Source organism: Trachinotus anak, unplaced genomic scaffold (assembly GCF_046630095.1).
Source record: "Trachinotus anak isolate AG129_WGS33_773 ecotype Australia unplaced genomic scaffold, CSIRO_AGI_Tana_v1 ptg000025l, whole genome shotgun sequence".
NCBI lineage: Eukaryota > Metazoa > Chordata > Actinopteri > Carangiformes > Carangidae > Trachinotus > Trachinotus anak.
The window spans coordinates 3904974-3977062 of NW_027273876.1; the positions used below are offsets into that span (position 1 = coordinate 3904974).

General features: G+C 42.0%; 1 protein-coding gene across 1 annotated transcript; it reads right to left on the reverse strand.

Moving 5' to 3' along the window:
- Positions 1–22908: 22908 nt before the first annotated feature.
- Positions 22909–33077, reverse strand: meox1 (mesenchyme homeobox 1). Its single transcript, XM_071462651.1, has 3 exons — positions 31500–33077; positions 26717–26889; positions 22909–23700 (listed from the first exon to the last, which is right to left on the reverse strand). Exons 1-3 carry the CDS (start codon positions 31999–32001, stop codon positions 23578–23580), a joined length of 798 nt encoding a protein of 265 aa, XP_071318752.1. The 5' UTR covers positions 32002–33077; the 3' UTR covers positions 22909–23577.
- Between the last annotated feature and the right edge of the window lie 39012 nt (positions 33078–72089).

Here is a 72089-nt window from a genome sequence, read left to right on the forward strand (position 1 = left end):
ATCCACATGACAGATTGACAGAAACACTATTTCACTCTGTCTGTCTCTTACAGTTGAATGCAAATCTCTCAAGTATTCTTTCCCTTTAATGAGAAACTGAGGAGTATGAAAGGGATACGGACAAGGAAAGATCTGGTGGGGTTTAAGCCAGCAGAGTCAAGTTAACAGAGGAACACTGGAGGGAAAACTCTTTTTTTATCAAATAAGCCCAATATTTGTGGTTAGAGTGTTGGAGCCCAGAATTTCACATTAATAAATAAATCAGACTTAATGCTAGGTCACTGCAGTAGTTGCTGCTAAACAGACTGTGATTAACAACTGCATATACAATTGTGAGATACATATGTACTGACCGAGATGTGTCCGAGGATATATAGTGGGCCATATTTACCCTCTGCCATTTTATTTATCCAACAGCACCCAAAGTGTCAGCTGGGAGGACAGTTCAGAGGTTGGGTAAAAATGACAAAATGTGGCTACAATACCAAATAAAGGGATTATAATAAATCCAGCTGGAACCACTGTGAAAAAAACTGTGGGCAGTGTTAGAAAGCTTGTGATTAGAACATATAATTTTGAGGGAAATTAATGCAGATGTGGGTTTTCTAACAATTTCAGGGTCTTCAGACAGCCAACTACTTAATGAGGCTGATTATACAGCAAAAAACATCACTACATCCTTAATTTCCACTATACTTTCTTTATCACTCCCTCCCCGTAAACCAGTCTACCCAGTATCACAAAAAATAGGTACACATGATTACCTCTAATCATGCCATACACATCATGCACTTATCATTCTAACATCTCTATAACTGGTCTTGTTTTTGTTGTCATCTGCATGTCTGTCCATTATGTCCTCTGTCCCCTTACTGCCAAGAACTAGCACTTCTCTGAGAGGCTTTGTGCATCATCTGTCTCTTACTGTAAAATTGCCCACGCAAACTGAACAAAGACGTGTTCATGGCCTGAACAACGCTACAACAGCAGCCGCGCAACAATATAATTGTCAGTGATGATGCAAAATGACGACGATCCATAAATGTCAGAAAGCTTGACCAATGTCAGTCATGTAGAAAGTATAATGATAGTATCATCACTTTGGTATTGGTATCAGGCATCAGGTATTGTATGGACGCCAGCTTTAAGAAATTATAGCTCTAAGTAAGAGGTGTCTTTCTGCAGGTAGAGGCAGAGAAGTAATAACTCAGCACACTACTGACGGAGTAAATGTGATCACGTCACACCTGCTCTCAGGTCTCTGAATTGACTCCGGGTTCGTTTCGGAGTTCATTAGAGAAGTGTACTTCTTGTGTATAAAGCCCTGGATGGCCTCGCTCCTCGGCGCCTCTCTGACCTGCTCCAGTTGCTCCAAGGGCCAAATCTGAAGTTGCTGAATGAGCTTTCGGTGTTTTATGGTCCTACTGTGTAGCTGCTGGAGTACTGATCCAGATTGTGTTAGATGTCCTCCAGCAGTGTTATTGTCTGAAAGCAGACTGAAAATATTATTTTTCTCCTGGTGTTTTGTTGTGTTTGATTTTTCAACCACATCTGATTGTCAGTCCGTGTGTGTATCTGTGAAACACATGTCTCTCCTCAAATGAAATGTGCTACAATTTAAATGCATGTCTGGCTACTGTGTATCTAACTGAAGAGATCACATACGACAAAGTCTGAGGTGAAATGGCATTTTGTTCTCAGAAGGAACATGTACTCATCCACGTTCACGAGTGTGCACATAACATGCTGTCAAACAAACAATGCAACACTGTCTAAAGGAAAAAAAAAACACACAAATGGCCTTGGGTTCATGCACTTGCATTGGGCGCTTTGTTTGCATCCGGCCAGACAAGGAATGTAGATTTACAAGCCTGCGCAGCCATGCAGATGTGGAACCAAAGAGCAAGTGTTATGGCGTATCCCCTGGTGTGCGAGTCCACTGTCTCCTCTCTTCGTCCCCCCCATCCACACCCCTCCTGGCCTTCCACCTACCCCACCACACCCCCTCCTTTCCTTCCACCCCGTCCACCTCGCTGCTCCTCCTCCCCCCTCAGTGCCAGGAGCTGCAGCATCCCTGCTGAGCCTTGCCTGTTTATCTCTTCCGAAGCAGCCATGATTAATGAGGCCCTGAACACATCCTCTCTTTCCCCTGGACCTGGGGAGCCCCACAGCTGAGTAAACAGGCCCAACCACGGTTCCACCCCGCTGCCGCGGTCCTGGGCCTGAGGTGGGCCGACACAGGGAACCCCCAACTACAGGTAGCGACTCACGAGATCTGTCACAACTTTTCAGTGGAACCGGTTCTGCTGAAAGTCTAGATAGGCTGTGATGCAAGAGGCCCAACAGAAAGTAAAGTGGGTGAAAGCAAAAACATCCCAAAAACCTCTCTCAGTACTCACTCTCTCTGAACATGTGTGGCACATACGCACACACACGTTGGCTCCTTATGGTCAAGCAGTTCATGAGAGACTGAACTTTTATGTTTTTTTAAAAAAAAGCACATGCTGGGGCTGCAGATTTATTACTTTCTTACATGCTTTTTTTTTTTTTTTTTTTAAATCCATGCACTGAGAAAGTATTGCGGTTCCTGAAACCTGCTGAGAACATGTTACATCATTAAAAAAAGTGATGAATGTGATGATTGTAATGTATGAAGCGATTGAACATCTACCATAAAATGAAGCTGTGCTGCCTCATGTTAGAGAATATAAGAAATCATTATTTCAATAAGAGAAACAACGTAGTCAGTTACATAAAGATGTTTTTTTTTTTTTTCAACTCAAATTTAATGGAATCATAAATATATTTCCTATTCAGAGCAAAGGATTTTGTAATTGCAACTAATAACTATAAATATCCAGTACTTTTCTCTTTAAAATCTTCTATAAATGTCACAAAATTCTTTTGGAGGTTTATATAAACCATATGAATTTTTGGGGGATGAATATTGTCTGCTTATTCGCAGATATATCCAACATGAGTAATACCAGATTCTCGCACAGATTTACTTTTGGCAGCTTGTTGCAGGATTGATCTGTTGATCCCTACGCTCTGACAGGATGGCTAATCAAAACAGATACCTAGACGACAAAAGCATTACTTGTGGGTAGAAAACAACATAATTGCCAGCAGCATATGGAATTTAAAACAGCTTTATCCGCCAGTATTTTGCTCCCAGAACCACCGCGAACACAAGAACACAAAATACTTTCCACGTCGAGGAATACCATGCGTCAAATCTAATCTGTAATCATGACAAATGTCTCCTGACTTGTGTGCTGTTTCTATCTCTAGATTTGCCTCCGCCGTGTGTCCAGTGCAGCTCCCAGTTTGTTTAGGACAGAGCCTGGTGCCAAAAGTTTGTTTCTCATGTCAGGCTGTGGTGTCAGATGTTATGTTCCAGACCCAGCAGGGGAGCTTTCTCCACTAACAGCCCTGAGCCGGGTTTAACAGCTCTAACGCCCACCATCGTCCACTTCTTCACAGGTGACATGACAGGGGCTCACTATATAGCGGTCACTTCACTTTTGGGGCCATTTGTCGATAGGCATTTCCTCAACTGGGTGTGTTTGTCTTTGAAAGTGTCGAACATGACACCCTGCACCCCCACAAGTGCTGCGGTTTGATAGTAGTGCACAGAAACAACTTTATGACACCTCTTGACAGCAGTTACTTCTGTAATTAGTGTAATTCCATCATTGCTCTGCACCACTGCCTTTTTTTTAAACTTAATTATGTGGATTTATTCAATGAGACTGAGTGTGATCACACAGCTGGAGCAGATGTGCAGCTGTCGTGTGCAAGAGAATAATCTAAGTCTATTAGAAATGTGAGTCTTCTTTTCAAAGCTTTGGCCGTAATTTTTATCTGCTATAATAAACTGTACTGAAGTAAGCCCTGAGATCTGGGAACATGGTCGCAACAAACACTACAAAGATGTCTGACAGGGCAAGAAAGACGAGCAGCCAGACAAGCAGACGCGGTGCCAACAGTTTAGCCAGATTATCTAAACCACCACAAACGTGCGCATCCAAAATGTTGATGCAGTGATGGCAGAGGCAGCACGGGAGATTTTTTTTCTCACTAGTTGGGATTCAAAGAACTGCACATAAATTCAGCTCTCTGATCCCAAGCGCAGACAAAAGACAGGAAAATGAGAGAATATTCCAGAAAGGGTACTGAAGCTCCTTTGCTGGTTGTGAAATTTTTGCAGGAGGGAGGGGGGTTCTTCTTCAAGGCTGGACACTGGGGTCCACCCTCTGGCTGCTAGCCGGCCAGCGTTGCTAACAGCACGGCAGGAGTGAGTAGCACTGGAGGAACTACTGTCGCACGTCTCAGGTGGTCTTCACCTGATGTTCTAACTCTTTTTCTAGAAGCTTTTCCCACAAGCTTGAACTCAGTTGTCTCTGCGCCTGCGCTAATTCAGGAGACACTCCTATCAGGGGGTTGAAAAAATGACCTCTTGTTGGGATTGTAATGAACCAGGAAGTCTGTAAACTGTGATGGATGTTTACAACAGACAGCTTTAGGGTAATATTTCTATGGTTTACTGTTATTTTCTCTTCTGATTAAGTTTGACTACCTGGGGTTCGTCCAGTCATCTGACTGTTTCTTGTCCTGTCTGACTTCCCTTTAGCAATGTTGTCTTGCTCCCAGATCTCAGCTGTTATCTTGGCGTGTGCAGTGTTATTGTTACTGATAGAAATGATGGGCCAGAGCTGTGAGAATAAGACTGGAATCAATCTATAAAGAAGTACTTAGGCAATTTAGTGTTGCACTTGCCAGAGACACATTAAAAGAGGAATTTTCAAAATCAATACAACTGAGGCCAAGATATCTTGATTTTTAGTCTCTATGGGTCAAAGCCCAAAAATGCAGGATTGTGCATTTCCCACAATGCAACTTTCCCTGCCTGGTAAATGTCCACATCTGTGTCAGGCCTAATCCCAAGTGACCCTGATGACACCATCAGGGTTTATTTCTCAGACTTTATGAGGCTCCCTTCAGTCACACAGTAGACATCATGCAACTGTTTTCTCAGGCTCAGTGGTGCTTCACGATGAGTAAACGCAACTTCATCGGTGCAAAGCCCCTTTAAATATTAAAAACAGGGCCTTTCATCGCAGGCATTAAACCACCTTTCTGGCTCATGTATACTTCAGTTTATCCACTGATAAAAAGTCTTCATGCGCCAGCTGTGGAGCGACATCTCAGAGTGCTGAGAGGTGGATGAGCCTCCATCAGTTCTCATGCTGCTTCATGGGCGTTTGGAGGATGTGGAGCACATGTGTGAGAGTGTGTTTGTATGTGTATCTGTGCGTCCATGTGAGTGCTAAGGAATCCCCTGGTAGCTAATGCCATGCTGTGGGATCAAGGAACCCACAAGTGTTTTTTTTAATGCATGCATGTGTGTGTGTGTAATGGATCCAGTGGTCTCCAGCATCAGGGCCTTCTTCTTTCCAGGGCTGAATGAGTGACTGGCTGGCTGGGTGGCTGGCTGGCTGGGGGCGCCTGAGCTGTCTGTCCCCATGTCTACCCATCTGTCTCTGGGCTGGGGCTCAGAGAGGTGTGGGGTGAAGGATGGGGAGCCAGGCAGATGTGCGGCCATTAAGTGGTGACATGGGTGAGAGTCTTGGGTCTGAGAGCCTGTGGGAAGGCAGAAGCATGGATTACACAGAGTTAGTAAACCTACTTTATATGTATATTTAATGTATTTTTATTTGAAAAGAAAAGTTGAAGATCTCTTTTGGAAACTGATGCTCCTGTTGGATTTTCACTGTCTTTAAAACCACCCTGATTATGTTGGGCAGAAATCTCACATCAAACCACAACTATCTGCATTAGAGATAAGTGAGAAAATAATGTGAGCATCACAAATAACGTCTGAGGGACATCTTGTACATGTGGAGAAATCAAACTAAACCTGCTCTCTGTGCATGGCCTGGTACCAGAGGTTTAGGAGTGAGTAAGTGTTATTTGTGAACCTTTAAACTTCAAACCACCAACACATTTTCAAACAGTATCATGTTCAACTCGTCCTCTTTGTAAATCTGAATCTCTTGAAACTGTGCAGCATGAGTGTCCTACTGTCGGAGGTGGCAGTGAGAACCAGCTGGGCTGAGGTTAGACGTGAGTGTGTGTTGACCTGAAGATCTTGTTGCAGCTCAGGAGAAAGATGGAAATGGTGTGTGATGGTGCACGCGGCCAGGTGGTCATGTGTACAGGTGTGGTTATATTGCAGTTGTGTTTGTGCACCTGAATACTGCGTATATTTCACGTCTCAGATTGTGAGCGTGCGTGGAGGGTGTGTGTCTGGCAGTGTGTTTCTGTATTGTTCTGTGCATGCGTGGTCATGTGTGTGTGAGGTTAAACGATCACGGCCTGTCTGCCTGAGGTCTGCCTCCCCTGAGAGGCCTGTGCTGTTCATAGGAAAAGCTCTCTGACGCTCTTCCTCTGTCTTTCATTCCCTCTGTCTGTCTGTCTCTCTCTCTCTCTCTCTCTCTCTCTCGGGCCGGGGAGAACACAAACAGAGGTGCTGCCTTCGTGAGGCACAAATCCCCACTTCCTCTGAAACTTCCAGCGCCGCTTTTTTCCTGTCCAAATTCCACAGCCATTAAACTTTCCTGGCAGGAATTCAGAAAACAACTCAGAAGAGAGAAGGATGGAGGAGGAGGAGGATGGGGAGGAGGGGGTGGGGAGTTGGGGGGGGCACCCCTCCCTCCCACACCTCCTTCACCCCCCTCCTCCTCCTCTTGTCTCCTCTCCTCTGGATATCACAGATCTGCGCTCCTGCTGACTACCTTAAATAAAGATCTGACTTCATACTTGTTTTCGTTGCTGCTCAGGTTTCCTCAAAAGTGTCTACTGGTTTTCTCAAAGGGTCAAGACGAGGTGCCTGGGTGCTGCAGCCCCCCTCCCCCACCCCCCACCCTCTCTGCCCTCCACCCCCTCCTCTGCAGACATGTCTTTTTCCATCCACTCACAGAGCTCGGATGATATAAACCATGGTCAGATTAGTCTAAGGTAAATATCCAACTAGAGCCTGTGATTTTTTGGGGGCTTTATCACCACTGGTGCTTTGGTTCACCAGTGGTAGTTACACAAGGCAAACAACATGGCCTCCCACTCAGCGGGACAGCTGAGGGCGAGGTGGTGCTACCGTGTTGGACAGCTTCTCACTTTCTCACTTTCTGTCGATTGTGTCGGAGGGAAATTACACAGAGCTTAAGTGACTTTATGGCTGTTTGCAGTGGCACAGCTGGTGTTTAGGAAATAAAAAAAGAAACTGGCATAAAATCTGCACACACATAAAAATTATTTGACAGTTTTAGGTATTTTATTGACCTGTCTCTTGCTGTTTGGTATTGAAATATGCCATGTCCTGAAAAACACACAACTGTGGAATGTACTCTCTGCCTGACCTTTGCTGTTTTTTTTGTTTTTTTTTTCAATATTTTTCAAGTTTTAACAATGATTCCACTCTGCAATACCTGCACCTGGTCACTGCAGAGGTGACTTGACTTGAATCTTGAACCTCCAAACCTTCACTCTAGCTCTGGCTCTGAATGTTGATGCTGCAAGTAAATTGTGGGCTCTGGACTCATCCAGTATGTCTACACTAAGACAGCTGACATAGAAAATGCCTCTTTTTCTGTCCATCATGAGTCTCTGTCCACAATTAATCAGCATTTTCTCACCTCCAACAGAACGTTTTAAAAACCAGTGTGGATGAATCAGACAGCAGTGGAAAATGGATGACGTGAGCCTGCCCACAGTGAAGCCTGTCTCCTCTAACTTTCTCTTTTTTAAATGTAAGTACAGCTGATTCCACACAGCTACTGTCTGTGTAGGTTCATTTTTTAAATTTAGTTTGGTAGTTTTAGTCTTCAACTGCACGTCGAGGACCCCAAAACTCACACAAATTAGACCACGGACCCCCCATCTGATCTGATTATAGATGTTTTATTACAGACAGTGTTTGAAACCTGCGAACAAAGTAGTCGGACATGTCGCTGTGCTACTTATCGATGGAATTATAATCAATAAAAATAAAAAAATATTTCCTCCACTTTGAGAACTTCTGATTTAGTCAACATGCAGAAGCACAGGAGTTACTGCTCACATGGTTAGCAGGCAGTGAGATCAAACTGTTTCACTATGTAAATGAGAACAACTAAATCATGGGTTTAGCTGCATTAACAGGTGCAGGAGAGCAGGAGGGAACAGGGCAGAGGTTCACTGGTACTGTTTCAAGTACTGTGTCTGTACAATGATTCCTACTGTGAGAAGAGTGTGGGAAGTTGACAACAATCATTTAGTCCGTAGCTACGACTGTGAGGTAAAAAGTCGAATTATACAAAGTAACAGCAAAAATGTGAGCTTGTGCATATTAGAGTGGCCACTGCAGCTAATGCTGAACCAGGTTGTGCTTTTTTTTTTTTTTTTTTTTTTTCCTGGAGCCCTCTTTACCACCACAATATCTCATTGAAATAAATGTGGCAGCTGTGTTTTGTTGCTATTGTCTGAGCAAATGCAGCTTCAAGCAGCTGAGATTTGGATGAATAGGTCATGACACCTTTACAGAACCCTGGAAATATGAATGTAGTTTGAACCTGTAAACAGTGTTTTCAAAATCAGTCAGTTTAGTGTGGATGTAGACTGAGAGTTAAAGGAGAGGGTCAGCTAGGACAAAGGAGGTGTCAAAAAGTCTCACTTTCCTAAAATACTCCAAACAACACACACACACACACACACACACACTCACACACCGCGAAAACAACCAAGGTGTTGAGCCATGAACTTTTCCCTGTGTCACCTTCCTCAAGCTTTATCTTTTTAACTATCCCACATCCCCAGAGATTCAGTAGCTAAACCAGCTGCTCAGACTTGTAAAACCAAGAGAAGGATTGATGAGGAAAGGAGTGTGTGTGTGTGTGTGTGTGTGTGTGTGTGTGTGTGTGTGTGTGTGTGTGACAGAGAGACAGACATCAAGCAGTGCTCTGGGGTCTGCAGAGAGATAGCGAGCCCTGAACTCACCAGACTAAATGAGAACAATCTGGACTGGCTGTGCGCACCGGCTAACTCGGAAAGAAAGAGAGAGTGAGAGAAGGAGCGTTGGAGGGAGCGTGGGAGGGAGTGAAGGAGCAAGAGGACGGGGAATTAAAGCTCTCGTCAAAGAAGAGAAGGACTGACAGAAGGAGGACAACAAAGTTGAAGACACCTGCAGCGGAAGCCCGCAGCACACTGTTTGGTTGAAGACGGGGGGCGGGGAGGGGTTGAAGGGTGAGGTGGCTGACTGCCGAGCTCAGTGCCAGGCCGGACCAGACCAGACCACGCTGGGCCAGCGCTGCTGTGAACAGCCGCACTGTAATAACTCAGGGACTGGGGGGTTGAAAAGTGATAGCCCGGCAGGAATTGGTTTACAGCCAAGGCAGCCGACACTTGTAGATGCTGAGACTTCCCCTTCAGACTGAGGCAAACTTAAATGTAATCGGTGTAAGAGTAGCTTTCCTGTCTACAAATGTCTGTGTGCACAGACCCGCGGCGAGTCAGGCAATGGAAAGTGGATGATGGAGCAGGACAGAGTGATGAAGACTGACTCTGGGGTTATGAAAGCTGGTGATGATGATGTATAGCAGGGAGGTGGCATTTTTGGCCACTGGCTTCACCAGGTGTTTTGCTGAAAGGCGAGGGTGGCGGACAGTCTCTGTGAGAGTTCCTGTCCTCTATGGGACAGGATTAAGGAAAAGGATACAGGCTGTTGGTTTCGCACCAGCTGGTGCCCGAGATTCTTGCATGTATTTGGTGTATTTGCCACCCTTTTTGATGTGGTGTTAAATGGCCATAATAATTGGACAGTCTGACGGTAGGAAGTGTTGAGACCTAAAGAGATTAATTCCAAGCCGTAACTACAAAATCGACATACTTTCCTGAAGACTTCCTCGTATACATTTCTTATTTCACAGTCCCCGGCAGATTTTCTTCAAAGCTATGATATATAGTACAGTTCCTGGTCTCCTAAAAAAATGGTTCAGGAGCCAGCAGGCCTGTCTTTACAGTACAACAGAAGCAATGTATTCCTCTAGGCCAGAATCTGACTGCGTTTCAACAGACAATGGGGTGAAAATATGCATTTGTTTGAATTGGATCTCTGCATTAATGTAGCAGGAACACTGACACGGGAGGATCGGCCAAAAAACACAGAGTTGACCAGCAAAAAAAAAAAGGTGAACCTGGCTCAACTTTTGCTTCAATGCAGAGCTACATCATTTGGCGAGGTGCTGCATTCTTTAATCAAAATGTAATATGAATGCCATATTACCGTTAACCTGGCAATCACTGCGACAAAAGATAATTGATCGCTGCCGTGATAACTTTCCACACTGCTTCAGAGTATTATAAACTGCTAGACTTCCTGGATCGTGTTTCATCGTCTCAGCAGCACATTAAACAACATTCCCCCTCCCAAACCAGCCCCTTGCACTTTTAAAAAAAATCTTTTTTTAATGCGGTGCTGTTTTCACTCTGAACACTCACTTATTGGCCCATTGAGATCACTTATTGTGATGTGTATTGACACCAAGTCTAGTTGAGAGCTGAGTCATTTTCTAAAGTGTTTGCAAAATGTAGAAAAAAAAGTGCAGGCCCAGCCAGAGATGCAACTTTAAAACTGCCTGAAACTGAGAGGTTGTTCTCTGGGGGACAAACTTATTAACGTATCGACTTTCGGTTTGCATAGTTTCAATTCTCAACAAAACAGCGACAAGATATTCTCACACCATCTAAATTTGATTTCTCACACTGATGCAAATGTTTTCAAAGGTACTCAGTATTTCACTTTTTTTTTTTTTTTAAATACTAGTACTCAAATCAGAAATTGCCATGTTATTTTCAAACAGCTGAAGTCTAACGGCACCATATTCCCTCACTGACTGTATTTGTGTTTGCTGGCCTGACTGACTCCCTCTGGATGTAGCTGAAAGGTGTTTGGAGAGCGGTAGGTCAACATTGACCCGTGTCCACAGATGGTCTGCAGTAATGGCTCGTGTTGCTGTCAGTGGGGGGGGGCAAGCCCGGTCCAGAGTAAACAGTCAAACAAACGCAGAGGTAATCCCAGGGTTGTTTAGGTTAGGCCCAGATAGCCTGCTGATCGGCATAACAACCTGTCAGTTTACCAAGACAAGTCCCACATGATGTGGCAGGAGCTATTAAACTTCTGTAGCTTGTTTGATCCAGTTCTTATATTGCTATATTATTGTATGTTGACATATTATATCTTCATTATTTTTCTGTATTAATCATTTCCTTGCTTTTACAATTGCTTTAAAGTTAGATACGCAAAATACAAAAGTTAAAAACAAAGCGGTTTGAATTAATAAAAATGAAGACTATATGACTAAGTGGAAAAAGCAGTGGATAAAACAGGAAAACATCAGAAAATGAAAAAAAAAAAAACATACAGCAATTGTATCACAGTTTGGGGCCCCAGAATACTGCCCTGAGGAACTCCAAAATGAACTTGAGAACTCAGAGTAATTACTTGCAGAGCACATATCTGTTTTCATATCTGTTCAGAGAGATGAAGGAAACTTATCAATAATAGCACTTTTACACACAGTTTTAAAAATGGTGTACCACAGTGTTCACAGTGTCGCCAGAGGCAGCAGGTACCTCGAAGGCCAAGAAAGTCAGATCATCCACAGCCTCAACAACGTTTTCTCACTTTGAGAATAAGAACTGCCAACCACTGCTGCAACATCTTTTTTCCTTTCACTTTAACTAGGGCATTCCCATTGCCTGGCATATTTGTGTGTGTGTGAATGGAAAGATTTCTCTGCTGTACATTCCCACAGGTCGCCGTTGCTGCCCCCCTCTTGGGAGTGTCTGTAGGTATTGACTCTCACTGAATTCAGAGGGTGTGGAGGCTACCAGCAACACACAATGGCCCTGACCAGCTAACAATGGCCACACACACATATTGTTATGGTTTGGCCCAGTGTTGAGTCCCCCCCCCCTTCTCCTCCTGTGGACCTCCAGTGATGGATTGCTTTCCTCACTCTCGTTGCTTGGCGTGTGCTGTGGCCTCGCCGGACTCCTGCCGACCATTGGGAACTGCCCTGTTTTCCCTCTCCCTGACTCCAAAACCTCCAACCAGTCAGCAACTCCACTCATTACCCAAGCTACCCACTTTCCCTCCTTCCCTTTCTACCATATTGTATTGCCCGTTATTTTTCCAACACTGGCAGACGAGCAGGATGGATCCTGCTGGTGCTTCTTAAATCTGCGTCCAGAGAATAAAGAGAAGTTGAGCCAATGTCTGTCCTTTGGTTCCTGTTCAAGAGGTGAAGAAAGAAGCAGGAATATGTAACAAGAGAGGTATAGAAACTGGCCATTTGTCCAACAAAAAAAAAAAAATCGAATTTTCTGCAGTTACACACCACAAACACACATCCAGCGCAGCAAGACTCAACAAATAATCTTCAGGATAAAACCAACACAATCTAAAGCAGCACATTCTGCCAACTTGCTAACATGCACTCTGTCTACTTCCCATATGGCGCTGGAGTGCTGGTTCTCACTTTCAGGGAGGCGAAGGTGTCACGGGAAGTCAGATTGCTATCCGCTGGGCGTGCGAGAGGTCTGCAGCTGGAGAACGGCTGCTCTGAGAGGCCTAATCCTCAGGGGTTTAAGTGGGATTTTGTACATACAGGGTGCACACACATACCCACACACATACTGTATGAGTGCATACACTCAGAGCCTGTATACAGACATATGCACAAATCATTCTGCCAGACTCAGACAATCCAGAAAATAGGATTTAAAGCAAATTTCTGCCATCTTACAACTTGTATCTTATTTTTTATAGTTGTGGAAATCATTTTTATCAGTGACTTAGAGACATTTCACTTGAAAGCTCAAGGCAGTGTTAGATAAAAAAGTCAGGAGACAGAAGTGATGAGGCCGTTTTCCTCTGTGAACCATGAATATGTACCAAACTCTGTGCCCATCCATCCAATAGATGTTGAGATATTTCAGTCTGGACCGAAGCGGTGGACCGGCTGACTGACACTGCCACCCCTACAGCCATGTGGCCAAGAATGTGGCTTAGTGTGGCTAAGAATAAGACCCATGCTCCAATTGGGAATTAGGATGGGGTGCATGTGTCTTTTTGTGTGTATATATATATATATATGCATGCTCATGTGGGTGCACAGTGTGAGCCAAGGGAGATTTGTATGTACCATCACACAGAAAGTCATTATTTTCTGCACTTGTGGATGCTTCTGTATGCGTGCATGCGTCCGTGTGACTGCGAGCCAAGAAGGGCGGATGAAGTGTGGGTGGGTGTGAATGATTCTGACATCATCACCGCCTGCCGTCTCGTCCTCTTCCAGTGCCCTGATACTGACAGGTCCTCTATTGTTCCACTGTTGCGTGGGCTCCCAAGGTTCCCATGTGTTAGAAATCATCCACCCACGTGCTACAGCAGACAGGGGCCCAAGACTATGAAACTGTATACTGAGAGTCTGTGGGCTGCAGGACGGGCCCTGATGAAAGACAGTGTGACTGCAGACAGAATAACAAACGCCAGGCTCCTAGACACTGTGCTCTGCACACACACACACACACACACACACACACACACACACACACAGTGCAGAGATGCAGTGCAGACACACACATATATCCATGCAGGTACACACTCGAGGTAGACAAACACATAAATGCATTGTCACGCTACAGACTCATACAGGCCAGACTTAAGGGCCGATGGGAGTTGGAGTGTGGGGGTGGGTGGAAAGATGGGTAGCAGGACAGATAGATGGGTAGTGGTGGATTGGATGGATAAGGAGATTTAAAGAACCTTGGTTCGTGATGGCTGAGCCCACTTCTGGTTCTGCTCAAAGCTGGTTTGGACGCGGGCCAGGCTGAGTGCGCTGGCACAGGTGAACACAGTCACACTCTTGGCTCACGGTCCCCCCACAGATCATTAAAACACAGACAGGACAGAACTGGGGAGTCTGTATATTTTCAAGTGGAGCTGGGCTCATTGTGTGGCTGCATCTGCATTTATTGAAATCATCTGCAGAACTGGATGAAATACTATTTGCAAATATTTGTGTAGATTTTTTTTTCTATTCTTCTTGAGAGCCAGATGGTTGGGAAATTGTACACTACCTGAAAATGAATTTAGCGTAAAGCTGTGGTCAACCTAACAGATGTTTCCTGTGACTTTATACCACTGTAGCTTTTCTTTAAGTTTTTTAAATTGCACAGCGCTGTCACTTCTGGAACAGGCCACGACGCGAATATAGACTCGTACATTAGAAAGTAATCTTGTGTGAAACTGGTTTCCTTTCCTCCAAATTGTTCCCATGACTAAACCGTGTTTACTATACACAGAAACTCAGAAGCACAGCTTAACATTTTACCTCAATCACTTCAGAGTGGCACCTTGTTCAAACACAAACCGTGACCTGTCGGTGTTGCTGCTGCTATGATCTTACCTCATACAGGCTCCACATTATTGGATCTTGGTCATCTTTTTTATGACAACACCTGTACTCGAAAACCTCTGCCATCTTGTGTCTAAGACTTTGTATGGAAACCCAAATCCCTGGAATTTACTGGGGGCAGTAAACATGCGGCTGATGCTCAGTAAACCTGCTATTTATTGATCAGCCTGTGAGTGTTAAACTTCTACCCTTTCATGCTTACCCAAAAGGCTCTTGAGAAATCAAGTCCCGTGTCTGACGTAATATATGAACAATGTGAATAATCGCATATTTCGTAATAGTACAAAAGCCCTACAGCCTCTTATTGTTCATCTGTGTCCATGAATCTGTTCAGAATATATTGTACCATCAGAGCAGTCATTTTAAAACTTTCTCATAGGATCAAAATATTGACTGGTGCAGCTTTACACCTCTTATTTTCTATTTTGCATTTTATACAGAGAAAAACTCTACACACTGTTTTCTCTGTCAGTATTCTGCTGAGAGACAATACTTTTGATTACCCTGCAATCCTATCAATACAAGTAAATCAAAAATGCTTAGAAATTAGATTTTGAGTGATATACAGCAACTTGGAATAATTTGCTGGATCTTGCTTAGTGATTTGCCACCGGTCTTAATCTTCCCCAGAAACCAGGCTCACCTTGGATCCTTATAGTCGAGAGACATGGGTGCGTTTGTTGTCCTAGGTTTAGCTGTCTGGCTGCCATGACACCTTTATGACAGCAGCCTGAACCTGGTGCACTCTGGGAGACCTCGTGTTGATGGATGATTCCTCTGCTGCCCAATGCCATTGCCTCCAGGACCATTTCCCCGAAGTTCCTCAAGCTGGGGGTGTTTGGACAGGGGACCTGGAAGGTAGGAGGATGAATGGAGTCCTGGTCACAATGGCTGAAAGAGCTTCTGTGTATGATGGAGGGGCTTGCTGTTTGCAGCAGAGGGTTAGAAGTTGTAGACGTGGGATTGGCTTACCATGAAGACAAAGTCTACTATTGAACAGAGAGAGTGAGAAGCTGCTGATGTATTTGATTGATATGTTTTTCTATAGACCTGTATCCTTTATGGGCTGGTATGCACTTTATGGTGTCTTAGTCTGTGAATTTCTTGACACAGGTATTATCTTTGTTTCAATGCAGTGACATAAATAAGACTAAATTGGAGATCAGGTTTATGATCCTTCTTTGTCACGTTGATGCAGACAGCAGGTCTAAAATGTTCAGAAACTTAACCCTCACAAAAATGGAGTCCTGCTCCACAGTCCAAGTTCTGGGAACATAGTTTGTCCTGGGAAACCTGAAGCCCTCATACAGTATATAAGCACCATATGCTGTTGACTTCTGAGAACATTTCAGATGGATGGACACCTTCTCTTGAGGCAGGCTAAGTGCCCCGCTCAAAGCTCTTTAATAATGACGATGAGTGGCAGAGTACAAGTATGGCTTTGAAAATGTGGAAGCTAGCTGTAATACGAGTGTGTTAGTGATACAGTTCATCCTTAAGCGACATCATCAACGACAAAATTTGGCATTTGTTCAAATGTTGAAGACAACCTGCATTTATGTTTTCCTGATAAGTGCTCTCTCAGTAGCAATGGAAAAGGTCTCATCACGTTTAATTTTGCTAATTTCTCATGATACTTGCATAAATTTGTTGTTGCAGTCAATTGATTTGCCTCAGGAACAGCTCTGGGATGTCAGATGATTTTGGCGTCTCTAACACACCTGCTGTCGACCAACTCTGCTGGAGAGTAACCGCTCTGTCCAAGATGGCTGCCTGTTCAATCCAGTGAAGTTGCTCCAGCTGCGACCTGGAAGCCAGAGGAACTTTTTCAGCATATGAACATAGTGAGCTGCCATCTTGGAATATGACATCAATTTTTTTTTTTTTTTTTTACAGCAGGCTGTCTGGGCCACAAACAGACAATACGCTGTCCAGACATTAGCCGCAGTTAGCTAGCAACATATGCACCGACCTTGTGTGTGGATTGTGTGTTAGTGGCTCAGATTCACCAGGAAGCTCCAGAGTCTTTCTCTTTCCTCCAGTCTCATTTCTTTCTTGTGCCTGTGTGTTTAAAGAGTTGTACAAGCTTGAGACAATGGACATGTCTTTCATTCAGCAAAGCATTAATGTTATATGTGATTACGTTGCCTCCAACTTTTGCTTTGCATTCAGTTAGTGAGGCATAGTTGGGCATAAAAAGAGTGTGACTTTAACACGTCCTGTGTTCTACTCACAGAATGTATATAAAGACAGATGCAGCCTCCGTGGCGTCACCCATAGGTTTCTGAAGAGAGGTTTTCAAGCTCAGAGTGGGCTGCTCTGCCGTTGCCATCTTGGCAGCGTCTGACTCCGCCGAACTCTAATCCAAAAATTGGCGTGTGTGAAGCCGAGACTTCGGTGCATGTCGGTTTGTACCAAGCTGTAAACATGTTTATTTCTGCTGTAACATGGGACTGACTCTCTTTTGGAGGCAGCTTCAAGTGGTCATTCGACAAACTGCAGTTTTTGGCACTATCTTTATTTTCCAGCCCTGGAGGTTGCTGCTTGGTCCCACCAATAGTCAATATTAGTTTCTTTTAATTATTAAGGTGATCTTTCTCTAATCGTAGGACTTGTTACTAAAATACTCAGGGTATCTAGCAATGTCAGAAACACTAATCTGGATGATGATTGTTTTTCACTGGTTCTGTAGATATCTCTGAGCCAGACAGTGAAGCCTCTTTAGCCTTCATGCTGCGTGTACTTGCTATGTTCTTTCTGGTGAACAAGGCCTTCTATGTTCACTTTGCTCTCCAGCAAACAGTGTGATTGAGTGGCCCTCTGTGTGATGATTTGCAGAGTCAAACTGCTGCTGGGTTTCCTGGCTCCACATCAGGCAGGACACAGCAGGTCAGAAGTACCAACCAGAGGGAGCCGTAGACCAGAGTCCCATAGCCCCAGGGTCTGGTATCCACTTCGCTTAAGACGCAACATCCAAAGAGCCTTTTTGCAGGAAGTCTCAGATAATTTAATGTTGTGCAGCTCCTCAACTTTGGCCCGTCTTGACTGATTGTGCAATGGAAATTGAAGATTTATAACTCCTGCAGGAGCCGCTAATCACCGGAGACGGGAGGCTTCGGGGGTGGTGGTGGTGGGGGAGGATGAGCAGAGGCGGACTGCATGAGTGTCCATTGCAGAGTGAGTCCGACTGAGTGCACATGGGCCTGCTCGCCATGCTTGTTCATTTACTCACAGGTAGACAGAGCCGACACACAAGCTCACACACATGCAAACATGCTTGCCCTGACATGACACACATACAAACACACGCTCCTTATGCGCCTCCTTCAGCGCAACAGCTGTCTTGGGAGGATGTGCGGAAGATGCTGTTTGGTGGTTTCTGTCTTGCATGTGTGAGAGGCTGAAAACAGACGTACTGAACAGAGAGGCTAAACGGGAGACATAGATTTGCAGGTGGCCTAAAATAACAATGAGGATGAAAAGAAAGAGGGGATGTGTGCTTCTTTGCAACGAAGTGGATGAAGGATCACAGAGAGGACGGCTGGGCAGAGAAACAGGACAAAAGGAGAGCAGTCTTGTTACATTAAGTTTCTCCTGGGTCCATTTCATTTGACAAAACCCAGTGTGCTGTAGTGGTTCGCAGGACTCAGCAAGGTGAGACAGACATGTCCGGGACAGACAGATGAGAATTAACACGAGGCAGAGTCTAAAGACTGCTGACTTCTCTGTTGAGCATTCCCATGGTCCTGCTCTTTGAGTCTGTCATGTACTGTATCATCAATGTCCATAATTTTAAAAAAACCATTCAGAATTTTAAATATTTCATGATTCCAAGTTTCCACAAAATATTCCCACAAACGCACACAGAGGCACACACAACCCTCCCTTTCCTGCTTCAGCCACACACCCCTCCAATATTATCCCATTATGATGTTGTCTTAACTCTCACTATCTCACCTTGTCACAGCGGTCTCCTTCCCTATCGGCCTGTCAGATTCTGCAGAGAGAGTCTTTGATGTGAGCGGCGCGCTGCCTCCTCGCTGCACAATAACAGTGTGCAGATGGAGCTCGTAGGGCAGAGTGCAGAGGGCCCAGTAGGAAAAGGACACGCTTTAATTTCTATGGTTGCCTCTTGTAGAGATGACCTTAACACCTCCGGCGATCCATCAAGATCTTTCCCGCCAAGAGCTGCTGGAGCGCTGGTGGTTTTCAAAATAAACGTCTTCCTGTGTCGAGCAGGTGAGGGTGCAGAACTGCAGACTCTAAAGGATCAAGTGGAGCTGGTTAAATCTGCTGCATGTCACTCATTTACATTCTCTGTGTTTTATACAACTAAATCAAAAGTTTAAAAAGTTTATATTAATGCATTTTTGAGAAAAACCTGCAGACATAAAACCAAAAATACAACAAAACTATTTCAAATAGCAATGCTTTGTTTTGTTTTGTTTTTTTTTATACATAAACACTGTTCTAACATTTGTATAACAGCAAACATGCCTGACTATACCACAAGTGAAAGTGAAAATTGAGCAAAAACATTCTGTTTCAAAGGGTTGAGACTAACAATCTCAAGTTACTTACTCAACCTTTTTTGCTACAGGATTAAAGGTCCCTCATTTTACACTTTTCCTTTGTTTTATTTGAAGTGTTGATATCCATAAGAAGATATATTTGTGGTTTTAAGAACCAACAAAAAAAACCCAAAACATCTAAATGTGATTTTACATCTTCTCTCTCAGGCTTCTCTCTGGATCTGTAGTAGCAACAGGTCTGTGAGCCAATCAGAAGAGAGGATCTGAGCCTCTCTTCTGATTGGCTCACTGCGTGATCAGTGATCAAATAAAAACACAGCAGATTTCAGGTAAACACTCAAAAAAGAGAAGCCAAATCCTGCAAAGTTGGATGGTGGGTCCAGGTGGGCGGGGCTTGGGGCATGGACGAGCTCAGTGACTGTTTTGTTGTGACATCACAAAGTTACAGAAGTCCTGATGCCTAGTTTTAAGGCTCAGTTTCTGAATACAGACTGTGTGCATTTCTCTATGGACTGAGGCTTTGATACTTTCACAGTATTAATATAGAACCTAGACCTGCTTTATAATCAAAAAAGACATGACAATCTCACTTTATACAATATGGGACCTTTAATATATGATTATATGAAGAAAAATTCAGTAACTACTTATGTATCAACCACTGTATTGAATGTATGAAAGTTAACTGTGGGCTCTCCACAGTTTTCAATCACACCCTTTTATCCATCTGAATGATTCATCACTGGAAATGTTTGAAAATGGAAACGGTGCAGCACAGCTGCTCATGTAACCGCAGGTTGCATTTATCCACAAATGCAACATTTTTAGCTTTGTGCTGGTGACGTGGTCGGCTCGAGAGCGTTTGGCTGAATTCTCTGGTAAATCTTTGCTTTTAGTGGCAATACCCTCTGTGTGCTGAAAGCCTGTTTTAAGAATATTCCTGTTGAAGGCTGCGGGTGAAGTCACCGGCTGCTTCAAACTCTGACGAATGTTTTCTTATTGCTCTTTGCCCACAGAGGTTGTATTCAAAGACGAGGAGTTATTTCAAGAATGTTTTCTGCAGCTGAATCTGCTTTTATAATCACAGCCGAGGAGATACTGCCGGGACTGTATCCATCCTTATTTTTAGTGGCTGCTGCAGCATTAAATTCTGTGCAACTGTCAACTGGGATACGATGATCAAGAGTGATATTCTTAGAAATATGCCGTCTGAACTTGTACTTCTACCACGAGCCAATTTAGACTAGATTAATAAAAACAGAACAAGGTGTACAAGGCTATTGGCAAGGTAATGAAATATGTTTCACTCCCTAGATGAGCTACTTTCCTACAGATAAGTGGAAGGGAAACCTATATTTTCTGGTGTTTTGGCAAGCGTTGACATCCCACAATCACAATACCACCAAATTAAATCTAATCCATAAATTTGGCCACCCCTGTGCCTTTAAAAGGAACCTCTATGGTGAAAGAACAACATTCCAGTTTCATTAGTTTACACTGCTGATATTAATACTATCATTACAATTGGACATGGTTTATTTTGACTACTATTACCACTAATACAATAATAGACCCTAATAGAGGCTGAGCGAGGGGGGAAAACGGGCACAGGATCGACTTGGAGTTATTCCACCCCCAGCAGCTGCAGCAGGGGCCCAGAGGGGTCAGACGTACAGTAACACTTGACCCCCAGTCTGTCTGTGTGTGTGTGTGTGTGTGTATGTGTGTGTGTGTGTGTGTGTGTAGAACAAGCATCCCACCCTCCCACCAACTCCAGTCCCAGCAGACCAACAGAAAGGGCAGTAACCTCTGAAGGCTTTGTTTGGTTGGCCGGAGTCTGAGCATAGGCCCACCATTGTAAGTCTGGGGACTCCTATGCTCAAGCTCTTGTTTTCTTTGGGAAGCAGGAAATTGGATGACTGGCTACCTGCTACAACAACATCCTGTACTTGAGAAGCCGTCTTTTCACCCATACCCACCTATTATTTCCCTTTTCCATCATACGCAAGTGGTCAGCCAGCAAGATTTTTTTTTTTTTTTCCTCTGGTCCTGGGGGCCCCGTGCGTGGGTTTGTCTAGGTTCCACTCAGGTTGAGATCAAATTGGCCCCATCCAGATGCTTCCGTTGAAAATAGTGTGCGGGGGCCAAATACTTGAGCTTTTTGGAGACCAACTCCACCTTGTCAAGTTAATGGCCCTTTGTGAGCTGACTGGAATGACAGTGATGGTGTGCAAAAACGAATGTTCCTATTCAAACCCACAAACACACATGTACACACACTCCCACATCTCCTTATAGCCGTGTTAGTGCTTGTCAGGTCATCTCAGACTAATCAGAGTGATTGGCGTTGGGTCTACTGGAGACCACTTGCCACTAGGATTATAGACAGGATCTAGGTGGGCGGTGATGAGAGCTGATTCCGATCTGACCTCAGGGAAATCCGACTCCTGTGTGAGTTATTAATGAAGATAATTATGCCATCATCGGAAAGGCTTTTGAGTAAAGGTTGCTCTGTCACAGGAGCTCTCGAAAAACACCCATATTACACAACCATACACTCCATAATTCCTCTAGATAAGATTTGTCGCACCAACCTCCACACAGGAAGATTTCACTGAACTGTGAAACAGCTTTTTACTGCACCTGGGACGATGTGGCTGATGCCCAGGAGATGCATGCACACAGTTATGCACATAAGCATAGTTTAGCCTAATTATCAGAATGAATTGCCATTTTGTTTCACTTCATTATTCAGTCTGACATCATTGTTGTTGTATTTCCCTAACCACTTGGTAGCCAGTGACATAATTGGTCCTGCTGGTGTCACTTTCAGTCATCACAGAACTTGTCGTAGCGGTTCCTAGGAGCAGTTAGCCACTTGGGGATAGCATAACAAGCTGTGAACACAACGTTGACATTGTGAAGGTGTTAGCAAACACATCCAACAGAAGACAAAATATTAGCTTCCATTTGGAGCTGTGTTTTTAGTGATTCACCAACTCCTGAGGGAAATATATTGTTCCTTTCGCTGGTAAATTTTCTGCTGGGCAGGTAGTGTACAGTGGGTTTATCAGAGCTTTTCCCAGTGAAAACAACAGGCTTGAGAACGGTGAGATTGAACTGAAACATTAAAGTTGCAGGTTGCAAAACCAAAACAGTTAGCTGAAAGATGCTAAAATGCTGCATAGAGCCGAGGGGAGCTGCAGAGTCAGGATTATTCTTTTTGGGTTCTTCCTCTTATATTCAACATAGAAATTTGACGTATTGTTATAACAATATTGGCTAGTGCATCTTTAATATTTGTCATGTTGATCAAAGCCAATTGTTACATCGGTAAGTCATCTTACAACAGGTTGTACAGGTGCAACAGCCTCATCCATGTTTTTCCCCATTTTCATGGTGATTTTTCTGTCGCCATTTTTCTGACTCTGGCACAGAAAGCTCATGTCGTCATTATTAACCATGGTTACAAATGTCGATTGGTTTGCTGTTTCTCTAAAGAGGGAAATAACATCAATGAGCAGAACACCAGCCCTGTCTGACTCACTCAAAAAAAAAAAAAAAAAATCTAGGATATGGCTGGCAAATCTCTGGAACCAGGCTAAAATACTTTTGACAGACATGGAAGTACACAACCACGCACACATGATTGATTAACTTTTATGTCAGCTGCCAACATCAGCAGCAAATGAATGCAAACTGCTCCCAGTTATTTTGTCCTCAAGTCTTAGCAAGTTTAGTCAGATAATCTGACCAAACCGTTCACACATGATAAAACCATCAGCCAAGAAAACAGATGATCGACCTGCTGTCCAATCATAACTTGGTTGTTAAGGGTGGAAGAAATTATCAAGCTATTTTCCCCATTTTGCAGCAGATGATTTATTCTATTTGCAGAAACAGGCAACATCTGTGTTTTATCAATAATATTCAAAATGTATAAAAAGAATAGTAAAAAATGCTTGACAGAAAAAACTATATTCTAGGAAAAGAAACTAACAAATTGAAAAAAAAAACCATCTGATTTGGAGGCACTTATGGCTTGGCAACACTTGTGCAGTCTGAGTTTTCCCAGGTGGTTGTAGTCAAGCGTCAAAGGCCGTGATTACAATATTGGAACCAAAGGGGATGCACTCAAACACAATCACGTCACAGTCTGATAAGTCATCACTGGCCTTAAAGCCACTGTAGGACTGTGTCAGTGATCTACAATGAGTGTAAATATCATCTCTGCAACAAGAGGTGGCCTCTAAAAACAGTATTTAGTACTTATCAATGGTGTATCAAAATGCAGTTCATTATGGACAGAAATCAACTATTTACAACAGAAAACAACAAAGGAGATGCTCAGTGATTTCATCCTGGGAATAACAAGAAAAGAAAGTCTTTAAAATTATTTGATTCTTGCAGCTTTCCAGAGCAATGAGCAAAAGTTGCATTGTGCTGCATTAGTGTCCAGTTGACCCCAGTCTCTCTGTGCTACAAGGTGATCAGCATCTCCTTTTCATAATGCCCGGCCCTCTTGTTCATTCAGAGCTGGGAGAGGCAGCCGAGTCTATGTCGTCATTTTCCAGGTCGTTCGGGGAAGCCGACTGTCCTCCTTTCACCCTCTTCCACTTCATCCTCCGGTTCTGAAACCACACTTTCACCTGTAGCACAAAAACACAATCAACGTTACCTTAGGGATTATAATGTCACACATTAACGTATTCTTCATTTTAACAATGGATTGCATTCACAGTTTTATTATGCAGTGTCATCAGCATATATGGAGATAATTTGAGCTAAATTTACCTCAGACATGACTTCCTGGTGTTCTCCCTGTACACTCGATCAATATTAATGTAGTGGAATATAAATGTGCAATGTGCAACTATTTACTATTACTAAATTTATTGAAAAATACAAAAATTCACTGGTTCTATTCTCTCAAATAGCAATATTTGCTGGTTTTCTTCATCGTCTATGATAGTAAACTGAACTGAACATCTTAAGGACCTGGACGGTTGGTTGGACAAAATAAGCATGTGAGAAAAATTGTGATTAATAATTTTCAGTATTTTCTTACATTTTTAGATGAAACATTAAGCAATTCATTGAGAAAATAGTCATCAGATTAATAAATGAATCAAAATAAACATTAGTTGCAGCCCCACTAGTCTGTAACAGTTAATACTATGAATACTCTGCATAAGAACTTAAAACAAAAAGTATCTGTAACACAGACAGACACAGTACAGAAATGTATTGTTTTGTCACATTTGAACCTGTAACAGTATCACTCTGGCTTTTCTCTCTGCTTTGCAAAACGGTCAGCAGAAAAACAGACAAATAATCCCCCATAAATCTCCCAGTGCAGTATATAAACTGGCTCGGTTTGGTTGGCCTTGCAAGTTGCCAGCGTCAGAGCGCTCAGTTCTGGCACAAAACCTGTGCTAATGCAGGCAGAGAGTATCGTATGGACAGCAGGTCAGAAGAGTCAGCTATCAGGATGTCAGCCTACACAGGATGCAAGTTTACTCACAACGCAGATTGCGCTCATCTGTATCACTGCACTGTACTGAAATGAGAATATCATGCTTTAACTGTCCAGCCAAGAATAGACGCAAAAACATACACTTCCTTAAAGTGAGGAAAATTACAGGGAAAAGGCGAAAACAACTGCAGTTGTAGTAGTCAGTCAAGATGCTATACACTTATCAAATATGGAGACAGACTGCTTGAACTGTATAGTACATTTATAACACCCAGAGAAGCCAAGTCCTAACAGCTACGATGTAGGACATTCATTCAATTCTGATAAAAGGCTCAGTGTCAAGTTAAATCTGTCATGTTTAGGTTACCCTTGATACAGCAGATGAAGTGAGATGAATGTTTTGGATTTTGGATATTGCAGCTCTCCAGTGAAAGCTGTGTGTTTTTACATTGGGTGAGATTTAAATGGTCATTTATGGGTTGGCAAAATTCTGCAGAAATAACATGTTAGTCTGTCTCTCAATACTTTGGTACTCAGCCCCAAGCCCACAGATTCCTACTGAAGATATGATTTTATATTCTTTCTTAAAGCCCAGTTACTTCCTTAAATGGCTGGGCACTGTAGCTTTTAGCAAACATAACAGGCAAAAGTTGTGCATTTGTTGGGGACTATTTTCAGCAGCTGACTGATAAACAGTTGGTGTTATAGTGAGTGTTTACAGCAGCAGGATAGTGTGTGTGGGAGTGAGTTGGCAAAAAACTACAGTGTGTGTGTTTATGGTCATGAAGGAATGTCACCCAGTGTGGCTGAGTGGTGTTTTTAATTGTTTCTGCACAACACTGGAGCTCTATGATACAGGGGAATGAGATATATCCTGAAGAATATATCTTAGGATGTATTTGTTGTCAGTTTTGGTGTTATTATCAGATTTGTTGTAAGTATAAAAAATATAAAATATCACCAGCCTTGGGCTTTAAGACAATAAGTCCCTTTAAAACCTGTTGGATTATGTCAATGCCTCCTTTTTTTTTTTTTTTTAAGAAAAGATAACACACAAAAGTTAAAAAGTTGTGATACGTGTCTACATTCACTCTGTGAGGTGATTGAAGCAGCTCATGACTCTGTAGCCGTTCAACCTGTGTGCAGTTTCAGCTGGAGGTCAGGGAGGTTTGGGGTGACCTCTGTACGTCACACTGAGCATCGCCCCCTTTGACTCAGATACTCAGATGAATCTGTTCCCACATACTGCAGCCTCTTTGTCTCTGAGTTCCTCTGCTCATTGTGACTGATTGAAAGGACGGCGAATCGCCAAAGAGCGTAGGATGAGTTGGAAAACACCGGCAAGTTGCAGTGGGAGCTGAGAGTGAAGATGGAACCTGGCTGTATGTGTGAGTGTGTCGGCCTCTCTGTACAAGTGTGTGTGTGTGTTTCGGGGGTCTGCGAAATAGATTTAGCAGCAGACGGCAATATGTGTGGTCACTGTGGCACCATGGCCTCATTAGAAGGAGCTGGGACACTGGGCCTGACAGACAGACTGGGGTTTTATCCAGCAGCATCGACACATGTTCGCCCGATTTCATCAGGTCTGGAGCTGCCGCCCACTCATTAAAGCTGCATGTCATTCTGCTGTAACCACAGGATGAAAAGTATTCTGGAAAATATGCTTCATTGTAATTCAAATGCAACTCTGTTTATGCCATATTATCGTACGTATAGTGGATGTAGAGTCATTCCGAACAGTCTCCACTTTAAAAAAGGGCTGATTACCTTTTTAGAAGGTTTGTTTGTTTTATTTATTCTGTTCCTTTTTTTTCTTTTATTTTATGCTCTATGAAAATCTTAAGCCACTTGAGTTATTAAGGTGTTGCTTTAAATTGATGGTTTATTTCTATTCTATTTAGTTTTCATTTGGAATTTCATTAGGAGAAGTATGGCAATAGGATTAATATTGGTAGCTGATCAATTTTGGGATCAATTTTGTTAAGTCATTTAGTATTTGTAACATAAACATTTCCACTATATTTTTGAGATTCTGGTCTAAAATGTATCTATTCCAAATTATCATGAATGTTTTCTCATTATTTGAAATAATAGTGAAATGAAAACCTGAAAGCGGTTTGAATAAATCATTGTTGTAATCATTATCGTTTTTCCAGCCCTCTTGGATATGTGAGGGGACGGCAGCGTACCTGTCTCTCTGTGAGGTCCAGGTTGACAGCGATCTCGTAGCGGCGGAGCCTGGTCAGGTAGTTATGGTGGGTGAACTCGGCTTCCAGCTCTCTCAGCTGCTCCTTGGTGAACGCTGTGCGCTCTTTCCGGGCCTTGCAGCTGGAGTCCACCTTAAAACTGGACTCCTGGATATCTGGAGAAAGAATATGCTTTTCATTTGTCTACTTCTCAAACAGTTCCCTCAAAGAAAACACACTTCACATTATTTCACAGGAAGTTAAGCAGGTCCTTTCTGCTTTTTCATCACATTTCTTTAAAGTAGAGAAAAAAATAAATATATATATGGGTGGATGTGCATATGACCACGCCACTTGACCCACAGACCCATTTATTTTCGTTTTATTTACAGCTAATCTGATTTGAATTGGCTTTCCAGTAATTTTGTGACCAGCCTCTAGTTGCCTTTTAAACAGACCTTAAGGACCCTTCCAACCAACAAACTGCAACCTCAAAGACTTTTTAGTGGGAGGCCCCTCATATAGTAAACACCAAAACCAGCACTTTAAAAAGAGACCACCCTGACCTGGGCTTATGAGTCCTGTTCACCTGTATCCAGTGTGTCCAGTGTGCATGTATATTCTTTTTTGCCTGTCCTCTGCCTTTATTTGTCTATTTATGCATATGAAAACAAGTACAAATTCATGCATTTGTAAATTTAATGATACAGTGTGTGTGAGAACGTGCCGGCACAGGGCAGGGGCCACCAAACCGGCCACAGAGGGACTGAGTTAGAGAGGAATGCAGCGGAACATCGTTAAAGGCTCTAACAAAAGAACAAAGGTGCGGATGTGTCCAGGTCTCAGTGCTATGTGGGTGTGTGTGTGAGTGTGTGTGTGAGATTTCCCACTGGAACACTCAGGGAAGATTCACATTAACTCATCTCTGCATGACAGCAAATACATCAGGAGAGAACGCTTGAGATATCTCTATGAATGTGGCAGTGGGGTCAATATTTCATAAGACAAGGGATGTGCAGTTTATTGCTTATTTATAGATTTCTCTGCCTCCATATTCTCTAATAAATGTGGAATTTTAAACCTCATTTACCAGGATGAATATAAATGAAAGCTAACTGATCTGACTTTCAGTAAAACCTCTCTTGCGTATTAAAGGGAGTGAGTTTTTTTGTAATAATTGTGCATTGGTAGCGACACTAGCAGCTGATGTAATCTCTAGAAAATGGTTCTAATTTGTCAAAGTGAGAAGTTTTTCTTGGTGCTTGCCAGAGCACCAGGCCAGAATGTGAAATGGACTGCAGTACCTGGTCCAGATGTGACTGGGCAGACCAGGACATGTGTGTGCATGTGAGCAGTTTGTGCGTATCTGCCTAACGTGTGCAAACGCCTGGTGTTTGTGCTGGAGTGCCCATGTGTCACGCCGGAGTAAAACCTTCTCACTGTGGTTGAAATGTCACTAATGACGCGCCGCCCTGAGTGCGCCGGCGCTGCCTGGCCCCGGCAGGTCTGCTCTGGAGCTGTGCCAGGCAGTTTGAGTTAGACTGAACACCTGGCAGGGCACATACTGGCTCTCACTAAACAGGCCCCCAATAAATATCCTGCACAGCCAGAGGCCGTAAACTTGCAGGGAGAAGGCTTCTGCACCCAGCAGGGTCCCAAAGACAAACAGCATTTGGTGCCTTTTTTTGGGTGGATGGTGCAAAAGCAGTTCGTCTTAATCAGGACTGAATTAAAGCTGCTGTAAAGTCACGATTGTTTTAAAGCAAAAACCCCAGGCGAAAATTACACTTTTGATTGATCACATAATTTGTGTGTGTAAAAGTGGGAGCCAAGATTTCACAATGAATTAGGATCTTTTATTAGTGACACTATTAAACCCCTTATTTCTAGTTTGTAAACAGTATTCACTTAATTACTGGTTGACAAAAAAAAACTACAATACTTTATCATGTATCTCTAAGATTATAAGTGTTCACATATATATGTATAAATGGGCAATTCTTGCTTGATAACATAAATTATACATAATGAATTGTCTACATTTATCAGCACTTTTAAACCCACCTGTGAATGATTTGTACGTGTGTTAATAAATGCTTTCTAACATACTGTCAGGCTCATGCAGCTGTTATTATACATTTATTAACTGTTTATACACAGTTATGAATCTTCATAAGGAGTTATAATTAGTGAAAAATAAATACTTGAAAATATGTGTAACTTAATATAATAAATGTCAATTTGTAATGTTATGTAAAAATATACTTATGTTTGCTCACAACTACATTATAGTGTGGTATAAACCATTTATTAAGTGTTTATAAACTGCTAATAAATGTTAAAGTGGAACATAAAATTTTGTATGTTTTAATGTTTTGTTTTATAATGAAACTGAACTTTTTATGTTTCATAATAAGTTTATCAGAAATGACAGAGAATTCAATGTTAAGAAATATTAATGATAGTAATAATAATATGACTAATACTGTGAGACTTTTTTTTTCATAGTAGCATGTTTACTTGCTAATAGCAGAATGTTTATATGAATGAATCGGTTACTGTATTATAAAAAAAATTACCGGACAAACTTTGGATCACCGTCAATATCAGATGGCAGTTTGAGTGCAGGGTTTTGGACACGTCTCTGTGAGTGCACCACATTTTCATATCTGTATAAACACACACAGCTACGAGGCGACTGTATAGCAGCTCAGTCTATAATGCGAATGCCTTCAGGACATTTTCCTAATATATGCTCTTCTACCAGCTCCACCATTCAAGACTGAATGGCTCTTTTTCTGAAACCAAGAGCTGATGTAGTGGTCAGACATGTTGCATGCACTCAGTGGGAGATTGTGTTACGGCTTAACGACAGGAAAATGTCAATGGATAAGAATGTAAAAAGTGGGCTCACAGGCAAGTGATTTTACCAGACGTGGTCTGGCATGTTTTCAGTGTAGTGAGAGGAGGTTACAATAAGGTAAGAAAGGGTGGGAGGGGGAGAGGGGGTCTGCACTCCCCCACCATCTTCTTCAATTAGAACTGTGTCTGTTGCAGACCATGGCCATGTAGATATTCCCCAAATAATTACATGTGCTCTTTCTAATCAGATATGCTCCGTTAGGTTTGGACAAACTTGAATCCAGTTATACTCCTTTATGGCTTCAGTGATGATATCTGGACAGTTAAGATGGAGCAAACTCCACCAATCGAGCACCTTAAGTGGATTAAAGTCAACATGTAGAGTCTTACTCTCCATACGATAAAATCTCTTTTAAAATATATATAATATTTAAGTTTTGCTAGAGGCAACACAATGCTCTCTAAACTAGAAATTTATTGTGTTTACTGGTGCAAAATACAAATCTCACTGCATGTCTCGTCATCTTCGTGAGGGAAGCAAAGGTTTAGAAAAGAGTTCCTGGTGACATGGGATGAAATGTGAAGGCTCTGGATGTGGTGTTTTATTTTCATTTTGCCAGTGTGAAATTCTATGTATTTAAACTCTTACACCTTTAGATTCATTTCAAATACAAACGTTTCCTTTACTCTGCTGCTCTTGCTGTTATTATCACATGGAAGACTTTTAGGAATCAGGCTGTCATTGACCCAGGTTACTTTTTTTCTTCCTATTAGCAAGTGTGAAATATGATAGGAGGGATAAACTGCACTGTAATCCCCCCAAAAACATACAATGATCTGATTTCAGTGCTAACAACACAATTCTTACCATATGAGGATATGTACGGACTTGTGAGCTCATTCTTTTGTGGTAAAATGTGGTGGAAGTAGCCTATAATATGAATATTATCACCTTATGTCTGCTGGTGTTTGGTGAAACAGCTGAAAATCAGTGAAAATAAACCTTGAAAACTATTTTTACATTATCGCCTTATTGTTTTCAGTAGTTAAAAGTTCTTCAATTAACAATTATTTGCTTTTTTTATCATTAACTCCAGTGGTGTTACATAATAATTTATGTCAATGATTCACTTTTGAGACTTATAAATCTATAATAAATAATAAATTCAGTCTGAAGCACCTGTGACGCCTTTTGACACTTTTCCCCTCATAACCCTGATGTCATTTTTTTTACCGGCATCTTGAGGCTGTAACTGTTAGAAAACAATGGTCTACTTCCAACGGATACAGGAGCGCAATGAAAACGTTCAGATGCCTCATTAATCATTTCAGCCTTTTGAAAGCTCCCGAACAATAAGAGGATGCAACTGCTACTTAAAGTGTGTGTCTCAAACACAAAAGTCTTGTCACCTACTCACCTTTCACATGGTGATCTGGTGAGTGTGCTGATTTAAGATCAGTTTGGCGAGGAAATAGAGAGGATTTGTGTCAATGCGAGCTGTGATACAGGGCAAGGAAGAAATCCTTAACCTTGACATATATTATCTCAACATTCAGGAGCAGCAATGTCCCCGCAGCATTCTTCACACTCATCTATTGTTGCAGAGAATAAGGGTCAATTTTTCATTTCTAATCCAAGTAAATTAAGAAAGATGGCCAGATCAAGAGTTAAGCTGATTCCTTGGAACGTTTCCATGTTTCCTCCCCATCTCTTCTCTATATTTCCACCACCACTATACACCAGTTTACAGTAGGAAAAAGAGGAATGTCCACTCCGATTTTTAATGCTCCCCAATGTGCATTTTATTAATATGTGTTTTCCTTTTCTAAGCCTCCTGTGATGAGTTTTTGGATGCTCTTCTTTTTCCTATAAACCAGCACTACCCCAGCTGACTCCCATCAATCACAGCGTGCCCTGACTCACCTGTGACGTCTCTCTTCCTCTTACTGGAGCTCTTCTTGTCTGAGTCGGCCGATGCCACGCTTTGGGGTGAGTATTCTCCCTCCAGGCACCCGGGCACGGTGCCTGGCAGCCTTTCTCCTCCTACACTGTCCAGCTCGGACCCTCCGCTCCCGCCGCCACCTACTACTGCAGGGGTGACGACGGGCGGGCAGGCCTCCGGTGCTCTCACCCGCGTCTCACAGGGGTTGAACTGCCAGTCAGCCCTCTGGTAACCCCCCTGGCTCTCTTGGTACAGTCTGTCGTCGCGGGGGTAGGCTGCGTGGGGTGCAGTCGGCACCAGGCAGGAGCTGGTGAAGTCTGTGTAGGCCAGGAACTCGGGCTTCTGGTGCAGGGAGAAAGGGCCCTGCTGGTAGGGCGACTGCAGATTGGCTCCTGGGACCCCTGAGTGAGGGTTCCTCATGCAACCCCAGATGGGACTGCTGGGGTGGGCGCTCCGCATGCAGCTGCTGGCTGGCTGATCCATGATGATGCAAACACACTTCAGACACTCTTCAGTAACGTCTTATTACAAGTCTTTTCGAGGTGAGGAATTTTAAAAAGTCCTAGCTCTAAGTTAGGACTTGAAATCTGAATCACTTCTGAGAAATATCCGGTCCAGCCGACTAAATGCACATCATGGTTTCACTGCATCCACCGCTGGAATACTCACTGCTGTCAGAGGCTGCTGACTCCTTCCACAGCCCAGAACGCGTGAGGATAGACGCCTTCCTGTGACAACGTGTTTCCCTCTCTCTCTGGGAGTGTGTGTGACGTCCTTTCGAGCCTCTGGTCCTGACACACTCTCACACACTTTCCTCCCCTGGTCTTGCACTCACACACTCTCTCTCCCTGACTGATCTGAGTGCTTTGTGGCTCGGCAGGAGAGCTGCATCCGCAACTGCATGACTCCCCTTCTCGGGCTGGCTGTTTTCACAACTCTTCTAAGGCATTCTTGACAAGTGAGCCCTCCTCCTTTTTAAACGTATAGGTGGGAAAGAGTGGCAAGTTTATGGAGTGTAACGTGAGATTGCAGAGGAGGAGCCCTGCCGGCCACATGTTGGTAGTACCCTCCAAACAACCCTGCTTCATCAACTATTAATCACGGGGGAAATTTTATATGCACATCTAATGGGCTTTCCAGACGAGGGGCTTTTTAAAGGGACATTGTCTGTAAAATATGAAGCGAGCACCCACCCACATGGGAGCTGTAGGACCCCTGACTCATTTCAGCTCCTTAGCACTTTCTGACACCCAATTTAGTTCCCTTTTTTTGACACCCTCTAGAGGAAAGTTAACCCTAACCCTTTCCCTCTGCACCCCTGATCCCTGCCTGTCCTGTCCAATGTAAAAAGTCTTTTTTTCTCTCCCTCTGTTTTTGTGTGTGTGCACATAAATGCTACACACCCAAATCCACCTGGCTGGACTTTCCTCAGCTTTGAGGTGATAGCAGGACTGGATTTGACATTGGCTATGCAGCCTCTCACACCTCTTGAGGTTTTCTCACTTTAGTGAAACACAATATGAAATTTCAGAGCCATATTTCAAAAATACAAGCTCATATTTTCTCTTAGCAAACAATGCGATGGAGGAATTGTGTATGTGTGTGTATTTTTTTTTATGTATGCAGAGCTCCTCTTACTCATAACGTCTGACGTATTAAGCAGTAGCGGCAATTGTGTGTGACAGCAATCACATGTAGATGAACCACATCTGGATCAAGCAAGGATGCAATTATTCAATTTTCTGATCACTGATTTTTAATCTCTGCACGCTACTCACGATAGAAGCCACTTCCCCATGAAGTAATGTCTCTAATACCATTAAAACCTTTCTGGCTAAACCAAACTTTGGACTAAATCTCAGCATATCCCTTACCCAATAAACCCACTGAACCACACTTTACAGAAATGCACAGTTTTTCTTCATACTGCTCATATTTGAGAGCTGAGCTTTGCCTTCCTCCTTGTGTGTCCTCACTTTGCTCCTGACCTCTCAGACGACGGGGGGGGGGGGGGGTTGATCACACTTCCATCGACAGGACAGTGAAAGAGAGTGGGTAAGATTTAGAGATGGAGGTTATGAGAGAAGAATAAGAAACTCACATCGAACCGAACCTTAGAAAAAAGGCAGAACCTGTTTTGAACCTTGGGAAATGGAAAAAGAAAAATCGCCTAAAAAGTAGATAATATTTCCCTTTATCATTCTCTGGATACGACAATATAACCTGACCCTCTTTTGTAGAAAAAGTCATTTAAGAAAAAGAGATCTGGAAAAAAAACACAAAAAAAGAAAGTACTAAATAAAAAAAAGATCTGAATGTCCAACGCCTTAAAGGCAAATGGAAAAGAGAAAAAATAAAACAAGACATAAAAAGAGGCCAAGAGAAAATCAGATTAGGAGAAAGCCAACGAAATCAGGAGAGGACAAAATGAGAGAAGGAAGAGAAAGTCAGATAGAGCGAGCAAGAGAGAGACACAGAGGAGAGTGTTTGAGGTCACACACCAAACCCTTTCCATTTACCCAGCGAATTGTTGAGCCATGAAGCATCCCTCGCTTTTACTGGCAGTCTGAGTCCCGGCCGCACCGCAGGGACCAGGGGTTACACTACATTTGTGGTCAGAGCAGGGGCCATCTGTGTGTCAGTATAAATTAAAGTGTGTGTCTGTGTCTGTGTGTGTATGTGTGCTGTGAAAATATACGTCAGTGAGGCTGTGTGGTGCACGTGTCTCAGAGAAAGAGATAAATGGTGTTTGTATGTATTTTAGTGAATATGAGAGAGATGTTATTTATTTTCTCTGCACTGTCACTTCCTGCTCGCTGGAAGTTTGTTTTTTAGGATTGTGCATCATCTCATTCGATAAAAATTTATTTAAGTGCTCTGGCACCAACAGGAAAAGAAGTTCACATGGTTTGGTCAAAAGATGTATTTGTACCACGGAGGTTTAATAAGGACTGATACTGCAACAAAGCTAACAAGCTACGTTAGCTTCCTCCATATAGGGTCATTACTGTCAGCATGGTTTAGTATTGGTCAGTGGTGCAAATTTCTCAAAATCCTCAGAAGTTAAGCTTGATGAACTATTACATAAATACTTGGTCCAGACAAAGTAAGATTTCAGTGAAGCTGATTTTCCAGGGAAGTTTCAGTTTTTTAGATTACTGATGTTGTAATTGTTTTCCAATTCAACAAAATTTTCTTGACAAATTCCATGAAAAAAACACAACAAACTGATCTTACCAACATGTATGTTCTGTTTTGTCTGTGTCTCAGAAGCCTGAGATGTTATACCTGTGGCCACAGAGCTCCATCCAAAAACTATTAAAAACACACAAAGACACAATGCTGCACTGAGTGAGATGTTGCTTCATTAAATGAACACAAACACTGTAGTTTAATTTGACTCGCTCACGCATACGTCTTCCTGCTGCTGTAAATACTCACTAGTCAACCTCATGCGTATCCATCCGCAGATGAAAATAGTACCCAAATAAATACACAATTTATCAATTATTTGTGATTGAGTAATGTTCGCTAAAACCTGTAGTGCCAAGCAGTTTTAGGAAATTACAGAGGCTTTTTTTTTTAATAAGTTTTTTTTTTTGGTTGTATTTTTTTAATGGCAAGCCAAATTTTCTTCAGTGTGTTGCTAAATGTTTCACACAGTACTGCAGCTGTAATAAATGAGTGTGAGAAACCTGTTTGTTTGGGAAATGTGGGAGTATGTGAACTCAAACTCTGTCGAACGCACCACAGATTGTAGATAAATGAGCTGGACATGAGTCACATCTCCCCTCACCCTGCCGACAACCTGTTTCTGTCAGTCTCACACAGGGTGCGTGTGTATGTGTGTGTGTGTGCACGTGTGTGTGTTTGTGCATAACTGAGATAAAGTGTGAGCATGAAATAGAGAAAAAGAGAGTAGGAGAGTTTATCTCTGCACACACATATGTGAGTTTTCTATAATGTTGGTCTGTTGTCATGTGAGCGTAGCTGCAATCTTCCATATAAATCTGTGCACAAATGTAAGTGACTATGTGTGTCTGTGTGTTTTCATTTGATCCATCTTCGTGACACTGGCGGGATTAGGACCCTCCATCAGTCTCTTGTGCCTGACAGCGTGACCCCCTCTGACCCCACGGTCACGTCACCTGGGTCTTACTGGACTGTGGGAGTCCCTTATCGCTGCTACTGTCCTGGAGACGAGTGGGGGGTAAATATGAGAAGGAGAGATGAGGTGGGTGGGGGTGAGTGAATTTCCAAGAATCAGTGAAATCACTCTGGTTCTCTGGAGTTAATTCACTCCATTAATGTATAACCATCAGTGGCACTGAGATATTATCTCCTGCCCTGCTGACAGACAGATAGGCCCCAATAAACAAGACTACTGGTTTATTTAACTCCTGCTGGTGGAGCCAAGAACCAAATCACAGCATATAATTATATCAAAAAATATCAGCAGCTCAAGAGCACTGAAACTCAGTGCTGAGAGTTCTCACTAAAAAACCAAGAGTTAAACACCATTAAAAACATAGAATTAAACACAGTAAAGTAATAAAGTGTCAACTGAAAATACTTCACCCTCTTGCACAGAAGATCTGTTTCCAAAGACTTCCACACCTGTACACGAGCAGCAGAAAATCATGTCCTATATCTACAGATGCCGGCTAATTTATAAACATTACATAACCTTTCACTGCAGGTTTGGTGTGTAAAGCATTATTCTGCAAACTAAATAGGATTTGTGCAACTGAACCTCAGATTATATTATTATAAATACAAAGCTATCATGTAACAACTTGTAATTATATTGTGAAATGGAATGTGTCATGTTTTTAAGCTTAAGTGAACCATTTCCCTTGTTTTCTGAGGTCTACTCTGAAAAAGGAAAATTGAGGAATAGCTGGAAGTGGTTATTCGTGCCCAACCTGTTTCAGTAACAATTTATATTGCACAATAGAGTGTATACACAGCCTCAGGCACAGAGAGATGTGGGTGAAATGGATGGTGTGTGTTTTAGTCTGTAGTTTGCCAGCAGTATTACCAGAGGTCATTCAGTGTTGGCTCACTGATGGACCGCTGCTCTGACGAATGGACTGAACTCTGAGCCAAAACAGAAGGATGTTGCCAGTGGTTTTGTCTGTGAAAGCCTCTCAGAATGAAACTGGGGTGGTATTAGATGCTCTGCATGAAAAAGTAGTAGTTTCTTTTCTTTAAATAAACAACTGAGTTTTAAACATTTTAGACAGGTTAGTTAGTCTTACTAGTTGGGGACAGAGCAACTAACTCTAAACACCACATTGACACGTTTCCTTTAATGGTCTCCATTTTGGTCTCCACCAACTCCAACTCCAGGAGGAGATATCTGGCTCTTGTTTATAGCCTGTGGCTGAAAACAGCTGCTTCTGCTGCAGCTGCAAGTTACATTGATGAGATCAGTAAGTGAGTCTACAACAGAGAAACTGATCCACTGAGCTAAAAGATGCTAAACTGAAAGTAAACAGCAGAATCTTGAGCAACACCTTCCATATTGTATGAAATTTAAAAATATTGATTAGAGCATCTTATTCAAGTATAATGTTAACTGAAAGTTTAAACCAAAGGCTGTTAAAATGCCTGAAAATCACTATTAATGTAATCTCTGGTGGAGGAATGTGTATTATTACCTTTTATGTCCATAAAAATAAAATAATAAAATGCAGATTTTGAGCTGAGGTAATGAAATTGGATATGACTGTGTTCTATAATGTTCCGTAATATCTTCTCAACCATCAAGTTTTAGCTTAAAAAAAGCAAAAAAGAAAGCACAGGCCACTGTATATTGACACTACTGGACTCACTGCACCATGTGATGATGTTGATTCCACCCAGCTGGGCCACTTTTTCTGTGACTGGGTGGGTAAAATGCTTTGGGGATATTTTTATGATGGTGGGTGGGTTTGAAGCTCTGACTGGGACTGACCAGTCAAAACTGGCACCTAGCACTGCAGTGACTAGTTAACTTATTGATTAGTTGATGAATAGAAAAATAATACAACAATAATGAAAGTAAATCAGTTGTTTAAGTTATTTTTAAGCAAAAATGCCAAACATCTTCTGGTTCCAGCTTCTCTATTGTGAGGATGTACTGTTTTTCTCTGCTTTACATCTTTATAAACTGAATATCTTTGGATCAAAGTAATAACTGTTTGGTTAATCAGTAATAAAAACAGTCACTGGTCTTACTGGAAACACTGAGTGTGAACTTCACTGGCCCCAGATCAGGACACCTCTTGAATAAACAACTGAAGTACATGCGAACCATTACATCACCACAAACCAACAACTTCATTTGGTGGTATTTCATTTACAAATAATGGAAAACACTAAACTGAGGCAACAACAACAGCAGATGTGACAGAGCTCATTATAGGTAATGTCTGGCTACAACAGTACAGCTCTCAGCTTTTTTACTAATGGTTCTGTTGCAGAGTCTTGGCTCAGATGTTGATATAAAATCTCTGGATGTCTGACTGTCTGCCCAATCCATCAAAAAACCCCCCCAAAAAAACAAACAAACTATTTTTGGTACAATATTACACAAATACTAGATATAATCTGCAAACTATCTGCTGAGTGTCCCTGAACTGCATTGTCTATAAGTATTACAGCATTTATATGTGAGTGTAAGTGTGTGTATGAGTGTGTGTGTGTGTGTAGGAGGGAGGAAGGGAGAGGGGGGGTCACCCACAGGTGCTAATAATCACATATGATCACATATGATTGGAATCAGGTGCTGGCAGCAGTTTCTTGCTATTGTGAGGGAATATTAGAGCTCTCTAAGGCTTTGGCCGCTCATCATCTTGCATGTAAAGTTGTTTACCATATTTCCAGTTACATTTTCAGAGAATGTCCTGCAGGTCAAAGCCAGGTTAGACCACAATATATCTGTCTGAAATCCGAGGCATAGAAGTGAGTATAAGCAAGAGCGTGGAGGTGTGAGGAGGACAATGTAGGTCAGCCGGTCAGTTTTACATTTTACAGCAGGTTCAGATGAACAATTCACTTCTCACAAAAGTGAATAGATTTATCGTTATTTCACACAGAAGCAGAACTTTTTTTTGGCCACTTGGATTAAGTGGAAAAATGCTGTAAACACAACATGACACAGTATTACAGTATTATCACCTTTATCGGCTTCCTGTTCACACATCCAGCAGATACGCAGCAACATTAGCATTTGTTTGGATTCGTGTTTCTGTCCTTACATGAATGAAGGTCCAATAGTCTCTCTCTTTTCAGCTCTGTTTTGGTCTCCACTTGTTTGCACTGCACAAAGCTATTGTGACATCACCTTCTACACAACGAACAATGCAGAATATCGAAGGGATCCCAAACAGAGAAACATCTGCACCTCCTCAGTTGATCATGGTGTGGTTTTGCAGGTTGCCGTACTAAAAGTGTAGGATGGTAACATACAGAAATGTAACAGGCTACAGTGAGCAATGAACAGTTGCTTGGAGGGTTTGTTCAGAACGTCCCGTTTCGCACAACAATGACGCAGCAGTGACGATTCTCTCTGACCAACCAGTAGTTTGCTGTGTTTTCATGTCACTTTTTGGTATCTCCACAAAAAAAGACCCAATCCCAGGTACTATCCACAACTTTTGCCCAGTGGAAAACTAAATTCAGTCAAATTCAGCTGGTACCACACAGTGGGAAATGGCTATATTTAAAGTAGCACGTCGTAAAACCAAAATAATGAGCTAAAAGATGCTAGAAAAAAACTTCACAGAGTTGAAGGGAACTGAAGTGACAGGTGATAATTTTCATCACTACAAGTGACCCTTTTCACATACATGTAGTCATGTGATCCATAAAAATATTGATTATAGCTGCTTTAATGATAAAAAAATAAAAAAAACTAATTTATCAACATCATAACATATGGGAGAAAAACAATGAAATAAAATTTGTAGAGGGAATAAATGTAAATTAATGGAAAATGTATACTCCACTAAGATAATATGTTTAAACCTCTCTTCTGATATCTTTTATACAGTAGCTTGGACGGTATTAACTTTTTTAACAGCAAAATATTTTTGCAAAAAATATGTGAAATGCTTTTTGAGAGTGAACCAAATGAGGTGGTTTTGAGTATAAATTGTTCCTCTTGTACTTCAGTGAATAAGTGGAATTTCTCAATTCTTAGTGAACTGACCCCAAACATGTTGTCTTGTCGTTTATTATAGGTCTACAGCTTCCACGTTGGGTCACGTTACAACAATGAAAACAGCTAATCTCTATCTCACTGACACCGCACCACAAAAACTAATTTCCCTGCTGCCACAGTATTACCACATACTGTATAAAATGAGCAGGACCAGGCTGCGTCTCGCAGTGGAAGCCAGGCTACTGATTTCATTGGCAACTGCACCAGATTTTTGTTCCAGCCACATTCCCTCCCAGCTGTAGGCCACAGTGCGAGTCCATACTATCCATGGAAAATCAATTGAAGAGTGCTCTCTAGTGGTTTCAAGTTGGAACAGCTGAAATCAGCCTGAACAGTCACTTACTGGGGAGTCAGTTTATCTCCTTGTGGACAAACCGTCAGTAGTATTTTCCTTTATTTCAGACAGCAATTGGATTAGTGGCTTTCATAATTTCCATATACATGTACTCAGTTCAGAATCACTTTTTTTTAAACCTTGAATCCCAGTTGTTTGTCTTATTGAAGTCCAAAAAAGAAAAAGCGAACCATCAGTCTTTTTCTGACAGGTAAGTGTTGTGTGGGACAGCTTAGCAGCAGGAAGCAGCATTATTGCTTTGAAGAACAATCAGATACATTATACACTCTTAGAATATTGTGTAACTGATGTGCTTATGCCAGAGACACATAAATCAATCTGGCTCCAAAAAGTAGCCTCTCATCCATCATTATTTGATAGTACATACTAAATTTCTTTCAAATTCCAGGTCGTTTCAGAAGGTAAGAATCTGGCTGTAGGGCTGCTACTGTGGTGAAACGGCTCTCTGCTCTGACCCTCAGAGCATTTTCATATAAACATTCACATGCAAACTGCTGCAATACAGGAAACCAGAATCATCTCCACAAAACTTGTGGCGATCACCTTGGATATTAAACTGCATGAAACACGGGATAAATCAAGGTAAATGACTGTAGGGTCTAAGGAATACTCGTGTTTTTGTGGGTGTCAGGAGGGACCGCCAGTATGCTGGTGCATGTGCGTGAGTGTTTGTGTGTATGTGTGTGTGGACAGTAGCACTATGGCGTGTTCATGGATTACCTTCCTTCCTGTCTGCCTCATCTTGTTTCCAAGCAGCACAGGGCTGGACTTCCTGCTTTGGGAGATCAGACTCTTTGAAGAGGCCTACTGAGCGTGCTCCCTGGAGGGTTGTCAGGATCAGCCTTGGCTAACAAACACCTCAAAAGGGAGTAAAGTCACCGGGCCAAACATTTCCTCAATCACTGAACACCAACTCTGTGGGGTTTGCACTCCTGGGGCACAGGGGCACCAACTCCCTCATGCTCGCTGCGGTGAGTTTTAGCTGCACAGAGGAATGAAGCTGTTCACACGCAAGGAAGAGGACGGCAAACACACACACACATCCACATACAGGTAAAAACAACTAAAGACGTACACACAGAGAAAGGAAGGAACATCCTCTCAATGGGTGTTCACAGACTCACTCATGATTTCAGTGATGTTCATTAAGAAGTTGTGATTTGTGTTTACATTTTTTTTTTTTTTTACAGTAAACCCTTATGGGAGGATGAAACAGGGGGAGTCCTGTCTGAATAGCAGCATCCTGTTTGCCTCTCTATGGACTTTTTTTTTTTAGTATGTGTGACTGTGTGCGTGTGTGTGTGTGTGTGTGTGTGTGTGTGCGCGCACATGCAAACAACCAACACTGCAGGTAAAGTGCATGTGCAATAAGATTTTTCAGCGTATATCAATGCACTTATATTTGTGCATGTGTGACCCTGGGTTATGTGTGTGTTTGCGTGTGGGTGTGAATGCACACATGCATTGTTTGTCAGTTACACACACAGTAAAGCTGCTGCAAACGCTGCAGCAGGAGCCTCTCAGCGCCAACAATTTAGGGAAAGGGATTGTCATTTTTAAAGGATATGATGCTTTCAGGAAACATATTGCTGCTGTCATACAGCAAACAACACACTGCTGTCAACTAAATGAGTCATTGGGAAACTTTCATTGTAAGATAATCAGTTGGAACACCCCAGTCCACTGATGTTATGTGATTTGTGTGTCACTACCTGTTTACAAAATCTACGCCACATGGAATTAAATACATTAATTAGATGTGGTTGTCTACAAGCAGTCTCACCAAACAACTCATGTAAATTCTGTGCAAAATAACTTAAAGTTGACTGGGATTATCTTTATAAACCACTCAAGCTTTTTCTGGAGCTTTTGACTGTATCATTAGTGCGTGGAGTTTGGATCTGACAGCTCAGTCATCCTTATGATTTCACTACATAGAATTTATATGACTTTTTGTCCATGTTGTCTTCAAAGAAAAAGAAAGAAAATTCAATTCATTCACCATAGAAACTGAGCTTGAATATCAACAGATCCATCTCCACGATGAGTGAGCAAACACCACCTGCATTTTTTTTTCTTTTATTTATACATTTTGAGTTTTACTTCAGTCTCAAATCTGCTTCAGGAATTACCAACAATACCTTGTTATCTCTTTCCATGTAATTTGCATTTCACTTTCTTTAACCTTCCTGGTCTTCAACATTATTTAGAAAACACTTCGGACCTTGCTGATACCAGTATTTCAAACATAAAGGCCTGAAGTCCACACAGTACATGATTCATTACATGAGCTATTTCACTGCAACGGAAATAATAAGAGCAGCATATTCAGAGATAAACCAAAGCATGTAACAGATTGCCGGTGACATAATGCAGTGCACAATGACAACGTGTGACCACTAAAACTTTCGGGCTTCAGTCAGAGTAACGTCTGAGCTGTCAAAGCCACAGCAGACGAGGGCATGATAAGACGCAAAGTATCTGTGACGTGAGATAAATTGCTACTGACAGCCACCATTATGATAATTACCCTGTGTGTACATATACCAGTGAAACCTTATAGGGGTTCAGTGTGGGGTCAAGCCAACAGCAGAGGAGGGCATGATATCATGTGTGGTAAAAATATGCAGCGCCAGAACAGGCACAAGAAAACAAATGTCTATATTTAGCTGGCTGACGCTTTTACGATGATGGATACTGTACCAAGTGAGTCAGCCCTCAATCAAAAAAGAAAAAAAAAAAGGAAGAGGAGGAGGAAGAAAATAAAAAGGAAGGGTAGGAAAGAAATTCCAGATGTCAACAGTAAAGTTTGTTCAGCTCCGGTTTGTGGCCACTGGAGCTTTGTGTACCTGCCCCTGCTAAAGCCATTACCTCCGGCTGCAGCGCTGGGGGAGCTGCACAACAAAGCCAGAGAATTCTCGGAAGCCCTTCAATCAAGCTCTCCAACATCGTCCCGACACTGCTGCTCCTCGCTCTCCTAAGAACACACTGTTAATTTGACAGGGTGGAAGAAGATGAAGGTGTGCCCTGATCCTGCGGTATTGTGTAATGTTTGAGCGTGTCCCGACGTGCGTAAGCGTGTTCTTGTACATGTGCGCTTTAATGTGCAGCAGTGGAAAGTACATTTACTCTGCACATTTCTCACTGTGCAACATTTACAGGTAAATACTGTAGTTTTCACTCCACTACTGGAACTACTGCTTCAGGTTTATTGTCATTTCCACATGTATTCAGAGCAACAAAATGTTGTTCCTCATTGACCCCAGTGCAACATAGAGATGATGTTAGGACGATAAGTAGGTGCCAAAACTAAAACATTGCAGACTAAAACTAAAAACTGACAACTAAAAATCCATGCATGCAAAGTATAAGGAAAAGAGTGAGTATGTATCAATTGTATTGATGATTGGAGCAAACCTCATGTTCTGGTGAAATTTTGGAAAAGAATCAGTTACTATATATCAAAAACAGAACTAGTAAATGCACTCAGTAGAGCGCAGAGCTCAGCCAAGGCCAATGTCAAACGCGCCAGAGAGAAAAAAAAAATCTAATTAATAATAAATGATCTGCATCTGCCCCAAAATTGACTCCCTGGCCCGCGCTCCATACCTCCACCAAATTCAGGGCAAATCTATTCAATACTTTTCTATGTAATCCTGCTGACAAACAAACAGACATGGGTGAGAACATGACCTCCTTGGTGGAGGTAATTATTTGACAGCTGGAGTCAATTTGCAGATTAAGATTTTAGCCCGAGAACATATGCTGTGCTTGTAAAATACACTGTATGGCCACACATATGTGAATAGCTGTTCATGTTGAAACAGGAGAGAATGTTCCCTGAACTGTTGGAGCCTCATTATTGTCTAAAATATCACTGTATGTTGTTGCATTAAATGTTCCCTTAACTGTAACTAAGAGGCTGAGCACAAACTTGAAAAACAGTCCTAGGAAAAGGAGATGAGTGTCCACATATTTTTGGCCATGTAACTGCATGATTCAGTGTTACAGGATAAACTAACCAGCAGTAAATAAAGTAGTTCAGCTCCACCCTGAACCAACACTAAAATGCTGCTTTACAATGTATTAGGGCCGGGACATATTTTATAGTATCAATATCAAATGTATCAAAATCTAATAAAATAATCAGCTGTGTGTTTACAAAATATATCTCATATATAAATTACTTTAGTGATTCATTTTGGTGGTTTACTATAAAAAGTTTCTCATCATCAATCACTAATTTGTTCAACTAAATTTTGTTAAATAATAACACAATATGTTCACATCATCAGAGGCTCTACTCAGGAACAATACACAGTAATAATAACCCAGAAATATAATTCATGATAATGCTATATATTTAAAACTCTTCTACATAATGTGCACATTTATTTGTGATACTATTTTTGAGCCTACAATGCTTCAGTACATTTACTTTTTGGATTTTAGATGCAGCATTTTTTACATTGGTGTTATTCCTCCTTTAACCTCAGTTCAGGATCTGAATACTTCCTCCACCACTGATAGTGTGTGTCTGTCTACTCTCATTTCTCTGTCTGTGGGTGTATGTGTTGTGTTGTGTGTTGTTTTTTCTGTGGCTACATGTGTGTGGGTGTTGTACATGAAAGATGTAATTGGTCAGATTGTGGTTTCCAAAATCATCATCCTGTCCTCCAAAGTCCTGTTCAGTTTGCTTGTCACCTCTGTGGATGGGCGCGCTTCATTTCCAGAACCATTCCATGTTCCTCTCATGGCTTCGCTTTGACCACAATCAACCCCCTCACCCCACCGTCTCCTCCTCATGCAACATCCCTCCTGGAGGGAGAAAATGGTCCCCATCACTTTCACTTTGAATTGAGCTGAACCAGACGTTGCTCGCTGAGTGTTGTATAATGTGATGATGAAGTCTGGGTGGCTCTCTCATGTATCTAATACAACCCTGGGCTCCCTCGGGTGCTCTCTCAGAGATGTTTTGCAACCACGAAATGAGAGACAACTGCCAAACATGTCCGAGGAAATATGATGCTGCGTACATGGCTTGTTACCGTCCTGACTGCCAAAGACATTAGTTGTGATTATCTTCACTGTTTTTGTTGCTTTAAACTCACCACTGAGTGTGGCATTCAAAGTCTTATCCACATCATGTGCATTTTCACAATTTGAGAGTAAAAGACATAAAAATGTATAACTAATACTTCTGCTTTTAACTTTTTACACTAGATGCTGCAATAAAATATATTCTATGGCATTTTAATGCTCTGACATTTTGAATAGTGCTATTAATTTAATGTATTGTATAATAAAACTATAGAAGATAATGTTGCCACATTTCAAATTGATGAATGAATGCGACATGAAAATGTTACAAAAATCAGATCATGGCCATAAAATTAAACTGTTTCACCCTTTGAAAAATGCATTTTAAATGGGAGGTCTATATAACAAAAGAGACATTAAACATAATGATATATTCTGTCTGAAGGATTTTATAGTTTTGGCTAAAATCATGCTCGGTCACTCCCCTCTGTGTGACTGAAAACAGTCAAACCACCTTGGGAATTTAACCTTTTTCAGTGAAGAACATGTTGTAAAGTGGGAAAAGTAAAATGTGACAGCTCTCAGTGCAGATTTTTTTGCTTTGCTTTCACGTACAAGTGTTTTCATTTAACTGAAGTTTTGTAGCAGATCTGTTTTCTCCACATGCTCTGATCCACCAGCATCTATGGATCCTTTTATTAATCTAGTGGACTCTACTCCAAAATCTAATTCTATAGCCGCGTGAAGGCCCAGCCATTACTTATAAATCAAAGTGAGCATAAGGTCTGTTTGGACCTGATGACAGCTCAAGGACCAGTGAAGAAGAAAAGAGAAGACGTGCCTTGTCATGTGTGAAGACTTTATACAACACTGCCCTCTGCCTAACGCTGAGGGAGCTTCAGTGACGTGTGGGAGAGCAGCTCTGGCTTTGCTCTCACTCAGTACAATATGGTATTTATTTAACTTTGACTGACTTAAAATGTGACAGCCAATGATGAAATATAGTCTTGTAACAAAATAACACAATGTAATCTGGCAATCACAGCTCTGTTCTATATATGTCAGGGATCAGATGTGGTCTAATCTACAAACCACAGTCCTTATCTGTGACTTCTGAGTTTTTTTCTGAATAACACATTTGTTATACACTTATATTACTACATAACAGACTTCATCAGTGGCTAAATGGGAGTCCTGTACTTATTTACATTGTCATCTCATTATAAATTTAAGATATACAATAAACAAATTAACATATAAATTAAAATAATAAAGAACTAGAAAGATGAATCACGTGAATAAAAAGTTGATGAAATCTTTTCAGAAAGTAGACAAGGTACCTTTTCTTTCTTTTTTTTAATGATACTTTTTTTTTATGAACGTCAAGAACAATCAAAACCGTATCATAAAGAACTGTAAAAGTTGTATATCATTGATTTCCTTGAATGATTTAAACACAGCAGGTTAAATGGAATTCACAAATTAACCTAAAGCTTGGTCTCGAAGTAGAAATGTTGTCTGCTAGATGTCCATGTGTTTTTTGATTATAAAGCAGGTCTAGGTTCTATATTAATACTGTGAACGTATCAAAGCTTCAGTCCACAGAGAAAAGCACACAGCCTGTATTCAGAAACTGAGCCTTAAAACCAGCTGTCAGGACTTCTGTAATTGTGTGATGTCACAACAAAGCAGTCACCATCCAACCTTGGAGGATTTGGTTTCTCAGAGTGTTTACCTGAAAAAGTCAAATATCATCTTGACACTGGCAAAGGCATAAACTATCAGCGATCGCACTGATGATCATCAGTCACAGAGATCATTGTCCATCGGCACAACCCTAAATCTGATGGCTAATCTTTTGAGCCTTGAGACATAGACAAGGTGTAAAGGAATTAAAAATAGAATCTAATGGCAGGTGGATTGGAATTTACTCAGTGTATATTGTACTGCACACTGGTTAACCGTAACCTTAACCCTAAACTAGACCGATAGCTGGAACTGTCTGTTTTCCTGAAGCACCAGCAACTCAACCATGTGTCTGTCTTCACGAGCTGTCCTGCCAGGGACCAGTGAAAACAATTATCCAACTACTGCAAACACTCAGAATCCACAGTGATACTTAAACCCTGTCCAACAACAGGAACTAAAAATGCACACCCACTGGGCCAAGATGGCTTCAGCATGTTCAGTAAATTCAATCAAAAAGCCATTGCTCAGAAAACGTTTGGAATTATATAAATTTATATTAAATCAAGTTGAAACTCTGCAGCACATTCAGTCATAATTGACCCTTTGGCACCAAGTCGTGGACCGCTTTTCAGTGAACTCTTCAGTTTAATGAAACAAAAAAGTTTGTAAAAGTTTGTGAGACGCTGGGGACATAGGTCCTGTCCAGTGCTTTGAGTCGTTCTTGCCAGGTAATTTTACAAGTCCCTGTGAAGACAGATCTGACAAGAGAGAGTGGGGAGGAGAGAGCATGGGAGAGCATAGGAGAGAGAGAGATGATAGAGCGTCTCAACATGTGCCAGAGAGAATAGGAGTTCTTCTGGGGGCCAGAGCTGCGTGTTGCTAAACCTGAGCCAGAATAAAGGCTTCGCTGTGACCTTTCTGCTCCCCGCAGGGAGAGAGAGTGATGGCTGGATGTCAGAAAGAGAAGGAATGAGTAGTTAAACCTCAAACTCCTTCTCCTCCTTCAGCTCCAACTCCTGCAGGTCAGGTGCACTCTGGAGCCTGTGGTATGTGGATTCATAGGTTGAGTCTGATTTGTGCAGTCTTCTTGTTCTGCCAAACTCCTGTTGACGTGCTTGTTCATGCCAAGAGAAACATTTTAAACCTCCTTTTACTGACCTTTTTACAGAACAGTGACCTGTGAACATTTTGCCAAACAAGCATTCCACGCAACGCAAAGAGCAAAAAGGAAAAGCGGCGGACAGTTCTCTCTGGCCAAACAAAAGCGGCTTTTTTGTGGATCTCCAGCCCCGACTCCACAGCTGGATGCTGAAACCTTGTTCTGACTGTGATTGAGAGTGGCAGAAGTAATCATGCATCACTATTTGAGAACCTCTTCAGTATGAATGGAGCTTGAAGCTTCATAGGAAGAGAACAGTGCCTTCCTGTAGAGTGCAGTAGAAATGAAGACTGAAAGAATTACAGTACAGTGAGTGATAGCAACATAAAGCGAAAGCTTTTAGTTTAGCATTTAGGGAGACCAAAACTGTTACATATGGTCTTTCACAGTAATAACACCATTAACTTTTGGCCTATACGAGCATGAAAAGATCATATTTTATGGTTTGGTAAAGATTTGAAACTGCATCAGCATCTTTAAACTCTCAAACAATCTATTCTAGATGAAACTGTGTAATATCTCAAACCAAACTTGGATGAAAGTGATTCTTTAAATGCGCATTAATCACATTGTCTGTGTGCTGTTTGGTTTTGGGCAGGTAGTGTTTAGTGGGTTTTCCTGAGCTTTTTCACTCACAGGAAACAGTAAATAGTAAAGTTGCAGATCGTAAAACCAAAACAAAGAGCTGAAAGACGCTAAAATACTCCATAGAGCTGAGGTGAACTACAGTTGGGTGATTGTTCACTGTCGGTTTGTCACTATAAGCGACAACTTTTATGTTACATGTGATCATTTGATTTTATATATTGAAGTACAGTGAATCATTTCCTCCTATGGGCTAAAACTTTTTTTTAGCATTTGTTAGTGGACTTAACCATCTGTCAGGATGATGATGCATCATATTCTTTGTCCTAACATCATTAAAACAACATTCTTGTAATGAATGAATATTGTGTAATGTCTCCTTTGAGATTTGAATAAAATAGCTTAAACTAGTTTTTACAACACAAGAGAGGTCATCAAGTTGTTCAGCAGAGAAAGCTGATCTAAATGGACTTTCCAGTGATGTGTTCTTGTGAATAATGTCCAACTTTAGTACTACATCAACTGGCTGGTGTTTTATTCATATTAACAAAAAATAATAAATCAGAGCAGTGAGTTGCTTTTTTTCCACCATAAAACTAGTCCCGAGGATATATGTTCAGCTGTTATTGTGAAGCAAATGTATGTCTGATATGGAGTCAGCTGAAGAACAACATTTGTAGCAATACCAGAAATTTCTTCTATTTTCTACTTTCTTCCTTTTCTTTTTTTTAATTATATGTTTATATATTGGATTTTATATAGAATCTGTATGTTTTCAATGTGGTATATACTGATGAGCCTATTATTGTCTTAATAAAAAGACATTATGAATTAAAAATGGACACCATACAAAGTAGTATCAACCTGAGGTACAGTGTAGAGGCATAAACATGTCTGAACATATGACTGATTTTTGTTCAAAAGAGAGAAACTGTCTAAATATAGTCTGTCTCTTGACCTCAGTGCGACCTTTCCGACACCCAGCATCCTTTGTTGTTGCCATTGGGAGCAGCCGCGGCGAAGAGCTGTGACTCAGCGGCCACCAGGGCAGGGTCACACGATGCTCGGAGAGGACCCCTGTGTTTGGATTTGCTTGTCTCTCCCCATGTGAGGTTGGCCCAGATTACGCCACCCATGCGTTGCCTTCCCTCCAACATCTGTCTCCAATTGACGGCAAACCAACCGAGACCGTGACCACTCATTATTCAAAGACAACGAGTTACTTTCGTGCTTTACACCAGCTCCGGTTACGTCATATTTGTTTATGCAGTTTGACAACGAGACCCTGCCGATTTAAAAGGCCACATTGTGAAACATTTATTGGGTTTACTTCCCAAAATGGCCTCCCTCTTGAGCTGCGTTGTCCTGATTTATAAAGAGTAACGGCAAGTGTGATTTTGTTAGATCACTGTCATTTGTTTTGGAGTTTGTTGTGCTGAGGGGCAACAGAGTTTTTACTGCAGCTCCTCAGTGAGGGCCTATGTAATCTAGACAGGGAGGGTTGTATGGTGTGCAACCACAAGTGGGAGCTGTGAGACTGCGTACTCAACTCAAAGTTCATTCATTCAACCTGAACCACTTCACTCCTACCCACAGAGGAGGAAAAAGAATAAGGAATTTTCTGCTAAAATCCAGCTTATCAATCATGTATTTCCACAGGTGTCAAAGATAATTAAGAGTATTTACAGAATCCAGCCATGTTAAAAACTCACAGTGAATATCCTGGAAAACAAACCTGCTCCACAGGTGACTTCTGTACAAATATAAATCCACTGCATTTCATGGTGGGCTTAAGCCAGGCCTGTTCCTTTTTTCACATCACACAGATGGATCGTTGTAGCTCTTGGACAAGCAGGAGAAGTTTGAATCGATCCACTAAAAAGGACTGTGATGTGGCCTGGTCAAGCTCTTACAGGACAGTCTCCGGGGCGAACTTGGACGTGTGTTTTGGATATCTTTCACACACGGCACAGTCTGTTTCAACACTTCTGAACCTCTGCGGTCCTCGCTGGAGGACAATTTTACATCCGACTCAATAAACAGGAGTCACGGGGTGTGTTTGCACATGTGTGCAAGAAGTGCTCATGTAATCGAGGAGCGGGAAGTGTGTGTAATGTGTGCGTCTGACAGCTTTGTGCGCTTGTGTGTCAGACGAGGGACGGTGCACAGTTCAAGCCCTGAAGCACATCTTGTTTAGTTAAGCATCTCGGTGTTTCTGTGCTGCCGTCTCGACCCTCCTTCCCCCACTGCTCATCACTCAACTACAGCTAACAGGGGAGAAATAAAACTGACTGAGACACCCACACCCACACCCACACACACACACAGACCAGGCATACTGGTGACTGCACTTACACAGTTTTATAGACAAACTCACAGAACGTTAAGCACACGCACAAAAACAAAACAGGATGTGGTCACAGTCGATCATAAATGACAGCCCCCCCCCAGCTAAATCACCATCCTCTACGCCACTGGATCTGAATGGGTAAAGCAGTCAGGGTGACTAAACAGTTTTAAATGAAGCATACCGACTGTTTGTCCTGAACGTGACACATTTCACAGACACTCCATCCTGATATGACTGAAACAGAACAAATACATTCATTTTAGAGTCACAATAGACCTAGACTTTATTTTTTCTAAGCATCAGCTTGCTTAAGCATTGTTACGACTCTCATACATGATCTAGCTTAGCTCCGATAAACAGAGGAGGATAAAAGTTGAGAAAATAGTGGCTGTTACAGTAAAGCATTCATGCAGCTTTTTGGTAGGTGAGACTAGTTTTCCCGTTGCCTTCTCCGTGCCTTCCCTCTGCTCTACCTACTTTCCATTACTTGCTTTCAAAATAAACACACCGCGCCATAGGAATGTTATCCCAAACCTACTAATTTGCCTTGATTACATTAATATTTTTTCGGTTGAAATTGCCCTTTTCCCTTTCCTATTGCTGTTGTTTGTTTTCTTATCCCCCCCCTCCTCCCGCACTGCTCCTCCTTTCCCCTTCCACATGCATTGCTTTCACTATTAGTACACAATTAAGGGTGATTAGTTGTCAGACGGATGCCCTCTATTTCCTGTGTGTGTGTGTGTGTGTGTGATGCTTGTGAGTTGTGGTGTTTATATTGTTGTCTGTTTATGTAATCATGCACAGAAAGAGAGCAGTCATACTGTATATGTGGTGATCAAACAGAATCACCAGTGGGGTTGAGCATTAGGAAATGAGGTTATACTATAGCCATGATGTGACCTGTAGCTGTGTTGAATATCCACATACAGTACAGAATGAAGGTCATGTTTACGTCAAATGTTCAGATGTTCTTGCCCCCGACTGCTGTCACACTACAAACAGCTTTGTTAGTGCGTTTTCTGAGATTTAATCTCTGTGTTCTCTCGTTGTTTTAAGTTGCTTTTTAATGATTTTGGAAATGAGGTCTTCATTTCACAGATTATTTTGGGGCTATGATGTATTTTTCAAAGATCCCTGCATGTTCATCCTCATATAACCTACAGCTCATCGATGTTAAGACAGAAAAAGAAATGTACACATTGTCCTGTTATGATCTCTACTGATCTAAAATCAAGGACAGTGTAGCTCACAGTGCCATACACTGTTGCCAGGGGTGGAAAAAGTACATTTTTTATGTCAACGCGTTGTATTCTTCCACATTTATAGAACCTAATGACTCTGAAACAGCATACTGAGTGAACTGACTGACTGTAGAACCTGCAGAATAAAAAGCTTGGAGGATATGATACATAGACTGTAGAAATGGCCATAAATCAACAAAAGGAGCCATTGTCATTTTTTTTTTTTTTTTTGTAGGCAGTGATGAATCTTGGTCGTGGTAAACACCGCAAAAATTTCAAACCAAAGACATCTTTCTTTATTTCTAGAACTCCAAACATGGATTTAAGATAAGGCTGTGGGCTATGGTGAAGAATCTTCTGGCTCATCTTTATCTAAAATATCCATCGTTGGGTCACTGGAAAGTTCAAACTGAGAAGTTCAAACATGACTGACAGTGTAGAAGTTCTCTGTGATTGGTTTTACCTCCTGTGATGAACACAGTGTATTGTCTATTACATTTTCAAAATAAAAGAAAATGCATTCCTCTGACTAAAAGCTGTACAATATTTGTCTTAAGTGTAGTGGAGTAAAAGTTTCCAAAAAATAAAATTCAAGTACAGTACTCAAGTAAATGTACTTTGTTGCTGCTGCTGGCCACATCAGTGTGGATTACCTCAGATCCATCGCAGTGATGGAGGAATAACAAAGCCCACATGGACCTGCAGGAAAGCAGCAGAAGGTGTCTGAACATAGTAACAGCCTCTGCTGGCTGTAAAGAAATTATGGCCTAATCATGTTTCAGATGCTCAGATGTCAGCTTGACATGCGTCATGATTTTGTGAGGCAGTGAATCCCTTTATTGCGTTTTAAGTGAAATGAAAAGCCTCCGCTGGCTGGCGGGAGATATTAGCAGGTGTTTGTCTGTTTTGTGAATCGGCTGCAGCTGCGTCGAGTCAAAAGAACACATCCTTACGTTTTGACTCGGATCGTAACACCGCTGCTATTCAGCATCGCTTGGAAACATATGGTGCTCACAGCCTTGACCGATACCTTATACGCTCAACTAGTCCTAATTTTCACGATGATTATTTATACAGATTCAGAATCAGGACTGTTGCTGTTGGTGAAACCAGACAGTCCATAACTCACCCAGCCTGAGAATCAAGCTTTTAGCGTTTTCTTTTTCCTCTTATCGTAATCCCACTGAAATCCACATTGATTTACTGTGTTTTGAATTATACTTTGCTTGTCTGCTATACCATTGCTTACAGGGGAACGGCAAATTGCTTCAAAGCTCGTCTGTGTTCCTCACTAGCTCACTTGCTGGCCAAAACACAAGGCCAGAGCTCATCATAAAAAGCCGATCAGAACCCTCACCTTGATCTTGACCTCGCTGAGGACATAAACATGAGGAGGGACAATAAAATCACGGCTTGGTAAAAGAGGCAACTCTGACTCTGGGGCCAGGCCGGAAAGTGAACATAATAACAACTCCTGTTTGTTTGTGTGCTGCTGAAGAGCGAGAGTCTTCTTTTACATGGGGCTTGGAGACATTCTTGTCTTTGATGAAGGGGCTGGCATTCAAGGCCAGAGAGAGACAAAAAGAAGAAAGGAGAGAGGGAGAGCAGCCGAAGAAGAGCGAGAGATTAAGTGTGTGGTTATTCTGGCAGAGAGCAGAGGCAGGATGCCAACAGAAACTCTGCTTTTTGTGACACGGATACACAAAGTCCTGCACAACCGTGTTCGTGAGCCTGTGCGCGCACACAGCATGAACAAATGTACGTAAGAACACTAACACCTACACACAGACATAAAAACACAGCTACAGATTACATGCATAGGTACACACCAGATACACACACACACACACACACACACACACACACACACACACACACACACACACACACACACACACGCACACGCACACACTTTGCTCTCTAATTGGATAACTGTGCATGTGTTTGTTCACAGCAATGTTTCATTAAATAACACACAATGTAATACAAACAATTTAATACACAAGCCTAAATATTTGGAGAAGTTAATGTGGCACATTTTCAAAACTAACAGTGTTGCACAATAGGTGAAGTATTTCCACCAGCCTTAACAATATTATGTTAAGAAGCGATTAATATCAAATATAATGTTTGAACAATTGAGGAGACTTTTAAACAAGCTCAAGATTAAAATCAGATTTCACAGTAGGATTAAGTTTGCTATTGAAACACTCATAAACAGTGCTTCCTGAGTGCGTCTGTATTTGTACAGAAAATACAATTACGGAGAAAAATGGGATTTCGCTGAAAAGTAACTTTCTGACCCACCACTGCATCATTATGGTCGGGCTTTCATAACTCCACTGTAGCACACGTCAACACATCAGACTGGGTTTTGTTTGTGAAAATCTGTGATGAGTGGAGTCCTGTACGGAGGTCAAATTGTTCCAAAATTACGCACGAGCTCACAATGTTTCAAATTTCTTTCAACCAAAAATCTTGGACGCAATGATGATAAAAAACAAACTCGTGTCACTATTTAAGAATGTACGTTCTTTTAAAATGATTATCTTTCCCAGATGTGTTGTTCGGTGTAGCCTCTCTTTCTGTATATGTGTGTATTACTTAATGGCTGTAATTTGTACTGGTCCATGTTTAAGAATGCAGAGTATGTAGAATGTAAACTAGAGCTTCAGAGCAAGAGATTTTTTTTCAAGTGAAAATTCACAGGAACAATTTTAAAATGTGTATGAAAAAACCCAACAAGCTTAGTCCCAAACTGCTTTAATATAAAGATTTATGTTAGCTCAACAAGCATAGTGTTACAATGTACAGTAGCCAATCATATATTGACTTGATTGTCAAGACAGCCAATGTAAGCTGGCTGACTGAACAGCTGGCAAACAGACTAATAAGACATATTACAAATGTGGATTTTGTAAAGGTTAATTAGAAACAGTTACGATCAAAGATGATCTAATGGCGTAATTTAGTGAAGTTCACTTAAATGTATATTCTATGTAAATTATACTGACAGTAACCATTTCTACCAGTGCAGCTAAAGCAGTAACAGCAACGTTCACACCCACTTCACACAGTGACGGAGCAGCTGTACGAAGATCAGACACTAAACAGGGTTTGAACTTCTCTCTCTCTCTCTCTCACTCTATTTTTTCATTCATTGCTCAAGTATTTCTGGCACTTTCCATGTTTATGACCGAGTTCAACACTGTGAATACCTTCCAGCAGAGACTGTCTGAAAAAGTGCACAAAAATGTGATTATCGCATCACCACCCTCTCCGTGATGGCGAGCCACGTTCAAGTGTGGCTGCTTGCAAGAGCTATAAACACATTTCTGATGTGGTCAGACATCACGTCATACAAACTACTTCTTTTATAGCACAACCCAGCCCTTGCTCTACAACAGTGTGTCCAGCCACTTGTTTCCATGCTATCACCTGCTGCCCTCCCTGTGCAAACGCCCCGACCGACCAGCAGGAGTCAGCAGTGTGGCGACACGGACACGATCCCTCACTGGCTTCCCAACCGCAGACTAATTGTGTTTATTGGACGGCATGACCGCGCCGGAAGTGCTGCAACATCAGATACTGCTCTGACAAAAGTGCTCAGTTAGTCAGAGGTCATGTTAACATGAGCTCGTGCTGAATGAGGTATGCTCATTAGGGAATATGTCCATCCAGCACGGTATCTCTTTGTGTGACAGAAAGTTAAAGACGGGACTCGTGTCTGTTTATGTAGTCTGCGTGTGCTGTGCGTGTGGAGCTGCATTCACAGAAACCTACAGGGGATTTGCCTATTCAGCTAAATCGTGGCACTCTTATCTCTCCTGTTGCGTTATCTCCAACATGGTAATTGCTGACTTCCAATCACGCTTGTTTTCCTCTGATAGGGAGGCTTGTCCCTTCTTAGCAGTGAGTTTGCTCCGACTTCCCTTCTGAAATAAGAACAGCCCCACCTCCTCACTGACACACAGGAAATACCCAAAGGAATACGTGAACACGCATAGGCAGAGACAGATAGACACACACCCTTACGCCCACTGCTCATGCCAAGACTAAGAGGGAAATCATTGACGGCTATTGAAGCCGTTACAGGACGCAGTATGTCCCAGCTGGCCTGCAGAGTGCTCATTATATTCTGTGCTGTATGTGAAAAATATTGAACCCTTCACAGTATCAGCAGGAGGCTTGCTACATTGGGTTTCTTACATTAAATACATCATTATGGAGGCTGTAATCCGGTCAAGTGGAATAGTTCATTGTCATATTTAGTTTAAAGCTTAATGATGATGCAAACAAATAGGACTCATGTGTTCTTGAGACACGTTTGATGCGCTAATTCGGGGTTGTCAGTGCTTTTCAAATTGGAAGATAAGTGTATATTTATATGTGGCTCTTTGACAGCATCATAAAAGGAATTCCTTATCTTTAAAAATAGAAACTTGTTCTTGGCTTGTGCACAAGCACATAACATTGTTTGCTTACCATGACCTTGTTACAGAAAACACCACATACTCGCTCTCTGTGAAACATCAGCCAACATGTCAGTGTTTCATTTTCTCCTCTCTCCCAGAACACAGCCAGAGCCCTATGGTCCTTGGTGGCCCCGCAGTGTAAGGGGGACAGCACCACATGTTGTGTCGCGGTTAACCGAGGGCGGACCACTTTAAAAGAGCCTGAATTGATGCAAACCATCTTGAACTAATTCTCTGGTTGAGGATGAGAGAAGAGGGATAACCTGGTGGATTGATTACTTAGCCACAGATATGATCTGTGTAACCTGGGCTGGTTACATGGCGGTAGACCACAATGACCAGATGTCACTTAAGTATCTGTTGGTATCTGTTAGATGTGGTTGGCTTCTGGCAACCTTGTTCTGCTGGAAAAGGAAGGCTTGACAATGAAGGCCAAGCAAACACACTTGAAAAGCGAGCAAAATGATAATGTCCACAGTTACAAAGAACAGACCAGTGTTTAGAAGCAATGCAGTATCAATAGTGTATTACAGTAGTGAGTAATGCAAGAATTTAGTGCTAGGATTCAACTTGTTTGTTGTCTTACCAGGAGTTGCATGGGAAGTTTGATAACTTCTTATATGAAAGTTCATGACACATGAGTCTGACACACAAGTGTTAGTTTGGTACAGGGGCTGAAGGTGGGTGGAAGCAGCTAACCTCTGCTGAGAGTGGAGGATTTTTTCCTTCAGGTAACCCTAGAGTTGTTCTCTTTATATGTTGCATATTTTTAGCTTCTAGCTAGCCACTGGAAGGCATACATTCAGTTTGTGAATAATCGGGACTAGCAGCTGATGATAGGTATATATCTGGTAACCACAATCTATTCTATTTCTATGCTTGTCAATCAACATTTTTATACCTGCAGTGGAAATGACTACTTTTAATGTGAAATACCTGCCTACAGAGAATTATCACCCAACCCTGCAGCGTCCCCTGGCTTTATGGAGTGTTTTAGCCTCCTTTAACTCATTGTTTGGTTTTTCAGCCTATAACCTCTGCTTTCATAAACCTAATTTCTGGCAGCAGCAGGCAGCAGCTGTCAGCAAAGAAAGTCTCTTAAACCACCACCGTCTACCTGCCTAACAACAATTGCCAGACAAACAACGTTAGTGACTAACAGGTGAATACAGTGGAGCATTGATCAGCTAGATAGCGAGTTAGAAATTAGTAATTATTGCCAAGAACTGTCACAGATACAGGACTTTATGACAGATGAGAAGTGTTACTGATAACCATGGGCCAAGAGACCAATTTTAAAAGGTCCATCTAACTTGCTAAAGATGATACCACTGCTTCGTGCTAGCACGTTTTTCCTGCTTGGCCTTGACACTTCATATCGATTACAGGGTTTGTTTTTTTTTTGGGATGACACGTAAGAAGAGAGAAGGTGGCGGCAGTGGCGATGGAGATGGGAGTTTGGCCACACTGCTGGAACAGTTGACTTCACAGAGAACAGTGTCTGAGTGTGATTAGCTGAGCTGCAGTGGTGCTTCGCCAGCTCCTCTGAAGCCAGTTCTCATCTGTCAGTGTGTGAATGTGTGTGTGTGTGTGTGTGTGTGTGTGTGTGTCTGTGTGTGTGTGTCTGTGTGCGCACGGGGGGAGTTAAACACTCAGAGAGAAAATAAGACCAGAAACTAGAATTACCGCCTCGTGGTTGTGCACCTCTGCCAACCAGTCAAGTTGCAGTTAACATCCATCTGTCCTGAGTCATATAATATATGTAGTGAAGACTTTGAAGGGATTAAATTAAAATAAAAACGTATTAAGTGTATTTTTTGGTGAAATGGAAACAAAAACAGAGTCAAATTCCTTGCGTGTGTTCACATAGTTGGCCAAGAAAACTGATTCTGATAGAACACAAAGTTGTTGCCACAACAGTAGACAATGCTTCAAATAATGGATGTTGCTGAAAAGAAGGTACGAATTCTAAAACATGGACACTTCAGACACTTCTTCAACCTGACAGCACAGAGGATCTACACAATCACCAGTTTCACAGTGGGCACCCAGATCAGCGTCACCCATTCAGGAGCCGACCAAATGTGAAAAATGGTCACAATCTCTGAATCTATGATTTCTTGAGTTAGACGTCACGGTACACACACGTCCCGGCACAGAGGCACAAAGAGGAGGGAAACACTGTAAGACAGCTCTTCAGGGTCGGTATGTCTGAGTGCCACTTGAAACTGAAGCGATGTGTGGCCCGGCACCATGGTTTCAGAGTTCCACCCAAAACAAACAAACAAAGAAGTTTGGGCAGCACGTGTGTGAGAGAGAGAGAAGAGAAAGAGGGAGGGAGTGAGAGATTCTCTGTGAATTTCACTGTGGCTGGCACACACACACACACACACACACACACACACACACACACACACACACAAGCCTTATGTGATGACATGTACTTCTCGAGGATGGATTTCTCCCCTAAGGTAACAATGACACAGGGTGTACAGAAATCTTGTGTCGTTTCAGTTCGTTGGGAATCTCATGGAAACCAGTTCATCACATACCTAACGCTCAACATCATGTGTCACTGCTTCCGCTGGCTGCAATGCAAATATAGCATCTGCCATGTTTTGGAAACCCAGGTACAAAGTCGCCGAGGGAAGAGTTTGTTGTCTTGATGCATCACAAGAATTTGTAATTAATACCAGAGTTGTGTTAGCAATGTCACTTTGATCACATTTCTTTGTAATCAACTTATCATTTGCAAGTGTATGTGTATATAGTTTTTTGTTTGTGTCTGTATTTATGCTCGGGTGGGGCACTAGGACTCTCTTCATCCTCTCCAGATTTCTCTCAGCTAAGGTTTCGGGGGTTAGCTCATATGGAAAGCTGACTCCAGAGCTTGCTTCACCCTCACATGGTTTCAATCGCCTTTTCCTGCCGACCTTGTAGGTTCTGAGTCCGAACTCCGCTCCAGGACTCCCCGACCTGGACCAGGCCGGGCACTGGGGAGGGAGGAAATGAGGCAGAAGGAAGGAAAGGAGGAAAAGCAGGGAGTAAGAGCATGAAAATGAGTTCTCACACACCTCCTGTAGTCCTGGCCTCATCTACCTCTTTGTGTCTCCTCTTCTATCCTTTCCTCTTGTTCAGGCTCCTCTCGTCTAGTCTGCTCTATCCCTGTCTCCCTTTGGCTCATCCTCCTATCTTGTCCTGTCTCCTATTCCTCAGTCTCATCTCCTCGCCTCCTCTCTTCTTGCCTTTTGTCTCATCCTTTTCTCATCTTGTTTTCTCTTCTCCATCCTATTGTTTCCTCTCCTCCCATCTCCTTTCCTCGTTTCCTCTACTGTAATTTACTCTCGTCTCATTTCCTCTTATATCTTCTCCACTTGTTTCCTACTTTTTTGTCCAGTCTAGCCTTGTCTCATTCAGTTTCATTGTGTCTCATCTCCTATTTTCTTGTCTCCTCCTTATGTCTTCAGACCTATGGTACCTACTTAGTTCTGAAGTATTGGTTCTCGTGACATCTCCACTTGTCTCTTCCCCTTTGGTCTTATCTCCTTTCGTCACATCTCGCCTCCTCTCCTCTTATCTCATCTCTACTCCCACCCTCTCTTTTCCTCTTATTTCATCTAGTCTCCTCTACTTTCCTCTTGTCTCCTCTCCTCTCATCTTGTTTCATTTTATTTCTTCTAAGGCTTCTCAGGAATCAGGCTATGATGATGTGCTGACTCATCTGAGTTATTGGCTTTCTCTCTTTCATTATTGTAGCGGATTACAGAGCCACTTGGATAAACTTGTGCATTATCTCAGTGGCACTCACTGTCACGTTCAATCTATATTGTTGGAACTGGACAAACTCACAAGATATATGAGAGCTGGCGTCCCTTTTCCTGCCCTTGTCCAGTCTGTTTTCTTTGTCTTCCCAAAGTAGCAGCGAAAGAGGAAGTAGCGTTCTGCTGGTGAAAATACAGCACTGAATGCAACAGAGTCAAAATTAAACAACAGGGTCTTTTCTTCTTGTATTAATTTGCTGGTCTCAGGGGTTCCCCTAAACACGGGTTTTGGTGTTAACAGCAGGATTCACGGAGGCAGAGTGTGTTCACATGGATCCTGTGGAGATGGGGGGCAACCAGGGGTCACCTCAGGTCACTGGCAGGCACTGCAAGAGGATGTGATTCTGCAGCCTAACAAGGGTCTGCTGATGCGGGCCTACACATCCCATCTGTCAGTGCAACTATCCCTCCTTGCTGGCAGGAGTAAACTACATGCAACAGTGAAGGTGTGAGGGAGAAGCAGTGGTGGCTGTTTCCTGATGGCCAACGAGGAACCGCGCCGCTCCTTCTGGTTTTGTTTTCATTCTCACTGGGGTCGGAAGTGTTATTTGGGTTAGTATTCAGAGTGCTGGTTTATAAACACGACTTCTGTTTAATGGGAACTCAGAGTCTGGCAGACACATTTTTATCCTATTTTGTTTCTGCTTCATGCACTGTGAATGAGAACAATAACATGCCATTAAATGTACAGCGAGCGGTCAAAGCAGATAAATACTGTACCCTGACTGCCTGCACCACTCGCTTTTGGCATTAAGTTCATCTTTGTCATTTGGCTTTCAGTTTAAGAATATGATCTAATCACACTTGGGAAAAGCAGCTCTGCATAAAAGAAATAATAAGTCACATAAACTGCAGTTATTCTTTCCAGGTGTTAAAAATTTGGTTTTAATAAATTTGGCCCTCAAGACAAAGAACCGTGTAAGATCATTTCAAAAGGACAACTCCAGTTTATTACCAGTTTGGATGTTATTTTCACAGTTATGGCCGTTGTGTGTGTCATTTCATTGTACTCAAGGTAATTGCTCACATTTGGGAACTCGGCAATGTCAGGCAGACAGGTTAAAAACAAACCCGCAGGTTAGCTGAAATTATTTGGATCTTGTTTGACCTGCAGTGCTTGCCATAGTTTTGCAGACAAATAATTTTCAAGAAAGTTAATTTTAGCTAACAAGCCAGAGCCAGCTTAGCTTAGCATAAAGACACAGGAATAAAGTCGGTCTCTGTCCAAAGAGAAAAAATATACAATCACCTCTAAAGCTGCCTAATTGTTGTTCATTTGTAGTTTTAAGAGAAGTTTCGTATTGTGATCTTTTTTTCAACAAACAACAATGTAGCATATCTGTGCTGCATCTCCGCTGGTTTCCTGGCAACTTGTTACCTCCCAAGAAATAGGTACCAGTTTAGTAGTAATAGTAATAGTTTATATTATATTTAATAGTCTGTGCATGCATCATACACAGACAAGAAAAAACAGGATAATAAGAGTTTTACAGGTGTTGGTAGGTGAATTTTTAAAATCCTTCCTGTCTTTATGCTAAGCTAGGCTAACTGCTCCCCAACTTCTAGCTCTGTGCTAAATGCCCACAGATGGGATCATGTCTAACTCTTGGAAAGAACGCAAATGTCAAACTGTTCTTTTTAAGCCTTCAGATCAGCTGTACATTTTGAATTATATTGGCCATTTCAGACCTTTAAAAACAAAGCTTGTCAGGGAAAGACCACCACAGCTAAACAGTGGTTACAAAACCCAGGTTTAAAAAAACAACAACACAGAACCAGAACTGTTTTACTGTCTGCATGGGCCAGACAGGTCACTTGGCCACATCGATAAAGATCTGCAGTGGAGCTGCATTCTACAACAAACAAGTGCCCCGATAAATGACAGGACGGGGGGGAGTTTACCCAAGGCAGTAGACATAAACACAGCAACCCTCATGGATGGAGGGAGGTAATTTAGATATACCACTGCCATTAGCCCAATTAGGGTTCAGTGCCTATGAATCCACAGGGCTTTCCCTGTTCACCAGAGAGGGTAAAGGGGAAAAGTACACCGCAATTACATGTGTTCAACAAAAATGGCAACAGAGGAGGAAATGAGAGAGGAAGCCAAGGTGAAGTCTGAGCGGCGGAGCTTCTCGTCAGCCGTCTGTAAGTCGGCCACTGAGGTAGGGTTGCATCGGGAATCGCCAGGGGGCTTTGGTGGAGCGTGCTGGCATTTTCTGACACTGATCCTCAACTGACTTTACAAAGATAAGGCATCTGGTTGACTCCTTCTCTGGGTCAGACGAGCAAACTTTATCCACGTTCAGTCTGATTGAATACCACCTTGGCTTTGACAGGGGATGACTGCCTGTACGCCTTTATAAGCCTTGATATGCAGTGTTGGTTTGCACAGATCGAGGCCCTCTTTGTTCCATTTAATATCAGATATTCTAGATGTTTTATAATCTTTCTGTCGGACACTTTGAGCGAGTTGATACAGAGCGTCCCAGCAGCTCTGAATGTTAGTCACACCTCTAAAATTTCTGGATGGAAATGATTCAAGATATTCAGATAGCTATTCGGGTAACATCTTATGTCAGATGACACCAGGTCCACTGGATTTTATCAGTTGTGTTACAGTAAACAACAACTGGGTGAAACTGGTCTCCATGTTCAAATGTGGCTCTGAACCAGTAAGTCCTCAGGCTGCTTTGGCGTCTGATGGAGTTGATCCTTGAAGGAGCCAGCCTCTATTTAAGGACCGTCCCAGCCCCAAATCTGCCATGACTCGACGCACCCACACAATTGGAACAATTGCAAGGGGGAGGAAGGGGGTGGGGGTGTGGGGAAGTGGAATTTAAGAGGCCATGCCATCATGCAGCAGAGTGAATTTCCTCTAAGCTCACTACTCACTTAAAGAGACTGTATCAAAGACTAAAAGTAATAATAGTATTTGTCAAACTTGAGTGGAGCTCAGCAAAAGTGCAAAAGAGCAACAGTTTGAAATAATTTAGATAAATAACATCCCGGTTAAAGGTGACAATTGGGATAATTCAGGACCAACATGCTGAATCACTCAATATGATGATGCTTATGGTGTATGTCATATGTGTAATTACAGCACTGAGGTGTAACATAAATGTTTAGCAAGAAAGTGACATTTTATTAATCTATCTGTGTAAAACAAAGCTGACACTCAGGTTGAACCTCAAGGAGCCTCTCCTCTCTCTTCCTCCTCCTCTCTGTGAAGATGCTTATCCCGTGGCCTCATTATGAGAGCAGAAAAAAGGCCGTGGCCCTGGTCTTTGTATCACATTTTCAGGGGGTTGTTATGGTTTGCAGATGTCACCCTGCATAGCATTTGGAGGGAGTCATTCCCTGAGTGCTGTCAGGCAGGGACCCTCCTTTACTCCCCTGTCTTCTCTCCGGGATGCAGCGTCAGGGAGGGGTCTGTCCTGGGAAACCCCACAGGGTGGATACGCACACGGCCTCAAAGGTGAATTAAAAGAAAAAACACTTCACAAAACACACAACGTGCATGTGCTTATTCTTGCATATGCATACCTGATTGCAAAAACATGACGACATCCATTCTTGCGATTACAGTCATTGCACATGCACATATGCGACAGAGAAACCCCTGGCAGGCTTCAAATGAATGACTACACTGATGCATTTGTCTGATTTCTCTCAAATTCTCTCTCTTTTGTTCACTTCTTCATACTGTAGTGGTTTTGTTGTGTCCAACTCACGGTCATCTTATTATACAACAAGACAGCTGCTCGAGCATGTGTTAACAATGCACACATCCAGCTAAATAATGCAAATTTGAGGGAAAAGTCTCCCTCCTGTCAACCCAGTCAACCACAACTTCACACCCAGCCGAGGCCCTCATTTCCCCCCCACACCTTCTCCCTCATCACTGTCACATTTTCTGAATTTTGGTTTGGGGGAAAGAACCATGGTCCCTACCCTGCGGTTTAAAAAAAAAAAAAAGATGAAGGGAGGGGTGAGAAAAAGACATTGCATCTTCCTGTAAATATTTCCTGTGCTAAAGCCTCAGTATGGGTTTTATTTTGTTATTCCTCTTTTTTTAATCCTTTTATTTATTTGTGTGGCTGTTTTATTGAACGTTCAACTTCCAGGGGCAGCTGAAAATAAAGATATATTATATTTATTTATTTGTAAATAGCTCCAAAATGCACATTAAACTCAGAGTCTGGGTCAGTCAGTCAGTCAAAGTCTGCCTCCAGTACAATGACGCATGCTATAACAAAGCCGGCAGGGTAATTTTAATGATGCTGTTTCGATTCCAGCTTGGGCCTTTAAGGGAAAGCAAATGTTCATGGACCACTGCATTATAAATGGATTTGATTTTGAGGAGTACTTAGGCACAGGACCAAACTACGCTGAAAGGCCCAGGGACTGTAAACTAATATTGGTTTACAACACATGGTCCACATTTCATAACAGACATTAAGACTCAATCCTGGAGGACACTCCTGTGGAAAAAGGATGATTGATGAGCGTAGAGTAAGGTGTATGTGTGTGTTGTAGGTGTGTGTGTGTGTGTGTGTGCGTGTGTATCTCTGTGTGAGCACAGTTAGATAGCTGGATACTATTTTCAAGGAGCAGGTTGGAAAGAATTGATCTAAAAACTCCTGTGTCAGGTCCTGTGGTGGTGCAGTGTTGCTTCAAAAAGAGCCAAACAAAATTAACTTGTGGGTTGACAAAGCATGAAAGAACAGTTTGACATTTTGGAAGGAGAGGTTGATGAAAGGATAGATACCACTAGATTATGTATGTATGTTAAATATCAAGCTACAGCGAGCAGCTGGTTAGCATATCTTAGCATAAAGACTGGAAATGGGTGGAAACAGCAGGCCTGGCTATGTTCAAAGGTAACAATAACACCATCTTAAAGCTCTGCTGGTTGGAGGGAAGTTACTGTTCATGGTAGACAACAGATTAATGAAATGAAATATAAGAAAATAATTTACAAACTTTACAGTATCAACCTCCTCATCCAACCCTCACCAGGAGAGCAAACAAGCTTACTCCCAAAATGTTGAACTATTCCTTTAAGTAAAAAACCCAGGCAGCAGATATCATGTCCTCATAGTCTTGCACAGACATAAATCACCTGAGCACACTGTAAAAAAGTATTAAACACAAACAAACAAATACTTCAAATCCTCCTCCTCCCTATTGCCTGGTAACCCAGACAATAATACTGTTATTTGGAGGTCACGCTGCACATCTCTGCACCCAGTCAAAAACTCAGACTTGGCGCTGGGCCAGGCTCTGGCGATGGGTATCAGCATGCTCGCTGGCGTTTGCGCTCTGAGTCACTGCAGCAGTTCTGTAAATAGCAACCCAGCTAAAGGAAATATCTCTGATCAAATCAGAACATGACTATTTTTCCCTAACCACTTCCCAAACCAAAGCACACACACACATATACACACACACACACACACACACACACACACACACACACACAATCATATACATACATGGACACACAGCAGACATTTTTTTTGATGCACTCTGCCTTGTCTTCTGAAGATTAAAGAGCTGCTGAGATGACGACTCGACCACACCTTTTGCTAGGATTGTGTTAACAACACAAGTAAATACGAGCAAATCTTATCGGAATGTTGCCACGGTGATTTATCGCCATTTGAAGGAGAATCACAGCGGCCTCTCTTTGACGTATCCCATTCACACTTTTGATTTAGACTCTACACCGGATGACCAGCGCTGTGGCTCTGCTCGGTATTCCCTGCGGTCAATATGTTTCGCTCAGGTTACAGCTTTTCCTCTGTGAGAGCAAAGCGTGTCAGAACATAAGAATGAAGAAGTGATCAGTGGAGCCTCGCTGCAGCCTCTGCACTCTGGAAAGGCTCCCACGAAATGAATTGAGATACTACAATAACTTCACAACACACTTCCTCAGTCCCAGAGGATATAAGTAAACTACAGTGTAGCTGTTAATCTTGATGACACAGGATACAATGGCTCCGCTGTGGCTGCACTGCTGACTCAAATCTCTCTTTTTTTTTTTACCCTTCATTTAGGTGACATTCATCTGATATTTTATTTGTTGCCTTAAGTAAGGTTTATTTACACAGGTCCAAACTTTCAGATTTTTAACTCTGTTTTGGTGCAGAGAAGGAAATGTCACATTCCAAGTGGTTTGACTTGGAGAATTAGGTTGTCTTAATTGCTAGACATCAGATTTCATGAGCTTTTGCAGATCAGACCGGCTGGAAGATTTATTATTGTTATTATTTGAAATAAAATTTAAAGATATGAGCTTCTCCTTACTGAGAAAATAAAAACGGGAAACCACATGAAAATGATTCTCTTTCCTAGTTTAGGATGTTATTAAGAGACCACATTTATGCCACAAAATGCTCAAAAACAGATGTGTGATACCATGTCAATGCAGCCCGGGTCCTGTGGGTAACATGTCAGGTTTATGCTGAGTGTGTAAATGGAGCCTGTGACAACTGCGTGCATCCAGAGTGCAGTCATATGTCATTTTGTTTAGCTGGGGTGTTCTGGTCTGATCCGGGAATGCGTAGGAGGGCCCTTATGGGTGACATCACCACCGTCTGTACGACTCCCCAGAGCTGAAACGATGACCAAGACCAAGCAGACTGGTCATGACCTTTAGCTCAGTGAGTGAAGCACTCAATGACAGAATGATGCAATTAGTTTTAACCAGTGGCAACGACTTACTGCATAAGTAGGAACATTTTGCCCTTAAATCAAATGGCCAATCTAAAAGTGGTTTGTTGATCAATAACAGGGAGTTAAAATTCACTTAAGCAGATGTCTGACTTTCAGCTCTGTCCTCACTGAACACTGTTTCAGAACAAAAGCTCCTTGTGCGTTTGATTTTCAAGATGTTCCCAGTGTTGTCTCAATTAAAGAAGGGTTTCAAAGGCGCCTTGTTCTCAAGCCACGGCACAAACAAACCAGAGTCTACAACCATGCTATCAGCTCTGAGTCACCGTTGAGCAGCTACAAAAGGTGACGAGATCAAGTGTTGATCACACCAACACCTTGTTCCTGTGGTGCTATGTGTGTCTTCAGTGACCACAGATGTAGTGTACTGTAGTGCAGTATGACTCTGCAGTGGTGGTCTGTGTGTGTGTCAGTCTGAACCCTGAGCTGGCTCCGTCCCAGCAGCTGCGAGACAGAGGCGAGCCCCGCTGCCTGCTCTGGCCAAACTGTGGGAAACGGCCGCTGTGTTATTGTACGCGCAATGAATTGCTGGTGACGCATTTGTTTATGCGCTCGCTCAGATAATGGGAACATTAAATATTTGGCCCAAATAATAATAATCCATTTCCTTGCCACCACAGAAATATGACTAATCACATGATAATTAAAATAAGCAAACAAGCCGTCAAGCGATTGTATTTTGTGGATATGGTGAAGATTTGTCTGGACACACCCTTTCATGGTGAAAATTACCTCAGATTTTTTGAGCACCATTAAGGGGATCCGCCTTGAACATTAGGACAGCCACACATTCCTCTGGAAAACCATTATATTATGAGAATGATTCAAAATTCAGCAATGCCAGTCTAGAAGTGAAGACTATCCGTTTCTGCTGTGTGTTCAACAAAAGTGTGGAAAGTCTGATCAAAATAATGAATCTTTGGCAGCATAAATAAAGCAGAGAATTAAAGGATGAGTCAAACTGTGCTGCATGTGTACCCCCGAAGTCAGCATCTTCAGTGGAAACTCCAAACTCCAATGCAAATCCTTCCATCTAATACAGAGAACTTTCCTCTCACTTTGAATCTGACCACAGAGCTGTTATTCCCTTGTGACAGATATTCCTCTGTCACAAGCGATTATACTCTACCACAGCCATTCTCACATGCTCCTCGTCTCCCCTAGGAAAGTTACAAAACTGAAAGTCAGGAGAAGTAAAGATCAAACACAGGAATATAACACTATAAACATCACAGGGCTCTTTATGGGCCAGCAGCTCTTGACTGACAGACTGACAGTGGTTGACGTGTAAAACGGAGGGAGGTCAAGTCTATTCACCGACTTTCCTGTTTACATGCGGCGGGATTTGTCTTGGGCTGCGTTCGTCGGCCGAGCAGGAGAACTGTTTATAAATGGCTGACTGGCAGAGAGGAGAGGGAAGGGTGTGAGAAGTCTAGAGGAGAGGAGAGGAGAGGAGAGGAGAGGAGAGCAGAGGCATTTGGTGAGGTAATTTGAATTCCTGAGGTTTGCCTGTAAGGGTAAAGGTTGTCTGTGTGCTATCAGAGCTGGGAAAAAGATGTGAAGAATAGCAGATTGTCAGACTAGGTGTAAGGTTCAACAACAGTGAAACAGGCTGGAGGGTAGAAAGGTCGGCGAGCAGGTAGACCACCTAAGCAGCCAAAAGCCATGATTCCATTAAAATGTTGTGCAAGTTTTAAGCAAATTTGCAGCTACATTCAGCTCCTGCTGGACTCACTAGTAAGAGAAGTAAAAGTAAAATTTATGTCAAATGCTAATTAATGCTAAAAAATAATCACGTTTAAAAGTGGCGTTACATTCAACAGCAACATTGAACAGTAACAAAAGCTCCATGTATTTCAATACGCTGATTCTAAGTCATAGAATCAGCCAAGAAAATACTCACTACATGCAACTTGTTGTGCATCCACAGTTTTCCCACAAACTTTCTTGAGAAATGCTTGAAACAATTCCTTAACAGATGTACATTATTTGTTTTCTGTGCAGCTGTTATTTATCAGCAGATGGGAGTAAAACAAGTCATCTTGCCTGTGTATCTCTCTCATATATCACTACTGATCAGCCTCGATCATTTCGCAGACCAGACTGTGATGAAATACTGCAAGTCGCACACAACATCCGCAGGGACAAGATCATATTCATGGCTCCGACAGCCTGGGGAAACAACCAACCTGCTGCTCAATTCATCAAGCGTGGTCGTCTTTACCACCAGCCCTTCTCCCAATTTCTTGTCTTAGTTTTCTTGTCCTGGGTTACTTTAAGGTGAGAAGTAGGAATTTGTACTCTTCTGCTCCAGAGAGAAGGAAACTTGAAGAGAAGAGGACTCAGGTTAAGACCTATCTCGCCAGACATTACTAATGAACCCAGTTGTCTGGGGACTTGCAATGTCAGCCTGCCTTCAGGCGTCTTATCATCACCCACACAAAACCTCCCCACCAATCACACTGGATTCTGGAGAGGAAGTTGAAAATGTCAAAGGCTATTAATTCTGCTGCAGCCCTCTTTGTCTGCCTCTCAGAATACTAATCGAGCAGTAAGAGAGGGCCAACCCTCTTTTTATATCTTTTTTTAGGGGTTTCTGTGTGAATGAGGGCGCCGATTACAAGGAAAGTGAAATCTTTCAAAGACAAGTGTGGCCTCAACTCACTGCCTTGGGGAGTGAGAACCATGTAAAACCCTGTTATTTTAAGATTCAGCCTTAGACCACCAACACAATGAGGTATTCACATTTTTAATAGCAGGTTGTTGGCACTGGTTAAGCCTTGTTTCCTCTTTAATAGTAATGATATCCTGTTCTGCACACTTTCTTTCAATGCGAATCAGGTAAAGCAAGGGTGGGACCTTCCGTTTCATGACATATTTTGTCAAAGTGATGGCTTTTTCTTTGTGCTTGTGCATATAAAGGAGCTAAAGTATACTCTTTCATGCACTTCCTACAGACACAGAACCCTTTAAAGAAACTCTATATATGTTTTACTTGAAGCAGTCACTGTGTCTAAACAGTTATCTTAGCTTGAAGCTACAGTCTTTCAGCCGCACATGTGCACTGCTATTATCATATTACTTTGGTTTGTCATATGCTCCAAAAAACTAAACCTTACATGCTGAGGTTAGAGTCACTTAGGGCATTTTGTGATCTCAATGCAGCTTGCCTCACATGACAGTAAGCATGTTGCTGGCCTTTTCTCAGAGAAATTGTTCCCATAACTCTAACTCACTCTCTCACTCACATACTGCAAGCAAACATATTTGTTAGATGTAGCATGTTTTGAACCCTCTCCAAAGTGGGCCCTATCTATGTCAAGTGCAATTTTGCTTTGTTACTTCTACAAAGCCAGTGAGGGACTCTGCAAAACATATGTGATCAACAGGCTGTTATACTTTTCCAACCACACTGTGTTTAGAGAATTCTGTCAGCATCAAACAGTATCTGCATTACATCTACATCCAGGATTTTTAGACGCTGTAATTGAATGTATGTATTCAATAAAAGTAATATTTTCTAATCAAATTACTCCCTGTAATGTGATTTGATTGCTCGTACTGCCAATCTCACTGAAAATGAACAGTCCACTCTGTAGCTTATTACAGTTTTTAGCCACTTTCATGTTGTTTTGTTTTGCCCAGCGCTGAATGGTTCTCACCAACTTCACAATACAAAACCACAGTCACAGAGCCAAAGTAATAAAGGATCCATTTAACACGAGGAGCCAAATAAACCACTTATTTTTAAATGGTTATTGGATTCACATTTGTGAGATGGTAAGAATGATAATTCCCATGTTGTTGTGTCCTCTCAGTATGTAAGTACATCGGGTAATTGATTGCTAACATTAAGAACATGATAAACTTGTAACTTGTATAAAAAATTGTATCGAGGTCTCTGTTGCTAGGGGTCAAATATTGGGCATTCTTAAATATTATGTTAATATAATCTAATGTTAGTCCCCGTCATGTTAATAGGTTGCTATTACTGCCACTTCAACTGAGAATGAAACAACTCTGCAGCTTTTGAGCATTTTCAGCCACTTCAAAGTTACTGTTTCGGTTCTCACCAATTCATCACATTAAGCAATGGCAGCTTCTCCAAATACACTACAATTAGTGTACACTACTTGCCCAACGCAATATAGCATAGACAAAAATTAAATACACAAGGAAATGTAATGCAAGCCCAAGGATCCAGATATTTTTCTCAGCCGTTTTTGGACCAAACCACAGCTTTAAGTCCAGTACTTTTTGGATTCCACTAGATGTAAGAAATAGGACACCAGTGAGATGCCCATGTTTTTCTGTTTGCTGATCATGTTAGTAACAGAAGATATTTAACTGCTAGCATGTTTGTATATCAAGGCTATTAACTGCTGTGAGTTTTCTGCCCCATAGTGGTCAAACATTACCTAATGTAGCTTTAAATAACTGCAATAGTATGAAATAAAAGTGGAGAATACGCAGCATGTCAACAGCCATCAGAAATACAGCTTTTTCTTTTGAATTTATAAGGCTTCTGAACCATGGCCACAAACAGCAAAGGATAAGTGACCATTTCCCTTAATAAGGGACATTTGTGTATAGCATTTTCCTTTCAGAGAGACAACACAAACCCCAAGCTTTCACTGCCATCTCTAATTAAAGAAAAAAATGTTCCGTCTCCAAAATGTTTTCATGGCCACTGTAATTGAGCCTTACTCATCGCCAGATCATAATGCATATTGAAAAAATTGGCAAACACATCAAAGTCCGAAGATAGAGAGAACACTGTTGATGCTGACTTGGAAAACAAACACACAAATAAATGATAAAACAGGAAATCCTTGTATATGTGTTTTCTTTCAGCAGTTTTTGATCTGAAATCTGACATCCTCATGCCATTAGAAAGATTTTCTTCCCC

Coding starts and splice junctions, on each gene's coding strand:
- meox1 (XM_071462651.1), bottom strand. CDS start 32,001: ATGGATCAGCCAGCCAGCAGCTGCATGCGGAGCGCCCACCCCAGCAGT. Junction 26,890..31,499: donor GAGGAAGAGAGACGTCACAG/GTGAGTCAGGGC, acceptor TTCTTTCTCCAG/ATATCCAGGAGTCCAGTTTT. Junction 23,701..26,716: donor TGGACCTCACAGAGAGACAG/GTACGCTGCCGT, acceptor TTTGTGCTACAG/GTGAAAGTGTGGTTTCAGAA.